This window comes from Astatotilapia calliptera, chromosome 3, assembly GCF_964374335.1.
Source record: "Astatotilapia calliptera chromosome 3, fAstCal68.1, whole genome shotgun sequence".
Classification (NCBI taxonomy): domain Eukaryota; kingdom Metazoa; phylum Chordata; class Actinopteri; order Cichliformes; family Cichlidae; genus Astatotilapia; species Astatotilapia calliptera.
In genome coordinates this window covers 51,545,884-51,617,972 of record NC_137424.1, presented here as the reverse complement: position 1 = coordinate 51,617,972, position 72,089 = coordinate 51,545,884, and the positions used below count along the sequence as shown (strand labels likewise).

General features: G+C 39.4%; 1 protein-coding gene and 3 pseudogenes across 3 annotated transcripts; all 4 read right to left on the bottom strand.

Moving 5' to 3' along the window:
• Positions 1-21,581: 21,581 nt before the first annotated feature.
• On the bottom strand, positions 21,582-58,546 carry LOC113019084 (uncharacterized). Its single transcript, XM_080295689.1, has 36 exons — positions 58,528-58,546; positions 55,200-55,511; positions 49,384-49,413; positions 48,492-48,647; positions 48,228-48,395; positions 47,413-47,442; positions 45,212-45,367; positions 44,945-45,112; positions 44,630-44,659; positions 42,661-42,699; positions 40,621-40,776; positions 40,357-40,524; positions 38,631-38,660; positions 38,147-38,185; positions 37,907-37,945; positions 35,667-35,822; positions 35,403-35,570; positions 34,414-34,443; positions 34,066-34,104; positions 33,826-33,864; positions 31,942-31,980; positions 31,489-31,638; positions 31,223-31,390; positions 30,821-31,086; positions 30,675-30,727; positions 28,957-29,078; positions 28,648-28,860; positions 27,247-27,450; positions 26,931-27,062; positions 26,634-26,812; positions 25,245-25,421; positions 23,787-25,160; positions 23,651-23,692; positions 23,052-23,102; positions 22,866-22,932; positions 21,582-22,548 (listed from the first exon to the last, which is right to left on the bottom strand). Exons 1-36 carry the CDS (start codon positions 58,544-58,546, stop codon positions 22,490-22,492), a joined length of 5,268 nt encoding a protein of 1,755 aa, XP_080151815.1. The 3' UTR covers positions 21,582-22,489.
• A 3,010-nt stretch (positions 58,547-61,556) lies between these two features.
• On the bottom strand, positions 61,557-64,128 carry LOC145423344 (scavenger receptor cysteine-rich domain-containing protein DMBT1-like; annotated as a pseudogene).
• A 1,662-nt stretch (positions 64,129-65,790) lies between these two features.
• Positions 65,791-67,397, bottom strand: LOC145423343 (scavenger receptor cysteine-rich domain-containing group B protein-like; annotated as a pseudogene). Its single transcript, XR_013904388.1, has 2 exons — positions 67,377-67,397; positions 65,791-66,901 (listed from the first exon to the last, which is right to left on the bottom strand). The product of XR_013904388.1 is annotated as a scavenger receptor cysteine-rich domain-containing group B protein-like (transcript).
• Positions 67,398-67,857: 460 nt separating this feature from the next.
• On the bottom strand, positions 67,858-70,181 carry LOC145423342 (scavenger receptor cysteine-rich domain-containing group B protein pseudogene; annotated as a pseudogene). Its single transcript, XR_013904387.1, has 3 exons — positions 70,142-70,181; positions 68,958-69,713; positions 67,858-67,868 (listed from the first exon to the last, which is right to left on the bottom strand). The product of XR_013904387.1 is annotated as a scavenger receptor cysteine-rich domain-containing group B protein pseudogene (transcript).
• Positions 70,182-72,089: the final 1,908 nt, after the last annotated feature.

The window sequence follows — 72,089 nt, the reverse complement described above, 5'->3', positions numbered from 1 at the left end:
ACAAACATTTCCGAGCTTGAGTCTCATCACACCTGCGACCTTTGGGAGAGATTGGACATTGTGTTTTTTAGTGACAGCAGATTACTGCTTTTTGCGAGTGATTGAAACTCTACGTGCCGCCATGACCACCCCGTTTCCCTGAACGGAAAAAGCTTCGCAATTTAACATCACAAAGGTCTTTAGATTCTACACACTGAAGAATGCTTCAATATGATGAAATCCCTTGGAGGAGTTCGTCAAAGTATGAGGCCTGAAAAGGGGGGAAAATGTCATCAAAATTACACATTAATTTTAAAATGGCTGACTTCCTGTTGGATTTGGGATATTGCTCCAAGAGACTTTTTTGTACATCTTGATATCTTACACAAGCTTACCAAGTGTCAGACTCATAGATGAAACACAGAGCAGGGGCTGATGTTTTGAAATATTGTAGGGGGCGCTGTGGAGCCATTTTGCGCTATTCAAGGAAAATGGTTACATAACAACAATGCCTTCATCCATTTGGAGGTGTGTGCCAAATTTCAAGCCTCTATAAACTTTCCAAGCCCCTCAAAAGCCACTTCATCTTTCATGATGAACCGCATTGCCACCAGGGTGCGCCATACAGTTTAAAGTCACAATTTTTGCACTGAAGCATCACGAGGGACTGATGGTGATATTCACCGCTTTTGAGGTGGCCACGATCAACCTGTGAAAATCAGTACAACAAAGTTAAAGCCATGACATTTCCTGTTGCCACTAGGTGGCGCTGTCCATATTTCCGACAATGGGCACGTCAATCTGTTCAGGGCGGGTCTGACATCATGCCTGTAAAGTCTGGTACTGATCAGACTGGATTTCATTGAGTTATACTAATTTGTTTCTTCATGGCGTGACATCAAAGTTCGCCATGCTGCTGGGGTCACACCCTTTCGCGAAAACTCACAGTTTTCACTGTAACCCAAGACCAACTCCTTAAGGCTTTCCTGGAGAAATTTGAGGCTGCAGATGTCACCCATCACTATACTGTACCCCAAAGTGTAAAACATGACATTTCCTGTTCCCACTAGGTGGCGCTGTCCTTGAGGTCAAATATGGCAGTTGAAATATGTTCAGGGGTGGAGCCTTATCATATGTGTTCACTTTGGTCAAGGTCAGAAGATGTATGACAAAATGAGAGGCAATAAGATTTTCATGGCGAGTCATCGAAATTCGCCATGGCGCCACGGCCTCATAGTATTGTGAAAACTCAAAAGCTCCGCAATTTAACATGGCACAAGGGTGTAGTTGACACTGTCCAAATTTGAAGCTTATACGCCCAAATCCCAAGGAGGAGTTCGTTAAAGTTCGAGGCATGGAAATGGCAAAATTAGAGCCAAAATGTCACATTCTCTTCCAAATGGCGGACTTCCTGTTGGGTTTGCGTCAATGGGCCCACAGACTTTTTTGTTCGTCTTGGCATGATACACATGTGTGCCAAATTTCATACATGTAGCTCAAACCATGTGGTCGTAGGGCTGCATTTAACAAGGCATAGGTGGCGCTGTAGAGCCATTTCCCAGTGCTCATATGTAAAACCATTAAAATACAAAATTTTTCACCAGACCTGGCATGTGTGCAAAATTTCATGAGTTTTTGAGCATGTTTAGGCCCTCAAAAAGGCCCTTGTTTCGCCTGAATAATAATAATAATAATAATTAAAGCTGCAAGCAGCGTTATGAGGGCCCTCGCACCCCCGGCGCGTCGAGCCACGCCCAACACCTACAACCAGCACCTCCGATCTGATGTCACATTGATGAAATTCATGCATTTAACCACCAGCTAACATTTCAACTCATTCATTCATGATTAGCTAGTCGTTCCACTAGGTGGCACTCTAACCATTATGTACAAATGGCATAACAAACATTTCCGAACTCGAGTCTCATTATGCCTGCGACCTTTGGGTGAGATTGGACATTGTGTTTTTGAGTAACAGCAGATTACTGCTTTTTGGCGAGTGACTCACACTCTAAGTGCCGCCATAACCACCCCGTTTCCCTGGACGTAAAAAGCTTCGCAATTTAACATCACAAAGGTCTTTAGATTCCACACACTGGAGATCGGTCCAATCTGATGAAATCCCTTGGAGGAGTTCGTCAAAGTACGGTGCCTGAAAAGAGGGGAAAATGTCGCCAAAATTACACATTAACTTTAAAATGGCTGACTTCCTGTTGGATTTGGGATATTGCTCCAAGAGACTTTTTTGTACATCTTGATATCTCCTATAAGCTTACCAAGTTTCAGACTCATAGATAAAACACAGAGCAGGGGCTGATATTTTGGAATTTTGTAGGGGGCGCTGTGGAGCCATTTTGCGCTATTCAAGGAAAATGGTTACATAACAACAAAGCCTTCATCACATTGGAGGCGTGGGCCAAGTTTAAAGCCTCTATAAACTTTCCAAGCCCCTCAAAAGTAACTTCATCTTTCATGTTGAACAGCATTGCCACCAGGGTGCGCCATTCAGTTTAAAGTCACATTTTTTGCACTGAAGCATCACGAGGGACTGATGGTGATATTCACCGCTTTTGAGGTGGCCACGATGAACCTGTGAAAATCAGTACAACAAAATTAAAGCCATGACATTTCCTGTTGCCACTAGGTGGCGCTGTCCGTATTTCCGACAATGGGCACATCAATCTGTTCAGGGCGGGTCTGACATCATGCCTGTAAAGTCTGGTACTGATCAGACTGGATTTCATTGAGTTATACTAATTTCTTTCTTCATGGCGTGACATCAAAGTTCGCCATGCTGCTGGGGTCACACCCTTTCACGAAAACTCACAGTTTTCACTGTAACCCAAGACAAACTCCTTAAGGCTTTCCTGGAGAAATTTGAGGCTGCAGATGTCACCCATCACTATACTGTACCCCAAAGTGTAAAACATAACATTTCCTGTTCCCACTAGGTGGCGCTGTCCCTGGTGTCAAATATGGCAGTTGAAATATGTTCAGGGCTGGAGCCTTATCATATGTCTTCACTTTGGTCAAGGTCAGAAAATGTATGACAGAATGAGAGGCAATAAGATTTTCATGGCGAGTCATCGAAATTCGCCGTGGCGCCACGGCCTCATAGTATTGTGAAAACTCAAAAGCTCCGCAATTTAACATGGCACAAGGGTGTAGTTGGCACTGACCAAATATGAAGGTTATGAAATCAAACCCCAAGGAGGAGTTCGTTAAAGTTCAAGGCATGGAAACGGTAAAATCAGAGCCAAAATGTCACCTTCAATCCAAAATGGCGGACTTCCTGTTGGGTTTAGGACATTGCCATAATAGACTTTTTTGTTCGACTCTGAACGTTATATAGGTGTACCGACTTTCAAACATGTAGGTCATACCCATATCGGGGGCTCGCGTTTTTCATTTTTCTAGGTGGCGCTACTGAGCTAATTTTCCCTGGCCATGTCTGAGAACATTAAAATACGTAAATTTTCACCAGACCTGACGCGTGTGCAAAATTTCATGAGTTTTCGAGCATGTTTAGGCCCTCAAACGGCCAATTCATTTGCCGAAATAATAATAATAATAATAATAATAATAATAAACAGAGCAATTACAATAGGGCCTTCGCACTGTCAGTGCTCGGGCCCTAATAATTAAAGCTGCAAGCAGCGTTATGAGGGCCCTCGCACCCCCGGCACGTCGAGCCACTGCCAACACCTCAAACCGGCACGTCCGATGTGATGTCACATTGATGGATTTCATGCTTTTAATCACCAGCTAACATTTCATCTTATTCAACCAGGATTATAGTCATGCCACTAGGTGGCGCTCTAACCATTATTGACAAATAGCATAACAAACATTTCCAAGCTCGAGTCTCATCACACCTGCGACCTTTGGGAGAGATTGGACATTGTGTTTTTTAGTGACAGCAGATTACTGCTTTTTGCGAGTGATTGAAACTCTACGTGCCGCCATGACCACCCCGTTTCCCTGAACGGAAAAAGCTTCGCAATTTAACATCACAAAGGTCTTTAGATTCTACACACTGAAGAATGCTTCAATATGATGAAATCCCTTGGAGGAGTTCGTCAAAGTATGAGGCCTGAAAAGGGGGGAAAATGTCATCAAAATTACACATTAATTTTAAAATGGCTGACTTCCTGTTGGATTTGGGATATTGCTCCAAGAGACTTTTTTGTACATCTTGATATCTTACACAAGCTTACTAAGTTTCAGACTCATAGATGAAACACAGAGCAGGGGCTGATGTTTTGAAATATTGTAGGGGGCGCTGTGGAGCCATTTTGCACTATTCAAGGAAAATGGTTACATAACAACAATGCCTTCATCCATTTGGAGGTGTGTGCCAAATTTCAAGCCTCTATAAACTTTCCAAGCCCCTCAAAAGCCACTTCATCTTTCATGATGAACCGCGTTGCCACCAGGGTGCGCCGTTCAGTTTAAAGTCACAATTTTTGCACTGAAGCATCACGAGGGACTGATGGTGATATTCACCGCTTTTGAGGTGGCCACGATCAACCTGTGAAAATCAGTACAACAAAGTTAAAGCCATGACATTTCCTGTTGCCACTAGGTGGCGCTGTACGTATTTCCGACAATGGGCACATCAATCTGTTCAGGGCGGGTCTGACATCATGCCTGTAAAGTCTGGTACTGATCAGACTGGATTTCATTGAGTTATACTAATTTGTTTCTTCATGGCGTGACATCAAAGTTCGCCATGCCGCTGAGGTCACACCCTTTGGTGAAAAGTCACAGTTTTCACTGTAACCCAAGACCAACTCCTTAAGGCTTTCCTGGAGAAATTTGAGGCTGCAGATGTCACCCATCACTATACTGTACCGCAAAGTGTAAAACATGACATTTCCTGTTCCCACTAGGTGGCGCTGTCCCTGGTGTCAAATATGGCAGTTGAAATATGTTCAGGGGTGGAGCCTTATCATATGTGTTCACTTTGGTCAAGGTCAGAAAATCTATGACAAAATGAGAGGCAATAAGATTTTCATGGCGAGTCATCGAAATTCGCCATGGCGCCACGGCCTCATAGTATTGTGAAAACTCAAAAGCTCCGCAATTTAACATGGCACAAGGGTGTAGTTGACACTGTCCAAATTTGAAGTTTATAGGACCAAATCCCAAGGAGGAGTTCGTTAAAGTACAAGGCATGGAAACGGTAAAATCAGAGCCAAAATGTCACCTTCAATCCAAAATGGCGGACTTCCTGTTGGGTTTAGGACATTGCCATAACAGACTTTTTTGTTCGACTCTGAACGTTATAACGGTGTACCGACTTTCAAACTTGTAGGCCATACCCATACCGGGGGCTCGCGTTTTTCAATTTTCTAGGTGGCGCTACTGAGCTAATTTTCCCTGGCCATGTCTGACAACATTAAAATACGTAAATTTTCACCAGACCTGACGCGTGTGCAAAATTTCATGAGTTTTCGAGCATGTTTAGGCCCTCAAACGGCCAATTCATTTGCCGAAATAATAATAATAATAATAATAATTAAAGCTGCAAGCAGCGTTACAAGGGCCCTCGCACCCCCGGCACGTCGAGCCACGCCCAACACCTAAAACCAGCACGTCCGATCGATGTCACATTGATGGAATTCATGCATTTAACCACCAGCTAACATTTCAACTCATTCATTCATGATTAGCTAGTCGTTCCACTAGGTGGCACTCTAACCATTATGTACAAATGGCATAACAAACATTTCCGAACTCGAGTCTCATTATGCCTGCGACCTTTGGGTGAGATTGGACATTGTGTTTTTGAGTGACAGCATATTACTGCGTTTTGGCGAGTGATTGAGAGTCTACGTGCCACCATAACCACCCCGTTTCCCTGAACGTAAAAAGCTTCGCAATTTAACAACACAAAGGTCTTTGGATTCCACACACTGAAGAATAGTGCAATATGATGAAATCCCTTGGAGGAGTTCGGCAAAGAACGATGCCTGGAAAGAGGGGAAAATGTTGCCAAAATTGCACATTAATTTTAAAATGGCTGACTTCCTGTTGGATTTGGGATATTGCTCCAAAAGACTTTTTTGTACATCTTGATATCTCCTATAAGCTTACCAGGTTTCAGACTCATACATAAAACACAGAGCAGGGGCTGTGATTTTGAAATTTTGTAGGGGGCGCTGTGGAGCCATTTTGGGATATTCAATGAAAATGATCACATAACAACAAAAGCCTTAACCACATTGGAGGTGTGCGCCAAATTTCAAGACTTTTTAAACTTTCCAAGCCCCTCAAAAGCCACTTCATCTTTCATGGTGAACCGCGTTGCCACCAGGGTGCGCCGTTCAGTTTAAAGTCACAATTTTTGCACTGAAGCATCACAAGGGACTGATGGTGATATTCACCGCTTTTGAGGTGGCCACGATGAACCTGTGAAAATCAGTACAACAAAATTAAAGCCATGACATTTCCTGTTCCCACTAGGTGGCGCTGTCCGTATTCCCGACAATGGGCACATCAATCTGTTCAGGGCGGGTCTGACATCATGCCTGTAAAGTCTGGTACTGATCAGACTGGATTTCATTGAGTTATACTAATTTGTTTCTTCATGGCGTGACATCAAAGTTCGCCATGCCACTGGGGTCACACCCTTTTGCGAAAAGTCACAGTTTTCACTGTAACCCAAGACCAACTCCTTAAGGCTTTCCTGGAGAAATTTGAGGCTGCAGATGTCACCCATCACAATACTGTACCCCAAAGTGTAAAACATGACATTTCCTGTTCCCACTAGGTGGCGCTGTCCCTGGTGTCAAATATGGCAGTTGAAATATGTTCAGGGGTGGAGCCTTATCATATGTGTTCACTTTGGTCAAGGTCAGAAAATGTATGACAGAATGAGAGCCAATAAGATTTTCATGGCGAGTCATCGAAATTCGCCATGGCGCCACGGCCTCATGGTATTGTGAAAACTCAAAAGCTCCGCAATTTAACATGGCCCAGGTGTGTAGTTGAAACTGACCAAAGATGAAGCTTATACGACCAAATCCCAAGGAGGAGTTCGCAAAAGTTCGAGGCATGGAAATGGCAAAATTTGAGCCAAAATGTCACCTTCTCTTCCAAATGGCGGACTTCCTGTTGGGTTTGCGTCAATGGGCCCACAGACTTTTTTGTTCGTCTTGGCATGATACACATGTGTGCCAAATTTCATACATGTAGCTCAAACCATGTGGTCGTAGGGCTGCATTTAACAAGGCATAGGTGGCGCTGTAGAGCCATTTCCCAGTGCTCATATGTAAAACCATTAAAATACAAAATTTTTCACCAGACCTGGCATGTGTGCAAAATTTCATGAGTTTTTGAGCATGTTTAGGCCCTCAAAAAGGCCCTTGTTTCGCCTGAATAATAATAATAATAATAATAAGAAACGGAGCAGATACAATAGGGCCTTCGCACTCTCGGTGCTCGGGCCCTAATTAAAGCTGCAAGCAGCGTTATGAGGGCCCTCGCACCCCCGGCGCGTCGAGCCACGCCCAACACCTAAAACCAGCACGTCCGATCTGATGTCACATTGATGGAATTCATGCATTTAACCACCAGCTAACATTTCAACTCATTCATTCATGATTAGTTAGTCGTTCCACTAGGTGGCGCTCTAACCATTATGTACAAATGGCATAACAAACACTTCCGAGCTCGAGTCTTATCACGCCTATGAGCTTTGGGAGAGATTGGACATTGTGTTTTTGAGTGACAGCAGATTACTGCTTTTTGGCGAGTGATTCAAACTCTAAGTGCCGCCATAACCACCCCGTTTCCCTGGACGTAAAAAGCTTCGCAATTTAACAACACAAAGGTCTTTGGATTCCACACACTGGAGAATGGTTCAATATGATGAAATCCCTTGGAGGAGTTCGTCAAAGTATGAAGCCTGAAAAGAGGGGAAAATGTCGCCAAAATTGCACATTAATTTTAAAATGGCTGACTTCCTGTTGGATTTGGGATATTGCTCCAAGAGACTTTTTTGTACATCTTGATATCTCCTATAAGCCTACCAGGTTTCAGATTCATAGATAAACCACAGAGCAGGGGCTGATATTTTGAAATATTGTAGGGGGCGCTGTGGAGCCATTTTGCGCTATTCAATGAAAATGATGACATGACAACAAAGTCTTCATCACATTGGAGGTGTGTGCCAAATTTCAAGCCTCTATAAACTTTCCAAGCCCCTCAAAAGCCACTTCATCTTTCATGGTGGACCGCGTTGCCACCAGGGTGCGCCGTTCAGTTTAAAGTCACAATTTTTGCACTGAAGCATCACGAGGGACTGATGGTGATATTCATCGCTTTTGACGTGGCCAAGATGAACCTGTGAAAATCAGTACAACAAAATTAAAGCCATGACATTTCCTGTTGCCACTAGGTGGCGCTGTCCGTATTTCCGACAATGGGCACATCAATCTGTTCAGGGCGGGTCTGACATCATGCCTGTAAAGTCTGGTACTGATCAGACTGGATTTCATTGAGTTATACTAATTTGTTTCTTCATGGCGTGACATCAAAGTTCGCCACGCCGCTGGGGTCACACCCTTTTGCGAAAAGTCACAGTTTTCACTGTAACCCAAGACCAACTCCTTAAGGCTTTCCTGGAGAAATTTGAGGCTGCAGATGTCACCCATCACTATACTGTACCCCAAAGTGTAAAACATGACATTTCCTGTTCCCACTAGGTGGCGCTGTCCTGGATGTCAAATATGGCAGTTGAAATATGTTCAGGGGTGGAGCCTTATCATATGTGTGCTCTTTGGTCCAGATCGAAACATGTATGACAGAATGAGAGGCAATAAGATTTTCATGGCGAGTCATCAAAATTCGCCATGGCGCCACGGCCTCATACTATTGTGAAAACTCAAAAGCTCCGCAATTTAACATGGCACAAGGGTGTAGTTGACACTGTCCAAATTTGAAGTTTATAGGACCAAATCCCAAGGAGGAGTTCGTTAAAGTACAAGGCATGGAAACGGTAAAATCAGACCCAAAATGTCACCTTCAATCCAAAATGGCGGACTTCCTGTTGGGTTTAGGACATTGCCATAATAGACTTTTTTGTTCGACTCTGAACGTTATATAGGTGTACCGACTTTCAAACTTGTAGGCCATACCCATACCGGGGGCTCGCGTTTTTCATTTTTCTAGGTGGCGCTACTGAGCTAATTTTCCCTGGCCATGTCTGAGAACATTAAAATACGTAAATTTTCACCAGACCTGACGCGTGTGCAAAATTTCATGAGTTTTCGAGCATGTTTAGGCCCTCAAACGGCCAATTCATTTGCCGAAATAATAATAATAATAATAATAATAATAATAATAATAATAATAATTAAAGCTGCAAGCAGCGTTATGAGGGCCCTCGCACCCCCGGCGCGTCGAGCCACGCCCAACACCTAAAACCAGCACGTCCGATCTGATGTCACATTGATGGAATTCATGCATTTAACCACCAGCTAACATTTCAACTCATTCATTCATGATTAGTTAGTCGTTCCACTAGGTGGCGCTCTAACCATTATGTACAAATGGCATAACAAACACTTCCAAGCTCGAGTCTCATCACACCTGAGACGTTTGGGAGAGATTGGACATTGTGTTTTTGAGTGACAGCAGATTACTGCTTTTTGGCGAGTGATTCAAACTCTAAGTGCCGCCATAACCACCCCGTTTCCCTGAACGTAAAAAGCTTCGCAATTTAACAACACAAAGGTCTTTGGATTCCACACACTGAAGAATAGTGCAATCTGATGAAATCCCTTGGAGGAGTTCGGCAAAGAACGATGCCTGAAAATAGGGGAAAATGTTGCCAAAATTGCACATTAATTTTAAAATGGCTGACTTCCTGTTGGATTTGGGATATTGCTCCAAGAGACTTTTTTGTACATCTTGATATCTCCTATAAGCTTACCAGGTTTCAGACTCATACATAAAACACAGAGCAGGGGCTGTGGTTTTGAAATTTTGTAGGGGGCGCTGTGGAGCCATTTTGGGATATTCAATGAAAATGATCACATGACAACAAAGCCTTCGTCACATTGGAGGTGTGTGCCAAATTTCAAGCCTCTATACACTTGCCAAGACCCTCAAAAGCCACTTCATCTTTCATGGTGAACAGCGTTGCCACCAGGGTGCGCCGTTCAGTTTAAAGTCACAATTTTTGCACTGAAGCATCACGAGGGACTGATGGTGATATTCACCGCTTTTCAGGTGGCCACGATGAACCTGTGAAAATCAGTACAACAAAATGAAAGCCATGACATTTCCTGTTCCCACTAGGTGGCGCTGTCCGTATTTCCGACAATGGGCACATCAATCTGTTCAGGGCGGGTCTGACATCATGCCTGTAAAGTCTGGTACTGATCAGACTGGATTTCATTGAGTTATACTAATTTGTTTCTTCATGGCGTGACATCAAAGTTCGCCATGCTGCTGGGGTCACACCCTTTTGCGAAAACTCACAGTTTTCACTGTAACCCAAGACCAACTCCTTAAGGCTTTCCTGGAGAAATTTGAGGCTGCAGATGTCACCCATCACTATACTGTACCCCAAAGTGTAAAACATGACATTTCCTGTTCCCACTAGGTGGCGCTGTCCTTCATGTCAAATATGGCAGTTGAAATATGTTCAGGGGTGGAGCCTTATCATATGTGTTCACTTTGGTCAAGGTCAGAAAATGTATGACAAAATGAGAGGCAATAAGATTTTCATGGCGAGTCATCGAAATTCGCCATGGCGCCACGGCCTCATAGTATTGTGAAAACTCAAAAGCTCCGCAATTTAACATGGCACAAGGGTGTAGTTGACACTGTCCAAATTTGAAGCTTATGAAATGAAACCCCAAGGAGGAGTTCGCAAAAGTTCGAGGCATGGAAATGGCAAAATTAGAGCCAAAATGTCACCTTCTCTTCCAAATGGCGGACTTCCTGTTGGGTTTGCGTCAATGGGCCCACTGACTTTTTTGTTCGTCTTGGCATGATACACATGTGTGCCAAATTTCATACATGTAGCTCAAACGATGTGGTCGTAGGGCTGCATTTAACAAGGCATAGGTGGCGCTGTAGAGCCATTTCCCAGTGCTCATATGTAAAACCATTAAAATACAAAATTTTTCACCAGACCTGGCATGTGTGCAAAATTTCATGAGTTTTTGAGCATGTTTAGGCCCTCAAAAAGGCCCTTCTTTGGGGTGAATAATAATAATAATAATAATAATAATAATAATAATAAGAAACGGAGCAGATACAATAGGGCCTTCGCACTCTCGGTGCTCGGGCCCTAATAATAAACAGAGCAATTACAATAGGGCCTTCGCACTGTCAGTGCTCGGGCCCTAATAATAATTAAAGCTGCAAGCAGCGTTATGAGGGCCCTCGCACCCCATCGCGTCGAGCCACGCCCAACACCTACAACCAGCACCTCCGATCTGATGTCACATTGATGGAATTCATGCATTTAACCACCAGCTAACATTTCATCTCATTCAATCATCATTATAGTCCTCCCACTAGGTGGCGCTCTAACCATTACTGACAAATGGCATAACAAACACTTCCAAGCTCGAGTCTCATCACACCTGAGACGTTTGGGAGAGATTGGACATTGTGTTTTTGAGTGACAGCAGATTACTGCTTTTTGGCGAGTGATTCAAACTCTAAGTGCCGCCATAACCACCCCGTTTCCCTGAACGTAAAAAGCTTCGCAATTTAACATCACAAAGGTCTTTAGATTCCACACACTGGAGAATGGTTCAATATGATGAAATCCCTTGGAGGAGTTCGTCAAAGTATGAAGCCTGAAAAGAGGAGAAAATGTCGCCAAAATTGCACATTAATTTTAAAATGGCTGACTTCCTGTTGGATTTGGGATATTGCTCCAAGAGACTTTTTTGTACATCTTGATATCTCCTATAAACCTACCAGGTTTCAGATTCATACATAAAACACAGAGCTGGGGCTGTGGTTTTGAAATTTTGTAGGGGGCGCTGTGGAGCCATTTTGGGATATTCAATGAAAATGATCACATAACAACAAAGCCTTCATCCATTTGGGGGTGTGTGCCAAATTTCAAGCCTCTATAAACTTGCCAAGACCCTCAAAAGCCACTTCATCTTTCATCGTGAACAGCGTTGCCACCAGGGTGCGCCGTTCAGTGTAAAGTCACAATTTTTGCACTGAAGCATCACGAGGGACTGATGGTGATATTCACCGCTTTTGAGGTGGCCACGATGAACCTGTGAAAATCAGTACAACAAAATTAAAGCCATGACATTTCCTGTGGCCACTAGGTGGCGCTGTCCGTATTTCCGACAATGGGCACGTCAATCTGTTCAGGGCGGGTCTGACATCATGCCTGTAAAGTCTGGTACTGATCAGACTGGATTTCATTGAGTTATACTAATTTGTTTCTTCATGGCGTGACATCAAAGTTCGCCATGCTGCTGGGGTCACACCCTTTTGCGAAAAGTCACAGTTTTCACTGTAACCCAAGACCAACTCCTTAAGGCTTTCCTGGAGAAATTTGAGGCTGCAGGTGTCACCCATCACTATACTGTACCCCAAAGTGTAAAACATGACATTTCCTGTTCCCACTAGGTGGCGCTGTCCCTGGTGTCAAATATGGCAGTTGAAATATGTTCAGGGGTGGAGCCTTATCATATGTGTTCACTTTGGTCAAGGTCAGAAAATGTATGACAAAATGAGAGGCAATAAGATTTTCATGGCGAGTCATCGAAATTCGCCATGGCGCCACGGCCTCATAGTATTGTGAAAACTCAAAAGCTCCGCAATTTAACATGGCATAAGGGTGTAGTTGGCACTGACCAAATATGAAGGTTATGAAATCAAACCCCAAGGAGGAGTTCGTTAAAGTTCGAGGCATGGAAACGGTAAAATCAGAGCCAAAATGTCACCTTCAATCCAAAATGGCGGACTTCCTGTTGGGTTTAGGACATTGCCATAATAGACTTTTTTGTTCGACTCTGAACGTTATATAGGTGTACCGACTTTCAAACATGTAGGTGATACCCATACCGGGGGCTCGCGTTTTTTATTTTTCTAGGTGGCGCTACTGAGCTAATTTTCCCTGGCCATGTCTGAGAACATTAAAATACGTAAATTTTCACCAGACCTGACGCGTGTGCAAAATTTCATGAGTTTTCGAGCATGTTTAGGTCCTCAAAAGGCCGATTCATTTGCCGAAATAATAATAATAATAATAATAATAATAATTAAAGCTGCAAGCAGCGTTATGAGGGCCCTCGCACCCCCGGCACGTCGAGCCACTGCCAACACCTCAAACCGGCACGTCCGATGTGATGTCACATTGATGGATTTCATGCTTTTAATCACCAGCTAACATTTCATCTTATTCAACCAGGATTATAGTCATGCCACTAGGTGGCGCTCTAACCATTATTGACAAATAGCATAACAAACATTTCCAAGCTCGAGTCTCATCACACCTGCGACCTTTGGGAGAGATTGGACATTGTGTTTTTTAGTGACAGCAGATTACTGCTTTTTGGGAGTGATTGAAACTCTACGTGCCGCCATGACCACCCCGTTTCCCTGAACGGAAAAAGCTTCGCAATTTAACATCACAAAGGTCTTTAGATTCTACACACTGAAGAATGCTTCAATATGATGAAATCCCTTGGAGGAGTTCGTCAAAGTATGAGGCCTGAAAAGGGGGGAAAATGTCATCAAAATTACACATTAATTTTAAAATGGCTGACTTCCTGTTGGATTTGGGATATTGCTCCAAGAGACTTTTTTGTACATCTTGATATCTTACACAAGCTTACCAAGTGTCAGACTCATAGATGAAACACAGAGCAGGGGCTGATGTTTTGAAATATTGTAGGGGGCGCTGTGGAGCCATTTCGCGCTATTCAAGGAAAATGATCACATGCCAACAAAGCGTTCATCCATTTGGAGGTGTGTGCCAAATTTCAAGCCTCTATAAACTTTCCAAGCCCCTCAAAAGCCACTTCATCTTTCATGGTGAACTGCGTTGCCACCAGGGTGCGGCGTTCAGTTTAAAGTCACAATTTTTGCACTGAAGCATCACGAGGGACTGATGTTGATATTCACCGCTTTTGAGGTGGCCACGATGAACCTGTGAAAATCAGTACAACAAAATTAAAGCCATGACATTTCCTGTTGCCACTAGGTGGCGCTGTCCGTATTTCCGACAATGGGCACATCAATCTGTTCAGGGCGGGTCTGACATCATGCCTGTAAAGTCTGGTACTGATCAGACTGGATTTCATTGAGTTATACTAATTTGTTTCTTCATGGCGTGACATCAAAGTTCGCCATGCTGCTGGGGTCACACCCTTTTGCGAAAAGTCACAGTTTTCACTGTAACCCAAGACCAACTCCTTAAGGCTTTCCTGGAGAAATTTGAGGCTGCAGATGTCACCCATCACTATACTGTACCCCAAAGTGTAAAACATGACATTTCCTGTTCCCACTAGGTGGCGCTGTACCTGGTGTCAAATATGGCAGTTGAAATATGTTCAGGGGTGGAGCCTTATCATATGTGTTCACTTTGGTCAAGGTCAGAAAATGTATGACAAAATGAGAGGCAATAAGATTTTCATGGCGAGTCATCGAAATTCGCCATGGCGCCACGGCCTCATAGTATTGTGAAAACTCAAAAGCTCCGCAATTTAACATGGCACAAGGGTGTAGTTGACACTGACCAAATATGAAGGTTATGAAACGAAACCCCAAGGAGGAGTTCGCAAAAGTTCGAGGCATGGAAATGGCAAAATTAGAGCCAAAATGTCACCTTCTCTTCCAAATGGCGGACTTCCTGTTGGGTTTGCGTCAATGGGCCCACAGACTTTTTTGTTCGTCTTGGCATGATACACATGTGTGCCAAATTTCATACATGTAGCTCAAACGATGTGGTCGTAGGGCTGCATTTAACAAGGCATAGGTGGCGCTCTAGAGCCATTTCCCAGTGCTCATATGTAAAACCATTAAAATACAAAATTTTTCACCAGACCTGGCATGTGTGCAAAATTTCATGAGTTTTTGAGCATGTTTAGGCCCTCAAAAAGGCCCTTGTTTCGCCTGAATAATAATAATAATAATAATAATAATAATAATAAGAAACGGAGCAGATACAATAGGGCCTTCGCACTCTCGGTGCTCGGGCCCTAATAAACAGAGCAATTACAATAGGGCCTTCGCACTGTCAGTGCTCGGGCCCTAATAATAATAATAATAAACAGAGCAATTACAATAGGGCCTTCGCACTGTCAGTGCTCGGGCCCTAATAATAATAATAATAATAATAATAATAATAATAATAATAAACAGAGCAATTACAATAGGGCCTTCGCACTGTCAGTGCTCGGGCCCTAATAATAATAATAATAAGAAACGGAGCAGATACAATAGGGCCTTCGCACTCTCGGTGCTCGGGCCCTAATAAGAAACGGAGCAGATACAATAGGGCCTTCGCACTCTCGGTGCTCGGGCCCTAATAAACAGAGCAATTACAATAGGGCCTTCGCACTGTCAGTGCTCGGGCCCTAATAATAAACAGAGCAATTACAATAGGGCCTTCGCACTGTCAGTGCTCGGGCCCTAATAATAATAATAATAACAAACAGAGCAATTACAATAGGGCCTTCGCACTGTCAGTGCTCGGGCCCTAATAAAGTCATTATGATTCATTTTGAAACTTTGAACATTTATAATATAAAAGCTTTCTGTTCAAATGGACATATTCTCTCAAAACCTTAAATGCCTACTTTATTAAAACAAGTAGAAAAATGTTTGAACTTGAAAGACTTTTGGGATAGTTGCCAAGGAGCTGTCAGCGAGAAAGGAGTCATGCAATCAAAAGTCGTTATTGATTAACCAGTCATCATTCAGAGGTTGACAGAACTTGACATTTGTTTTTCTGCCAGCTGAGTTGGCAGATCTGCCAATGACTAGTTTTTGTTTTACATCAGTGTTTTTGGAAACCTGCTGAACAACATAAGCTTAGACATAATCATTCTTAAAACATGACATTTCTTGCCTCCATTTCCTTGTTGGGAGCCATGGGGTTTTTTTCTTTCTGCCACCCTCTCTCTTTTTTCTTTTTTTCCCGCTTCAGTGTTGAGCTTTTGTTAGCTAGTGGCTACACAAGCCAGGAAGTACCAACGACCAGATTTGGTGTGTGGTAGTAAGAGGTAAATGAACATTTCTTTTTAATTACTTGAATATATATGAGTGCTTGTGTATAAATACACAAACAATACACATATGCTTTCAATTCTATATTTAAGTGATCTAGGTAGCTCTGTTTTGGAAGTTTAGTTAACGCTTATATATTTATATATAAACATATATAAATAAAACCACAGGGTTTTTTTACATTAGTAATTCCTTTTGTGCATAATTTTATATTGTTGTTGATAATAAATTAATTAAAGCAACAAAACAACCTGAAGAGCCAAAAGAGCTGGTTCTCTAAAAATAGCCGGAATTGCCATTGCTAACAAGCACTACCGTCATACAAAATAAATAGGCAGTTTACCCCTTCTGCCTCAGTGCTATTTACAAACGAACACTACAGAAGACACACAGATGCGTGCACACACACACACACACACACACACACACACACACACACACACACACACACACAGGGTTAAACACTAAAGGGTTTGCTGCCAGTTGCTGCAAGAGTAATGACTAGTGATGTGCGAATCAGGAACGAATCGTTCAATACTCGAGAATCACTTTACTGACTCATGAATCATTATTCACAAGCCCAACTGACTCATTCACTGACTCATCCCTGTTACTGTTAGCAAACTAATTTCATTAGTAGAAATATGTCTAGCTTAAAATTATGTTTATTAAATTTTTTGCACTCTCTGGGCAACTGACTCAGTGACTCAAATAACACGATTCATTTTGGTGAGTGACTCATTCAAGCTCGATTCAGAAAAGAATAGAATTTACCATCACTAGTAATGACTGATGCTGGAGGAAGTTTTTTCAATGGCCAATGAGCAGCGACCAGGAGACCAGGGACCAGCAGAGTCTTAAAAGAGAGAACACACGCAGAAATAATTTACAGACATAATGAGAAACTCATCTATGATTAAATATGGCTAGGGTCATATTTGGGATGAAACATTTTAGTCGACAAACTATCATTTTGTTTTCCAATATGTCTTTGGCCAATAATAGTATAACTATTACAAAATACTATATAACAATATTGATTAAACATTACCAATGCCAAAATGACTCCATGCAAGCCTCTAATTAACAGTGTAAAGGAGGAGTATTCTACAAAAATGTAAAGAGGTCCAGTTAGAGAAAATGTATCAAAGCAAAGGTTCTGATGATCATAATGTTGAATTATTTAGTGTGATATATGTGTAAACAAACATTTTGACAAGTAATTTGACAAATAATTTATAAACTATTTTTGGTCATGCAACTGACCTTATATGACACATGACCAATGCTCCCTCTAATTTTTCATGTGTCTGAGCAAACACACAAACTCCCTGAGCGGTCTCTTGGACTGCTGACTTGTATTATGAGTATAAGTCTGTGTTAAGTTCCTGCTGTGCACTGAGCTCCTGACTATGATCTGGAAGAGAGTCCTGTAACTCTTTGTCTGCAAAATATGGTATATATTGGTCAATGCCATACAAGTTATTTTGTAAAAGTAACCTATACTGTGAAAACTAACTTGAAGCTAGAAAGCCTGAGACATAGAGGGAATGACACACCGGAGAGACGCCAAAGTAATGCAGACGACCCGACAAGGAATAAAGGGAACCACAGACTATATATACCCACATGACGAAATGACAGACAGGCAGGGAACACAGCTGACGCTAATCAGACGAGACTGGGAGGAAGCAAAACAGAAAACATGAACATAGAACCAAAAACACTAGACACAACACAAGGAACACAAGGCAGGCACATAGTGTTAGGATGCCTGGGTCGTTGACCCAAGGTTTTTGAGTTTATTATTTATTATTTCCAGTCTTTGGTTTCTTTGAGTTCTGTCTTATGGTTTATGTCTCTGTCTTCTCTAGTTGCTCTGTCTCCCCTGTCAGCTGTATCCCCTTGTCTAGTTCGCGTCTCTGTGTATCCTTAGTTCCTATATCCCCGTATCCAGTCAGTGTCTGTGTCTGCCCTGGTCCCACGTCTCTGTTCCCTCTGTTGTAGTGCCTGCATGTGAGTCTGTGTCTTTGTTCAGTCTGTGTTATGTTTCCTGTTTTACTTTGAAAGTCCATGTCTGATGTTAATGTGTTTGGTTTTGCTTCCCCTTGTCTCGTTAGGCCTGATTTGCCCCAGCTGTGTTTTCCTCCTGTTACCCATTCCCTGATTGCTCCCTCTGTGTATTTAAGCCCTGTGTTTCTTTGTGTCTGGGTCGCGATCTACCGTTTACCTAGCTGTGTGTTCTGTCAGTCCTCCGGTTTAAGTTTATTTTGATTTTTTCCAGTTATGTTATGTTTTGAGTTTTACATTAAAGCTGTTTTGAGTTCACGACTGTCTCCGGAGTCTGCACCTTGGGTCCTATTCCTGTCTGCACACAGCCACTCATAACACATAGAGCACTAAAACACTGGAAATTAATAAACACAAAACATGGCCAGATACTCAAGATCGTGGCAAATAGAGGAAACGTAGAAAAGAGGTCCAGCATTTACGTTACTGACTGTTTTAAACTGACAGCACGAGGAGTTCTTCATTGAAGTGGACTACCAATTTAATGAAGAGCCAGACCAGAAGGACCCAAGGTCCTGCCGCAATTTTTGCTGTAAGTTAAATGTGCTTGTAAGCTAACCTGTAACTAACATCCTTAGCTAGCTATCTAAGATGAGGACTCAGCTGTGGGGAAACACGTTTTGTGAAGTTCGTTTAGCTAATCTGTGGAGGTGAATCAATTTATCCAGACTAAAGAAATCAGGAGAAATGCACCGGGCTGCTAAGTTACTAACTAACTACAGTTACCGTACTTTTATTACGAGTATTATGCTGTAAGAGCAACAGGCTAGACACCCCTTCAGCTCTTCCGCGTAAGTAATTATTAAATATGTGCAAACAGCAGCATTTTCTATATCTCTTGCCACATCTGTAACGACAGTAACACCAACTTAAATAAAAGTTTTCAATTTAGTAACCCCTTATTAATCAATATTAAAATAACACAGCCCAATATTTATTCACTGAAACCAACTACTGCCACTTGGCAGGTACGCAAAAATGTATGTTTAATTTTTAGCACTGACTCTGTACAATTGTCTTTTTTACTGAGTTTGTTTCATGTATTCAGATTTTTAAAAAAACTGTCAGAATGATTTTTAATGCGGTATTGTTCAAAAAGTTACATATGCAGTATTCTGTACAATCCTGTGAGAGTAATAATTTTAATAATATTTGTTGTCCAATACTTGGGCAGCAGCTCAAACAATGCTGATAATATCTCCATATGTTGTTGAATACCACCACGCAGGAGCAGACTGAACCAGGACTGAAACCCACTCCATCGTCTCAGCTTTGGAGATCTCCATTTAAAAAGCACCAACAACTCAAAGGTAAATATTATATTGGAAACTTGCTAGTATATTAGGCTTTTCTTTTTCTTAATAAATAGCTAATAAAATTTATATTTCACAGTTTGTGATTATTCTGTTCTCTTTGTGATTACAGGAGCTGTGTCACTATATAGCATTAACAGTAGTGGAACATTCAAGTGGAACAATAAGGCATTTGCATATTTTCTCCACTTGAAAAAATAAATCCGTTGAGCATCTTTACTGGCTTTCAGAAAACAATTTTGATTGCTAAAGTACCGAATGGAACAGGCAAAAAAAAAAATTACAACAAAAAGTGTGTCAAATATTCACCACAGCATCAGGATCTGCAGCTATTGGGAGCATTGTGTGAGCGCGTGGCTCTCTTTGTGTTTTACAGAATAACATGCAGGGGGTGTCCAAGTTCATGGGCTGCAGCCTCCTGAGGCTGCATTGGTAGGCCAATTACGTCACAGCGATGCAATGAAGGCTGTCCAAATTCGTAGCGTCCTCCGAATGCAGCCGACAAACGCGTCCTCCTTTTCCCCGAATTTGAAGGATGGGTCGGGTGTGTCCTTCGTGGCCTACCATATTCCAGAATTCATAGCACGGCCCAGCCAAACTCCAGTTTCCAACAATGGTGGCCGCTACTCAGTTTTAATATTACTCTTATTACTTTCTGGGTCACAAAATAAACTTTTAACATATTTCCAGGCGAGGTGTGGGTATGTAAACTTCAAATATCTGCTCAGTTTATCAAGACATCACATATTTGCAAAAGTGCTCCAACGTTTTCGGAGACATCAGTCACCCACCAGCTCGATAGCTAGCCAGGGGGTTCAATGGTGACTTGAGCCAGCGAGAATGGCAAACCTCCGGCACATCATTTTCAGGTCACTGCGGTCTTTCGCTACTCAGGTAGAACATGATATATATACTTAACTTACTTTATACTTTATTGATCCCCTTGGGGAAATTCCTCTCTGCATTTAACCCATTCACTCAGTGAAGCATTGGGCAGCCATTGGGCGCCCCTGGGAGCAGTGTGTAGGGGCGGTACCTTGCTAAGGGGTACCCTTAATTTAGATTAAAGGGTACCTTAATCTAAATCTGTGAGTGAATGTGAGTGTGAATGGTTGTCTGTGTCTCTATTTGTTAGCCCTGCGACAGACTGGCGACCTGTCCAGGGTGTACTGTACCTCTCGCCCTATGACAGCTGGGATAGGGTCCAGCGCGCCCTGCGACCCTGAAAAGGATAAGTAAAGTAAAGCTATTTTTCATCTACAAGCCGACAGGGACCCCGCCGTATTAGTCAGAGGTCCCTTTACTACAGTTCGGAGTCGCAGACCTTCAGTAATAGTAATAAATCACACAGCAATAGTACATTCACGTTGTTGTAAAAAGCATGATAATATATTAAGTAATCCAAAGTATTCAGAATACGTTACTGTCATTGAGTAACATAACGGAATACGTTACAGAATACATTTTGGGGCATGTATTCTGTATTCTGTAATGGAATACATTTTAAAAGTAACCTTCCCAACACTGGACATCTTCACAGGGACACCACCTGGCTTTGTTACCTACTCCTCCCCAGGAACTGATAGTGACTTCAACGTTGTGTTGCTCCATGTGTGTAGAAAACCCAAATATCACAAATGACATATAATTAAATGGAAACGACTGCTTTACTGTCAGTGTTGGGACTAACGCTTTATTAAGTAACACGTTACAGTAACTACGTTATTATTGTGGTAACGAGCACGGTAACTAGTTATTATGCCAAAATCAGGAACACATTAATCGTTACTGGGATTTAGAGAAGGTCGTTATTCGTTACTTCGTGTGGTGGCTATCGCGGAGCTTCCACAGATTCAGTAACATTAGCAAGTGTTGGAGGCCAGCAGGTGGATGAGGGAAAGGGGAGGCAGGAGAGACCCGAGGCGGCCGCCGGTCCGAGTGTCAGGTGTTAAAGCATGGCAAAATTATGCAAGAATATACAACAATAAGTGCGCAAAAAAAGATAAAAGCATATTTAGTTTATTTTGAGAAGCCAGAAGAGAGTGACTATAACATGAAAGTGCTAGTTAGTATAACAATTTTTTGGTCAGGAAAGAAAAAAGGATTGGGTAAAAGTAAGATGTAAAAGTAAGAAATTATTATTATACAGCATAAAATATACAGAATTTAAAAAAATACCAGTGACTGGTGAGAATTAATGATATTATTAAAGCTAAATTAATTATTTTCATGAGATTAATTTTGGGATCATGCACTATAATACATTCAGATGGAATTAATACCGCAAGATTTAGAGACAGATTTCCTTCTACAACTAAGTGGTAGCCAAGCTTATAAAGTGGTTAACACCAAAACTTTCTTTAACAAAGGCTGTTTGGTATTTAAAATTAGCTTATAATGACTACATGTAGAAAATGTTAAATATTTTTTTAGCGACCAAGATTCGCTGATGCACTGATGTTGCAAGTGCAATGTTTAACTCATGTTTACATCAGAAATCAAATCTGCTCACTCTTTAGAATAAGTAAACTTAACACTTTTCTTCTAAAACAGTTCAAACATACATTCATAATGTATTAGTAACTACAAATATGTACTATTTGACATGTGATAATCATACATTCAAATCAAAATCAAAGATGAATAAAAAATTTAAAACGTTATAATTATGATTCCAACATTTATCACGCCATTCAAAAACTAGTGTAGCAATCACATATTTATTTATTTATTTATTTATTTATTTTTTTAAATCAAGCCAGATTCTTCTAGGATTCAATATTATGTAAGATATAAATAAAACCCATCAAAGTTTAATTTATTGCAAATAGGGAAAAAGGTAAGAGTGGGGCTGACTTCTTGTTGGTTATCTGAATCACCACAGATTTCTGCATAGATTACGTGTTGCTAGCTGAATGCACATCACTGGATGCACTGGAGGTCATGTTGTAGCCATCTAAAAAAACCAAACATACAAAAAAAAGCAAAACAAGAATAGAACAGTTATTCTGTGTTGTGTGAATTTGAAAAAAAAATACAACAGTAGGAACAGTACTACACCAGGAAGCTGTAGTTTCGGTGGCAGTTAAAATAATTGTATGAATAAAAATGTTTAAAAAATGACATTTTGTATCTGTTGATGCGCCACCCATCTAATTATTATTTTCCCAGTTGGACTGCCTGATCAAAGTACAAGCACACCTAAAAACACACAGTTTTCACTTCATTTTTATATGGAACCTTAATTGATTAATTTCCTTGATGGTTCTTTACCTCTTCCACGTCTCCAGTTCCTTAAAAATCGAAGTCCACTTGATGTTGAGTTTCCAGCACTTGTGCTCTAAAAAAACAAAATAAAAATAAATCATACAATATTAACAAGAAGCAAATTATCGGTGATTCATAAGAAAGGAAAAAAACAAGGAACATGAAGCCCATGACTAGGAAACCTGTTCTTACCCCTGTCCTACTTCTGGAGGATTGTGACCATGATGCTATTGCTGACCGGACCTGATAAATGAAATGTCAAATGTTAGATTACTAAAATGGAAGTCACATAAATTTGTTCTTAAAATTTAATTTATTCATGTGGCCAAGCCAAACACTACAAGCAAACCATCTTGTATTTTTGCACTTCTGTGAAGATGTTCATTGTGCTGTTTTGTGTGCTTGTGTGGAATGCGACCACATACACGTAACTGTTAGTTATTGAAGTGTGGGCCTGTCTCCTACTTTCATCCTCAAGTCTGAGTAGTCATTTGAATGGACTTACAGAGAAACCAAGAAGTCTCAAGAAATGTAAAGGCGGAAGTTTGACTTGACAAAGGACGATTTTAGTGTAATATTATTACAATTTATAGTCTTTTGTCAGTAAAGATCAGGAGACAAATACTACATTTCTTTCCAGTACACACTTGGTTGTTAAACCAAATTGATATCATTTACCTTTAATTTTTAAGTAATTCAGGAATAATCATATATTCATTCGTAAACATCATTCATATATAAATTATTATTTTTCCTTGAAATAACCTGCACTAAAATTGAGCTGTACGTACCTTACCGTCCAGCAGTGTTCCAAACACCAAAATAAAGAAGCCCTTTTTAAAAACAGAGTAACATGAGTTATCAAGGATTTAGTGATTAAAGATGCTACTATCATGGTATACAGATAGGGGAAAAATGAATTTGTACCTGTAGCGAATTGAAGAATGCAAATGCAATATGGATTCCTTCATTTCTTGGATCAGCCATAATTCCAGCTCCCAAACCCCAAGTTATGCCAAAAAATGGTGTGAGCACAGCCAAGCTTTTGGCAATAACCACTAAGACGTGCTTTTCCTCTGCTTGTGCAGCAGTTGTTCCAACCCTTCTCCTTATGATTTTGTACAAAACCACAACCAGGATAATGAGGTTTATCACCACTATTAAAAGTGCAGGAATCACAAATGCCAGCAGAGCTTTGGACTTATCCCAGTTGAGCCAGCATATGGTATTTTCTCGAATGTATCCGTTGTCAGGTGCAGTTGCAGCTATAGTTACTGTTGCAATGATGAGAGGAGCTCCGTAGCCTAGAAAAAATCCAATGGCCAGCATAGATGCTTTAGACAAACCCCCACCAAAAACATTAGTTGTACGGTAGAGCAGCAGCATAGCTGAGGCCAGCATCCAGAAGAACAGGGCTAGGTAGAAAAAATGGATAAAAAAGGTAGCTGCAGTGCATGCTGGGGGGTTTTTAACTTCTGCATCTGAAATGGCCGCTCCAATTATAAACCAAATGTTTGCAATCAGGAGGGAAACGGCGATGTTAACAATGGCAACATGACGCAAGTAAGAGGTTTCATTCTTTCTTATTTTTCTCCAAATGAGGCCTTCAATGATGAGACATATGACCAAGGATCCCATTGAAATGCCAACTCCAATGTAGGTTATAATGTCCAAATAGAGTTTCTTCGGACTGTTCGGTGACATGAGGATGGAGAATGAGGTCAGGTGGTTGCAGTTGCAGGTGACAGTTTCTGTTTCATTTATGTTTAACACTAACTTGCAGCCCTTGCCGTCCCATCCTCCCAGACCATCAAAGAGGCTGAAGTTCCAGAAGACACATTCAGGGTTTTTCAGTGTACCATTTAAAATATCATATGTGAAAGAGATATTATTGATTTGGCCAGTGGACTGAACAAGTACAACCCTGCCGTTTATGGACTTAAACGAGGAATTGGCCTCATCTCTTGCAGGTAGTACGTTATCTAACGAGTTAAATACTATCATAGTGATTGTTTTGTTATCTCCATTAGACTCTGGTATTTGTATTGTCACTGAAGAATTAAATTCAGCATTGAAAGTGTCTGTGAATGTAGTTCTGTTTAACTGAATAAAGCCTGTCATAATCTCAAAAGTTGCATTGACAAGACGAGATGTTATTTTTTCAAGGGAGTCCAAAAATGATGAGCTAACACTTTTAACATCAGTGTTGTTTGAGATGCTTTTGGTGTCATTGTTATTCAGAAAGTTCCATGTTTGCTTTGTTCCATTGATGGTGAGAACCCCTGCTGTTATCAAGACATTCTATAGTAAAGAGAAAAGAATGATTTTAGATTAAAAACATTAACTGTTCAGAATGTGAAAACGTCTGCAATCTAATCAACATACCTCCATTGAAACTCTGCTAACTGAGATATCGAGGGATGAAGATTTGTTGGCGACATTGCTGAATATTCTCACAATAGCTTTAATGTTGGGAGGAGATGTAATCACTTCTTCAGTAAAATTGACAGTGACGTTCTTGAGCTCTTCCAAAAATACTGGCAATGTAGCGGCAGTCAAGAACTGTGAGATTTGAACAGAGGAAAGAACAATGTTACATGTTAACTCCACTTAATAATTTTATATATTCTACTTATTTTACTTTCTTCTAGTTTTCCTGCAGGTTTAAGCATAAGTGATGCACTTGCTTTAAAATCACATGTGAGGCTTCTGATGCATTTTTCTCATTCCCTTTTGAAGGAGAACACTGGACCACACACACAGGACCACTGTGCATCAACAGTACAGATATTCATTCATTACATACAGCCAATATACTGATATATAATTATTATTACACATAATTATTTGCTAGTCTTGGTACCCGGGAATCAGTCTGCCAGGGCCTCTGCTCCCATTTGACGTGCGACACCCATTGCAGCTGACCCCCAATGGCACCTCCTACAGGACTGCGGGCCTACAGGAGGATGGGCCCATGTCCCTTTTGCAGGCTGTGTCTGGCACACTATGTGCAGAGGTGTCCAGTGACCATATGATTTTTCTATTTCATGGCTGAGTTTCTACTGTAGCCAGTCTCTTCCACAAAGTGAGAAAGATCAAAGAATTGACTGTGGACTTTAGGAGGACCATGATATCACCACAACATAAATACCTCAGAGAGAACACTGACAATAAAGTGGAGTGGGTTAAAAACACAACTGCACTTTACAGGAAGGGCCAGAGTTTTCTCTATTTTCTTTTAACATCTGTTGGATAATACTCTATGAATCTGTTGTGGGCAGTGCTTTCCTCTGTGATGTTGCATGGTGTACCCATTTTAGGTGGTGTTGGGGAGTAGGATGTTATCTAAGATAAGTTCAATACAGGACAATACCTCCCACCAACTCCATTACAGTTGCCAAATTAGGGTTTGGCTCAGACCATTACTACATCTGACCTCTGTATATTTTATACATATGTACACACACACACACACACACACACACACACACACACACACACACACACACACACACGCACACACACACACACACACTTAATGATGTGCATACATTATTATAGTTCCTATTCTTGTAATTCTCTTGTTTCTTGCATTTTGCACAAGACTGTTGCTTGAAGCTTGCACACAAGAATTTCACTCGCATGTGCTGTACCAGTGTACCAGTATATTGTGATGTGACAATAAAAGTAATTTGATTTGACTTGCATTGTGTTGCCTTAATTGAATCAATGATTCATTATCTGTTGTTGGAAACAACCAGAGAGCTAGGTTACCTGGGACTGGTCAAGCAGCTCCTGAACTGGCAACAGGATGCAGTTCTCTTCAACATCGTCAAATTTCCTATTTTCCTTACACACTGCAGTTATTTCTCCCACCTTGTTTGGTTCACAGGGCACTGCAGCTTTGTAACCTATATCTCCTTGGCCAAATGTGTCATCTGTACAGTAAGCACCTATGCAGAAAGAGAACAAATACATCATCAGTTTTAATATGTATTTTTCATTTTGTATGTATGAATGCATGTTCATGATCATACTTGTGAATATCTGAATGTATTAAGTAATACTCACTCTGTGAGGATAACTGTAGTGTTATTCTATTTGCATATGAAGGTTGGTTTTTTAACTGACAGATGACTGTCTTTTCCCCTTCTTGACAACCTTGAGGTGTAGGATAATTATAGGTAATGGAAGTACCAGTGCCTAAACAACAACAATAAAGGTAAGTTAAAAATATCCTAGAGAGTAGAACAATAGCAAGACCGAAAAGTTACAAAATAATATTAATTGCATTAAATATGCTTTTGTGAAAAATGCTGTGATATAAAATGTTTCTCAGTAACAGATTTGCCTTTTGTTGATTTTTGTGTTTTTGTGTCAGGCTTACCTGCTGCAGAAATGTCCCGAAACTGAACCTCATACCCATCATTCACACTGCACTCCAGAGCCACACTTCCTCCAGAACATTGCACATACTGTCTGATTGGTGAGACTGTGATTGTGGGTTTTGTTTTCAGACTGAATGATGTTGCAGATTTCTGACGAAAAAATGCTTTGTCATTTGTGCGCATCAGCCGACATTCATAAACTCCTGTAATTAAAAGTGAAAATTTCAAATTAAACCAACAAAAGAGGTATAAAATATTTGTAATAACAACAACAATAACATTTTTGGAATACTCCTGGTTTTCCGCCCTCATACACTGAAACTTTACTTTTTAGCAATCCAACCCTAATTTTTCTGGGAATAACCAACTGCGATTGTGTAAAAATATAGCTTAAATGCTTAAAAGCAGAACATATTACATTCTGTATTAAAATGAAAGGACTCTTTACAATGTATTGTGAGGGAAAAAAAACTGGACTGCACAGAACTAAAAAGTAGAATATCAGCTCATTAATAATAAAATAGTACAGTAAAAAAACAACAACCTAATACTCTGTTTGGCCACAAATTGTCATAAACTGCACACCCGTTATAATGTGCTTGCAAACCCAAGAGGGGAAACTGTTTGTCTGCCCCCAACCAATGGCGGTACTCTTTTGCATCACTAAACTATTATTTGAGAAGTGAGCCATAGAAACTGGGAAAAACTGTATATCAGAATATTAGTGTACCTATAAATGTCACGTCCCTTTGTTTAGATGCTATTGTGGTCCTTAAATCACTGGTTAAAATGCATATACTGCTCACATGAAGTGTAACAGCTCAGCAAAGGAAAACATTTTTTTGGCTTTTGTACCATATTTCTTTTGTAAGATCTGTGTTGTGGATTTTTTGGATGACATGTATACCTATACACTATATATCTATCTGCACTGAACATATATACTGTATACAGAGTTTTCCGCACCAGACATTTTGCTCTCATCAGAGTTTATTGCGGTGGTTCAGTAACATGGCAGAATTCTTCTGCACTGTATTTAAATGGTATATATATATATTAGCTTTTCTGTGAGAGACTTAGGCACAACCATTGGATACCTCTTCAATACATAAAATAATTGTGGTGATATATTTACTACACTAAGACAGACTGCACTATAATTATTTTTGGGTGAAACTTTCTCTGCAATTTGTTCTTTTCAAAAGCGGGTCAGACTGATTGATGCACTGACAATGCTTGCGTTGCACTGTAAGATGAATTTTACCCAGCCAATCAGAATTTTGCTGTTGCTCTGGCCTGAGTACTAAGAGAAAACTGTGATGCAGAACTTTAATTTAAATTTTAATTAAACAAATTCTATTAAAATGTATTCCTATTGAATGCAGCAACCCATTTCTTACCATCGTCAGCGCTAATAAACCTGGACACAGTTAAGGTTGATTTTCCATCCTTAAATGAAATTCTGTGTCCTCCATCTTCAGATATGAGCACCGTATTACGTCTCCACTCTGCTGCTGAGACAGTGCCAAAATCCCCTGGTGGAGGGCCACATGTTACAGTCACTGTTTCCTCATAAAATCCATCATTTGGCGAAAATGTCAGGGGACCCGAGGCTTTAAGGACAAAAATGTCGCACAATTATTAAACAACTATCTGTACCAACAGATATTCACAACATTTGAAAGCATAAATGTAAAAAACTACCTTACCCTCAAATATTACAGGATATAATTTTGCCAGGTTGTTAGATATTTTTAAATTTAGTGCCTGAAAGTCTGGTGTAATAGAAGAGGGACCACTGACTTCATATTGGGCAATGGTACTTCCACTCCTGCAACAGAGAACAGAATTCCTTTAAAAGAATGTAACCACAAAAGAGTTGCCAACTCTTAAGTTCTCACATGCTATGTGTTCACTCACACAGGCCAAACAAGTTTCATCTCAAATAACAAAAACATCAAATGCCTTTAGTTATGGCAAAAAAAATAAAATAAATAAATTACAGTAAATTGCAAATAATTAACAATTAATTTTTTCTCTACTGGGTAAAGGCTAAATGTCAGACTATTTCCAGATTATATGTTTTTAGAATGAGCAGTAGAGACAGTTTTACTGCATGTTGAGTTTTCCCTCAGTCACATTAATTTACAACTTAACAGATGGAAATGTTTACAGTAATGTCTTAATTGTGATGAAAGTAATGAACAGAATCATTGACAAAGCGCAGCCTTTGCAAAGTCCAGAACCCGCCAGGAATGAATTTGACATCTTGCCGGCAATGCAAACCAACCATTTGTTTGTGAGGCCAGATATCTTGCAACAATGGGTCCATATTCATGAGCCACAATGGCCAACAATGGGCCACAGAACACCCTGAGGACTGCAGTTAAAGGCCTTCTCTAGGTCCTGAAATGTTGAACATATAAATTCCTCACTCGACCTGCGAGCAGTCTTTATCCTTCAAGCTCAGATCCTGGCAGCTTGAGGGCCATGCACAGGATCTTTGCTGTTGCTAGGACTGCGCACTTCTGGATATAGTTGTCAGATGTTTTTCCTGGGATCTGCTGGACCCTTTTCCCCATTTTAGGAATCACTGCCCCGGGTGCTGTGATTACCACTGGGACCCATGTTGCGTTTAGATTCCACAACATTCTTATTTAAAGTAAGGCTCCATTTTAAAACAAAAGAAAATAATAAAATTTGAAAATTTTGTCCTTCAAATTAAGTGGCTAACCTCAGAAAAATTAAATGAATTGGGAAAGAATTTAAATTTCCCCTTTTGTGTTTCACATCCTGACTAAACAGTCTCAACCAGTTTTGCAGATAATAAATCTCATCTTAAGTCTTAATAACTATAGAGTAGCAGGGGCTCACTTTCTCCCCCCTCTTTTAATCAACTTCCCTACTAACTAAGCTCTCGCTTTTGCTGCCAGGATTTTAAACCTGGGCACATTCTCATTTGCCTATTTCAAGCCTGGACCGATATTTAGTTTTGATTAAGTTCACTGTGCAGAAAACTCACATTTGTGTGTGGTGCCACACATGGTTAAGATGGATAGGGTGACTTTACTCATAATGGAGGAAGTTATCTCAGGGTGCATTTGGAATAAAAAATGGCAGTTTCTAAGGCCCCAGGTATGTAAAGGTTGTTCTACTTCTTTACTCTTTTGTGTACTTCTTTCTTCAATTCAATTCATTCAGTGCCTTCAACACATCAGTTGTTCTTGGAGGTTGGTAACTAATCTCATAGGGTGGGGATGATGATATTCCCCCCATAACACTTTTGCATAACGTTTTTGCAAAGTCCGTTTCTGTGAACGGACTTTGCAAAAACAAGTGGAATGTTTCAATAACCATACCATAAAAGGAGTGAAGAAAAAACCTTGTTAGGAATTGTGTAGTAATAAAAAAAGACACTGTGAGTTACCGGAATTTAATTAATTTTGCTTGTATTCCTTGATTCAGTCCTTCTTCTCTGATCTGTTTGAGACAGTGGCAAAAACAGGGAATAAATATTAGTAGAAGGAGAAAAAGAGAAAACTAAATAACAAAGAAAAAAAGGCAAAGACTTACAGTGTTGCTAACAGTTTTGTGAAAGTCATTGGTTTCTTGATTGTATTCTTCCTTGAATTCAACATCCATAGTTATTTCAAATGTCTGTGTCATTGGTGTAGTTGTTGTGGTTGTTGTGGTTGTTGTTGTTGTTGTTGTTGTTGTTGTGTTTGGCATTGTTGTTGTTGTTATGTTTGGCATTGTTGTTGTTGTTGTTGGTGTTGGCATTGTTGTAGTTGTCACTGATGGTAATGTAGTTGTATTTGGTGTTATACATGGATTGAAAGCTGTGGAGAAAAAATTAAGATCCAAGAAAAAAGAAGGAAATTAACACCAGAGAATTCCAACAGAAATAAATGTATTAAAGATATATTTGAATACATCATATTCAGGTCACATAAAAATTATTTACTGAATTCTTACTTGAGATTGGTTCACAAATTTCTCCACCAGGAGGAAGCTTGTTGATGCACCCACAGGTTTCTGAGGTGACATTACTGCATGCACCATATTCGTCACACTTGTCACATGACCAAGCAAACTGGTCCTCACACTGACACTGCTGCCCTCCCGTAGAGACTGGAGAGCACCCTTTTCAAGACAGTTAAAAGAATGACAAAACAAAGCTCATTCATATAGCACTATATAAAAATAGCGCAAAAATCACATAAATAAGATCAAGTCCTTACATGTGGTGAAGTTCAAGTCTTTTACTGTTAAAAACTCAATTTGAGGAGAGATGACATTTTTCATAACGTCTCTGAGTACAACAGTGATATTTGGGGGCACATTGGTTGCTGAGATGTGCAATTCAACTGCTATATAGAAGACCACTGGTGCTGTGAAGGAGAAAATGAGTGAATGCATCACATGAACCTGTCACAATGATGGGACACAATAAAATGTTGACAACAAGCTCCCATATCAAAAAAAAAAAAAGCAATTTCCACATGGTCAAAATCCTGTTGGCAGCAATCTACAATTAAATTTACCCCAGCTCTCAGTTACATGAGTCACTTGGCAAACAGATTCATTTTTAGATAATTTAAATAGCTGAATTGTTACAACAAAAGAGATTCGATTTATTTAGATTTTACAATGCAAGTGATAATCTGGAGCATTGTACATTTCAAATATCATACCATTTGTTGATGTAGGTGTTGTTGTTGATGGTGTTGTGACTGTAAAAAAAGAAGAAAAAAAAAGCAGCAGTTCAGGTTTCAGCATACTTTTAAATATGTATATTTTTTCTTTTCCCACGCAGCCAGAGAATCTAACGTACATGCTGCAACACTACATATTATATCTTAAACCCAAGTGTTTGCTTTATGGACATGAAACAGAACACTTAAAATCTTTTCAATCAACATATGAGCAGACATGTTGACACACATATTTATTGACAGTTGAAGTGATTTGGTCTGATATTAACACTGTGTGAGCTTTGACACAAAAGCATTTTAAATTTATACAGTCCTGATCAAAATTTTAAGACCACTTTAAAAATGGCAAAAAATCATATTTTGCATGGTTGGGTCTTAACAATGTTCTTCAACGTGCAACAAGAAGAAATGGAAATGAGACAATTCATTTTTTGAGCATGCAATTTATTGAAAACAATGCTTACACTGAAACAGGCTGTTTAACAGCTGATCAAAAGAACAAAAATCAGAGTTTCAAACATGATCTCAGTAATGAGTAGCTCCACTGTTATTGTCGATCACTTCAAAAATTTATTGCAGAATCCTTGATGCAAGCATTTCCAGGAGGTGAGTGGAAACATTTCTCCAAGTGGTGAAGACAGCCGCTCAATGGACATCTACTGTCTGGAATTGTTGTCCATCTTTTAAACTTCCCTTGCCATCCATGCCCAAAGGTTCTCAATTGGAGGATCTAGATCAGGGGATCACGTAGGATGGTCCAAAAAAGACTGATGTTATTCTCCGGAAAGAAGTCCCTTGCCCTTGTGTACTGTAGCGTTGTCCAGTCGTTACCACACAGACAAGGGCCTCAGTCATCAGGGATGCTCTCTGCAACATCTGGACATAGCCAGGGGCTATGTTTGACACCCCTGCACCTCCTGAGGCTCCATTGTTCCACTGAAGAAAAAGAGCACCCCAGACTATTATGGTGTCACCACCACTGTGGTGCATAGAAAACATCTGAAGTGGCATCTGCTTGGATTTTTTCTCATCAGAGAATAAAACTTTCTTCCACCTTTCAATGTCCAGTGTTTGGTGCTCTCTTGCAAAGTCCAAACAGTCAGTTCTGTGGCGTTCCAGGACAAAAGGCCTTTGAAGATGTTTTTTTATATTTGAAGACCTTCAGTCTCAGATGCCATCTGATGGTTATGGGTTTGCAGTTGGTACCAGTAACGGCCTTAATTTGAGTCGCGGATCGTCCAGTGTCTTGAGGGACAGCCAATTGGATCCTGTGGCTCACTGCAGGAGAAATTGTTTGTTTCTTCCACTCAACTTTTTTGTTCCATAACCCTCAGAATCATTTAAGAAATTCCAAATGACTGTCCCACCTCAGCAGTGATGGTGCACTGCCAGAGACCCTGCTTATAGTGTTTAGCAACCCGAGCATGTTGAAAAAGGGAAACATTTTTTGCCTTTCCCATCAGAACTTAATGACAGTGTGACTACCTGACAGAAAATGACAGTGAATCCACATTTTTGCAAAGATCTGGCATTTTAAAGGCAAGTGGTCCTAAACTTTTCTTAAGTTGTAAAACAGCCTGTTTCAGTTTAAGCGTTGTTTTCAATAAATTCACGTTCAAAAAATGTTTTGTGTCACTTCCGTTTCTTCTTGTTGCGTGTTGAAGCCCTACCTGAAATCTTGTTAAGATCCATCCATGCAAAATGTGATTTTTTGAGATTTTTCAAGTGGTCCTAAACTTTTGATTGGGACTGTACATGAATATATAAAAAATTTAAAAAAACAAAAAAACAAAATCAAATAAAATGCAAGTGATGATCAGGCGCTCACAAAAACATTTATGCTTTACATTTCATACTTCATACCATATGTTGTAGTAGGCATTGTTATTACTGGTGTTGTGACTGTGAAAACAGAAAAAAGCAGCAGTTCAGATTTCAGCACACTTTTCTTATATTTCAAATTTCTCTTTTCTAAATGCAGCCATATAAACAGCTGTGTTGGTACAACAAAAGTGATTCACGTTTTAGATTTTACAGTGCAAGTGATAATCTGGAGCTCACATACATACATTCATTCTTCACTTTACATTTCAAACACCATACCGTTTGTTGCTGTAGTTTCTGGTGTTGATGGTGTTATGGCTATAAAACAGGAAAAAAGCAGCAGTTTAGATTTCAGCATACTTTTTTGTGTTGTAGATTAATATTTTTAAATGCAGCCACAGAATCTAATTTAAATTACCCTTGCAATGTACATATTATGTCTTTAATATCAAGTGTTTGCTTTAAGGACAGGAGTGCTGTGCTTACATATCATCACCATATAAGCCTTGGTGAAATTGTTGAAAGACTTTAGGTTAGTAAATACAGTGACTACAAATTTTTTAGTGATATTTACTGCAAAACAATACTTTAAAGAAGGAACAAGGAAAGCAAGAATTGTTCCCATACCTGGAGTTGTTGTTGGACATGGAGAAATATCTGTGGAGGAAATTCAGGGTTGCAATGTTTATTTTTTAGTATATGACAAAAATTATTAACAGCAAAGAAGACAAAAAAAACCACAAATGACAAAGACAAAAAAAAAAACAAATACAAGAACACACCGTTATTTTTAACAACAGAAAGTTTACACTGAAGTTTAATAGATGATTCTAAGTAACCGTAGCTATATATTGATGAGCACATCCTGGCCTGATACATTTAATAAGGTCGTTGGTGACAGCACTTTTCTGTAGCAACCGCGAGAAGATTTCAGTGCTTACTTGTGATTGGTTTACGAAACTCTCCATTAGAAGGACGGAAATATCATCGAATTTTATGTGAAGAATAACATGAAGATGTAATGAAGGGATTTTAGAGTTTAGAGTGGGCGAGTAGGGATAGATATAGATAGAATAATGTGGTGTGGCTTGACATTGGGTGAGTCTATTTAAGAAATTGGATGCATTCCACTTTGCAATAAGTGAAATTCACCACGGACCATGATGGACCTTTTGTGCATTTCCACAAAAGGTATTTAAGGTATTTATTTAATCAGCAACACTGCTCTTATCATCTTAATTCCCATAGAAGCAGTAATATTTTATTAACAGCAGCTTACTTGCGAATTTTAAGTAAGCTCAACAAATATAAGCAAACACAAATTTTGTCTGTGCAGTTTGGATCATGGAGTATCTTGCTATTGCAAATGTACCGTTTCTCTATTTTCTATGGAGAGTAAACAGGAACCTTAATATGCAATAAACAATATAGAGAAAAACATAAGATAGAGAGGACTGCAGAGAAGAAGTTGAAGCTGAAGTTTTGTTTTTTTGCCATACTGTAAAAAGAGTTTAAAAAACAAAACAGGATAATAATTATTTTTGGTCGGTTTGCAATACTGGGGGTGTCTGTGCTGCAGAGCAAAGAGTTAGAAACTGGTTGTGACAGAGGCTTACTTGCGATTGGTTCACAGAACTCTCCACCAGGAGGAAGCCCTTTGATGCATTCACAGGTTTGGGAGGTGACATTACTGCATGCACCGTATCGGCCACACTTCTCACATGACCAGGCAAACTGGTCCTCACATTGACACTGCAGTCCTCCAGTGGAGTTTGGATAGCACCCTGATAAACACATTTAAGACAATCACCAAACACAGCTCATAAATCATGCACCAGAGTATGAACACATTTAAATGTGACTGAGCACAAAATTCTTACATGTGGTGAAGTTCAAGTCTTCTATTATTAAAGACCCAGTGATGTTTTGGGGAAAGGACACATTTCTCACATAGCCTCTGAATAGATCAATGAAATTTGGGGGCAGACTGGATATTGGGAAGAGCAAGTTCAAGTCTATATTAAACTCCACTGGCTCTGTAGAGGGGACAAGAAGAAAATCATCACAAAACTCTTTCACAAATATGAGAAACAACATTTACATAAATTGTTTATGAACAAACACCCCATCTAAGATGTTTCTACTTCTTTTGAGATGCACAGGATCAGAAGAAGTACAGAAGTGAAGGGCCACACCTCTTAATTTTTTAATTCAGATTTTTTTCAGCTCCATTTTCACAGGTGTAAAAAACAAAACAAAAGAGCATCTAGCCATGCAGTCCACCTTTTTCAAACATTTATGAAAGGATGGATCATTCTAAAGAGCTCACTAACTCAATAACTACTGAGGTCCAAACCTCCTCTGGCATCAGCTTAAAGACATGAGTGTCCTTGGCTGGGCAGCTGCAGCTGCTCCAATCGAACATAAATTAGTTAATTTTAAAAAACAACATTGATTTTGATGCAAATGTTTATTATAATGATGAATAATATTCTAAATGTTATTCAAGAAGAAATTTAATAGTATTTACATATTGCATTTAAATAGTAGAAGCATTCATATAAATCTTGTTGAAATTGGAAATTATTTAAAAACATTAACTCATCGGTTTCAATTGACCTAGTAAACCTAGTCAGATTACCAAAGAAAGTATAACCCTTATTAACAAAATGGTTTTTCCAAATGCTCATTTTTCAATAACAAGTGGATTAATTTTAAGTGATGGAAGTTATCATATTCCTGTTTTTTGGATTATACATGATTCAGATGTCAAGTGTTCATTTAATGTGAGTGAACCACCTTAAAAATGAGTCACAAGAAAGAATTATGGCATTGAAGACTGATCAAATAAATGAAATTTAGAATGATGTATCCATATTGATGACCCATGTCAAGCATATAATGTATAATTAGGAAATGCTGGTTGAAAGAAAAAAATTTTTTAAACTATTTTTTAAAATAGTGAGAATGTCAGAGTATTGAATATTAAAAAGTCTTGAAGATATCAACAAATCTTTTGTAAGAATAAGTACAAAGTGGACAGCTCAGATTTACTTGCTTAATACTACTACTACTACTACTACTAATAATAATAATAATAATAATAATAATATAGTCCTGCTGCAGTTGATTTAAGAACTTGGTCCAGCAGCTCTACACCAAGTAGAGCTTGGTGAGTAATTTCCAAAATGCTCACTATTTTGCTAAAAGAGAGACTCTACTGACACACTAAAATAATAAGCTTATTTCTGCTAATATCCACAATCTAATTTGTTCAGTCACTACACAGAGTTCATGACAACAACTCATGGTTAAAACCTGGATCGAATGCTTAAAGGAACAAATGCTTTGACCACATCAGGTAGCAATTCCTAAAAAAACGTCAACTCTACAAGAACATCAGAGTTGATCCAGATCCACTTAAAATGATGGGCACAGCTGAAAACAAAAGACAGAGAAGATATGAAGGGGACAGAACACAGAATAGTTTTAGTGTCCGGCCATAGATAGGTAGCAGAATGGTAAACAACCCGACTACGTTAAACAAAAGAAACCTTTTTTGTCTTTGGCCATCGGAATTACAGTGTGACTACCTGACAGAAAATGACAATGAATCCAGCAGTAAAACAGCCCGTTTCAGTTTTTTTCAATAAATTGCATGCTCAAAAAATGATTTATCTTATTCCTATAAAGGAGTTCGAGTCTCCAGAGGGAAAATCCTGGGGTTCGAGTCCCCAGGCCTGTGTTTTTGTTTCTGTCCAGCGACCGCTCACTGTTTGTGTCCAGGCTTTATTAAATGAAAACATCCATTACACTCCCATTCTGTCTTGTTGCATTTTGAAGCTCCACTTGGAACCTTGTTAATATCCATCCATGCAAAATATGATTTTTTGACTTTTTGCAGGTGGTCTTAACCTTTTGATTGGGACTGCATATGAATATATAAAGTATTAACAGAGATTAAAGTTATTAACAAAATCACATAAATAGGGTGTAGTTGCAGATCATTTAAATACGGATGTCGTTACAACAACAGTCATGCAGTTTTTCAGAATTTAAAGTGCAAGTGATGATCAGGCGCTCACAAAAACATTTATGCTTTACATTTCATACTTCATACCATATGTTGTAGTAGGCATTGTTATTACTGGTGTTGTGACTGTGAAAACAGAAAAAAGCAGCAGTTCAGATTTCAGCACACTTTTCTTATATTTCAACCTTCTCTTTTCTAAATGCAGCCATATAAACAGCTGTGTTGGTACAACAAAAGTGATTCGTGTTTTAGATTTTACAGTGCAAGTGATAATCTGGAGCTCACATACATACATTCATTCTTCACTTTACATTTCAAACACCATACCGTTTGTTGCTGTAGTTTCTGGTGTTGATGGTGTTATGGCTATAAAACAGGGAAAAAAGCAGCAGTTTAGATTTCAGCATACTTTTTTGTGTTGTAGATTAATATTTTTAAATGCAGCCACAGAATCTAATTTAAATTATCCTTGCAACGTACATATTATGTCTTTAATATCAAGTGTTTGCTTTAAGGACAGGAAGCAGAACACAACAAGTGCTGTGGTTATATATTATCACCACATAAGCTTTGGTGATATTTATATTTGACTATATAAATTATTAACAATTAGTGTTAATTAATTTATAATAATGTATAATTATAAGTAATTATTTATAATAAATAATTTGTGTTAATTAATTATTAACACAAATGACATTGTTGAAAGACTTTAGGTTAGTAAATACAGTGACTGCAAATTTTGTAAAGATATTTACTGCAAAACAATACTTTAAAGAAGGAACAAGGAAAGCAAGAATTGTTCACATACCTGGAGTTGTTGTTGGACATGGAGAAATATCTGTGGAGGAAATTCAGGGTTTGAAAATGTTTATTTTTTAGTATATGACAAAAATGATTAACAGCAAAGAAGACCACAAATCAAAAATGAAAAACGGAGAAAAAAGGAAAAAAGATCAAGAACGCGCCGTTATTTTTAACAACAGAAAGTTTACACTGAAGCCTATGTTTGATAGATGATCCTTTGTAACCATAGCTATATGTTGATGAACACCTGCTGGTCAGATACATTTATTAAGGTCTTTGGCGAAAGCACTTTTCTGTAGCAACAGCTAGATTTCAGTGCTTACTTGTGATTGGTTTACGAAACTCTCCATTAGAAGGACGGAAATATCATCGAATTTTATGTGAAGAATAGCATAAAAATGTAATGAAGGGATTTTAGAGTTTAGTCTGGGCGAGTAGGGATAGATATAGAAAGAATGATATGATGATGATTTTAAGTAAACAATGTGACTGGATGTGTACATCTGTATTGGTGTATTTGTAGGTGGTATTCCTTTGAGACCTACTTTTAGGCCACTAAAGCTGACCCAGTTAATTAAACTAATGCACCAATCTCAGGGGGAGTGTGGCTGACAGGACTCAACCTGCAAGGCTACTCAGTTTAAAATGTTTGAATGGGTCATTCTGAAAAGCTCATGAATTCTAGAAAGGGTGGTATTGTGATCGTAATAAACAAGTCTACTTAAGAAATTGTATCTCTTCTCTATGTTTCATGATATCTGGGAGTGGTAATATCACAAAGTGGATGCATTCAGCTACAAGTAGTTCATTTGTGATCAGGTCACAGAACTCTCCAGTGAGAGGAAGCCCTTTTATGTACCTGCAGGTTTGTGAGGAGACATTATTGCAGAGTGCAAGATTTTTAAAAGGAGAATGGGAGGCAGGATCTTCAGTTTTCAGACTCCTCCTCAGTGGAAGCATAAAACCAGCTCCAAGATTGGATTTGGGAGGCACTCTCTCTCTAACTTTAAAATATTCCTTTTTGACAGTTAGGAATAGTTGTTTTGAAATGGCCTTAGAATATTTTAAATTGGATGGGAATAATCAGGAACACTATTAATTACCTTTGGTTAAGAAGTTTATTAAATTAAATTTGTATGAGATAAATTCATTAAAGTGTTGGTTAATTCTTTCTTGTTGCCAGTCTGGAATTGTTTGTGGTGGAAGGTTTGGAGATACTCCTTAAAAACAAGAAAGTAAAGCCATCCCACAGGCCCGTGTACACCCTCAGAAACAACCCTTTTGTCCGTCCCATCATGGCTATGTGGCAATGGTGAGAATTAAGTCAACACAAGGCGTTTAGCAGTATTGCTGAAGAGAAATGGGAGTCAATGGAGTTATTTTGTTTAGGTGTCATGAAATTTTAAGTAAGCTCAACAAATATAAGCAAACACAAATTTTGTCTGTGCAGTTTGGATCATGGAGTATCTTGCTATTGCAAATGTACCGTTTCTCTATTTTCTATGGAGAGTAAACAGGAACCTTAATATGCAATAAACAATATAGAGAAAAACATAAGATAGAGAGGACTGGAGAGAAGAAGTTGAAGCTGAAGTTTTGTTTTTTTGCCATACTGTAAAAGGAGTTTAAAAAACAAAACAGGATAATAATTATTTTTGGTTGGTTTACATTATTGGGGGTGTCTGTGCTGCAGAGCAAGGAGTTAGAAACTGGCTGTGACAGAGGCTTACTTGCAACTGGTTCACAGAACTCTCCACCAGGAGGAAGCCCTTTGATGCATTCACAGGTTTGGGAGGTGACATTACTGCATGCACCGTATCGGCCACACTTCTCACATGACCAGGCAAACTGGTCCTCACATTGACACTGCAGTCCTCCAGTGGAGTTTGGATAGCACCCTGATAAACACATTTAAGACAATCACCAAACACAGCTCATAAATCATGCACCAGAGTATGAACACATTTAAATGTGACTGAGCACAAAATTCTTACATGTGGTGAAGTTCAAGTCTTCTATTATTAAAGACCCAGTGATGTTTTGGGGAAAGGACACATTTCTCACATAGCCTCTGAATAGATCAATGAAATTTGGGGGCAGACTGGATATTGGGAAGAGCAAGTTCAAGTCTATATTAAACTCCACTGGCTCTGTAGAGGGGACAAGGAGAAAATCATCACAAAACTTTCACAATTATGAGAAACAACATTTACATAAATTGTTTATGAACAAACACCCCATCTAAGATGTTTCTACTTCTTTTGAGACGTACAGGACTAGAAGAAGTACAGAAGTGAAGGGCCACACCTCTTAATTTTTTATTTTAGATTTTTTCAGCTCCATTGTGACAGGTGTATAAAAGAGCACCTAGCCATGCAGTCCACCTTTTTCCAAACATTTATGAAAGAATGGATCATTCTAAAGAGCTCACTAAGGGTACGTCCACACTAGCCCGGACAGGTTTGAAAACTGTTTTCATCTGAAAATGCTCTAATCTACGTGCTACAGCTTTAAGCAGCTGCGCGCGTTCCCGCGGACGGCAATCACTTTCTGGCAGACAATTGCTTTTTGGCACAACACCTGAAGCAAAGGGGGCAAAACAATTACATGAGTGCTGCTTTTTGACTGAGGAAGAATAAAGTAGTCGTGGTAAGCCAATCACATGACCACTTTAAGATGACAAAGCAAAATGGTCATATATACCAGTTTTTAAATTGTGTTGATAGGCCACGTAAAACCAGAGTCATGATAAACAATATATACGCAGAGTTTTTTCCTCAATAGTTTCATCATGTTTACTGTCCAAGGACAGCGCAGCAAGCACTCTCTGCTTATGAGCAAAAAATAAAAAAAAACTAAACAAAAAACAGACCTTTCATGTTGGTGAAAAAATGCGCCATGTCGACCAATCAAAAAATGATATGAAAACATGACATTTGGTTGTTTAGGAAGAGGGGGAGGTTTTAGGAGTGACAGCGAGAGAGAAAGAGAGAGAGTTTTGAGATGTGAGAGATTTGTGACGTTTAGCATGTTTGGGGTGTGTAGTTAATGTGTTGTCTTGTGTATTTAGTGTGTAGTGTTGTGGATAGGTTGGTGTTGTGTGTCAGAACAATGAGGCGACTGCTGTCTCCAGGTAGAAACAGGAGTGATACACCTGCTGCTGTCAGACCTGCAGGTATCAGGCTGTGATGTTCTCCTTTATAGTGGACAGAAATGATTTTTTGGGAGTCGCACAAATATTTTGTGTGGCATCTTATTGAATGCAGGACACCTGATTGTTATGGAAATAGCTTTAAATGTTTTTGTTTTTTTTAAGGGTGAAAGTTGAATGGCTGCAAATAATTTTGTTGTTTGCAAAACTTGTGCATATGATTTTAAAATTGACAATTTATATTTGCATTTAAAGTTATGAAATATGATTCATTAAAAATGTTTGTGGTTGTTACAGTAAAAAATATAACTTTTTCTACTCGGATGTTATGTTTTTTGTCTGATTTTGCATCAATTGTGTTAATACAGTATGTCAAAATGAAAACATAACTGTAAATTCAGACACGTGAGGTTGTGCTGAAAAGGATGATACCAAACAAGGCAAATAAACAGTTTTTAAAGGTGAAATGTGGGGAAAATCAAAAGTAGTTAAAAATGGCCAATTATACCCTGGACCCCAGAGGGTTAAACATTTTTTAGTAGTAAAACAATAGTTACTTTTCAAGTAATTAATTTCTTTGTAACTTGTAATCTTGTAACTCAGTTACTTTTTTAAATAAGTAACTAGTAACTATGATTAATTACTTTTTCAAAGTAACTTGCCCAACACTGGTTGGGACTGAAAAACTCAGAAAAACAAAGCAGTAGTTCAGATTTCAGCATACCTTTCTTATATTTCAAATTTCTCTTTTCTAATGCAGCCAAATAAATAGCTGTGTTGGTACAAAAAAAAGGGATTCATGTCTTAGATTTTACAGAGGAACTGATGATCTGGAGCTCACACACAGACATTCATTCTTTACTTTACATTTCAAACGCCATACCGGTTGTTGCTGTGGTTAATGTTGTTGATGGTGTTATGACTATAAAAACAGGAAAAAAGCAGCAGTTTAGATTTCAGCATACTGTTTTACATTTCAAACTAAGAACACTGAAAGTGTTGTTGTTATATATTATGGAAGTGTAGAGCTGCCACCCAGGCAAAAGAAAAATAGAGGTATATCACATTATAACTAGAGATGGCACGATACCACTTTTTTATGTCAGATACCGATACCGATATCATAAATTTGGATATCTGCCGATACCGATATGAATCCGATATAGTGTTTTTTAATCAACAAAACAGTTTTTTTTAAATATCTTGCTGCATTTTGTATAAGTTCATACTCAAGTTTAAAACAACAACTACACTAAAGCTATTCTGTTATACCTGTATGCAAAAAAAAATTTCATAGTTCAGCAATACTGATCAATCTAATAAACTTAAATCTACACCATCCTCCCTATTCTGGTATTTTAAAGAGTACTTAGCGTAAATATTAAGCAACCTAACTAATAGGGTTCCAACTCCCAGCAACAACAAAAATAAATAAATAAAAAATAATAAGGAACCACCCCTCACGCTCCACCTCATGATGCTTAATCGACGTAATCAACCTTAATTTGATGCAGTGTGAAAAAAAATGCACAGAAATCAATTATTTTTCAAGAAATATTAAATAGATTCAACATCTTTCTTCAACAAAATTGCAGTCTGCACAGATGGTACCTTCCCAAAGGAAAAAGTACTATAGCTTACATATTAGTACTATAGCTTATATATTAGTTAGGTATATATATATATTAGACTTAATAGTTACTATATACAGTAATGGACTTCTATTCATTTTACATCAAATTAAAACTTTGGGTGTCAGATAATTATTTATTAAAAGCTCGACATTTTAAATGAGAATAAGAAAGAAAAGTATTTCTTTGTGCTCCCTTTTCCCTGTTAATGCCCTATCGGCCCCCCTGGCTAAACTTTGCTAGATCCGCCCCTGCTCAGTTACCAGCGTCAGCTACGTAGAAAAAGATCCTGGTGTAGAAAGTAATATTAAATAAATTCTAACAACAGCTTATCAAGCTTAAATGTGCTGCTGTTGTTTATCCACTGGTTTCCTCTTTCTGGTGCAAAGTGGGCCAAAAACAAACAAGAGAGACGGACTTGCGACAGAAAAGCTGATCAGCTGATCATTAAGCAGTTTCATGATTGAAGTAGCAGCCAGAAGAGGCAGTCGCTCCATATATCGTTTGTTAAGCTTAACGCAGGAATGCTTTACAAACATTCAGAGATGGACTTACACACTTGCTTTACTTCTCTCGGGATAACTTTGTCGGAGATGAAATGCCGGGTTGCTAGCGAAGCTCCACATGCTATCCAGACCACCACAGGTCCCGCATGCCACAGCCGCTCTATCACGTGATGCATACTGCTCCGACGTGCTAACGTTCTGAGGTGAGTTACGGCGTGTTGCAAGTTTTGTGAGGTGCTTTCGTGATATTTAATGGATAGAATTACATTTTTTATTTTTCTCCGATATCCGATCCAGTAATTTAGGTCAGTATCGGACCGATACGTAATATCGGATCGGTCCATCTCTAATTATAACGTGAAAAGTTTATTGTTCTAACAATATACTTTTCATGGTTGTACAATATACTATCACTACTATCACGTTATAACAAAAAACTTTTATGTTCATACAATATAAATATTATATTTCACGAACATGATAATTATGTATATTGTATTTGCATGATAGTATATTGTTCAAACATGAAGAGTGTAATGTTACAACAGTAAACTTTTCACGTTATGACGTGATATAGGCTCGATTTTTCTTTTCCCTGGGTGGCAGCTCTACACTTCCGTAAAATACAGTGACTACACATTTTTTTTGTAATGATATTTACGGCAAAACAATACTTCAAAGAAGGAACAATGACGCAAGAAGAATGTTCACATACCAGGAGTTGTTGTTGGACATGAAGAAACATCTGTAGAGGGAAATAATACTTTTAAAATGTTCATTTTCTAGTGAATGACAAAAAATAATTAACAGCAAAGAAGAAAATCCAAAAACACATGAAAAAGAGACAAAGGAAACAAGAACACACCATTATTTCTAACTATAGAGAGTTTACAGTGAAGCATATGTTTAATAAGTGATTCTAAGTAACCATAACTATATGTTGATGAACACACGCTGGTCAGATACATTCATTAAGGTCTTTGGTGAAAGCACTTTTCTGTAGCAACAGCTAGAAGATTTCAGTGCTTACCTGTGATTGGCTCACAGAACTCTCCAGTAGAAGGAAGTCCTTTTATGCACCCACATATTGGGGAGATGACATCACTACAGGCACCGTATACTTCACACTTGTCACATGACCAAGCAAACTGGTCCTCACACTGACACTGCTGCCCTCCAGTGGAGTTTGGATAGCACCCTTTTTAAGACAACACACACAGTTCATAAGTCATGCAGGATCACATGAACACTATTACATATGACTGAGTACAAAAGTCAATTAAGATCAAGTCCTTACATGTGGTGAAGGTCAGGTTTTTCAGTGTTAAAGACTCAGTGATGGTTTGGGTTAGGGAGACATTTCTCACAATGTGTCTGAGTACATCACTGAAATTTGGGGCCACACTGGATGCTGGGATGTGTAATTCAAGGACTATATCAAAGTCTATTGGTGCTGTGAAGGAAAAAAGGGGAAAATTCATCACATAGACCTGTTACAATGATGGGAGATGTCATTTAATATAAGATATTGTGTTAAGCAGTGTATATGTCAAATTATCAAGGAGTTTAGCTTTGTTTTCCAATAATTTACTCCAGTCAGCTCTCCTCATTCGTTACATGAGACAACCTAATATATAAATAATTAGTGGTGCAACGGATCAAAAATCTCACGGTTCGGATCGGATGAAGGTTTTAAGTCACAGATCGGATTTTTGGATCAGCAAAAAAAGAAAAAACACAAAAGTTTAACATTTACGTATTGAAGTATTTTTTGCCTGTTAAAAACATTCAACTCAAGACTCATTCCACGCAATTATATAAAAAAATTAGGGCAGTACAGTCTTTGTATCACTCAATTCTATTCAATTCCATTTTATTTATAAAGCGCCAAATCACAACAACAGTCGCCTCAAGCCGCTTTATATTGTTAAGGTAGACCCTATGTGCACGTTAGCATATGCTACTTCCGGTGCGGAAACTCCTGTGGGGAGCTTTGTTTCCGGTGTCCTATTCACGCCTGGTTTATGTCTTGGGCATTTACCCAATATATCTGTAAATGATGTTCATCGACTTGTCGATATTTTCCCCCGCGCCTCAGAGCAAAAGAGAAAAGGGATTCAAATGTTATATTTCTCAGCTGTCCCTCGTTTATCGCGGGTGTTATGTTCTAAAAATAACCAGCGATAGGTGAAATCAAGTAGCCAATTTTATTTTTTGACGGTGCAAAACGTTTCGTGGACATCGTGGACATACAGTACTGCACTTCAGAGTCACACTGCTAGCAATCGATGCAGCGATTCTGTACTGTACAGGAGAGACGTCACGGAGGAGATCGTCTGCAGCGATCAGGACGCAGGACACGCAGCGAACCGTGTTATAGTGAGGGACCACTGTAATTTTGAAGGTAATTCACAACATACCCTTTGTAAATACTAATGTATAGAAACCGTTACCAGCAATCATTCATTTTTTGTGTGGCTTTTTTTCACGGCTTGTTGACATGCTGTGTAGGTGTGTACTTGACTAGCTGATCTCGACATAACGGGGAAACATCTGGTTTGACTATTCTTCAGCTGTAGTTTGAATGCTGAACATTTGCCTGTTTAAATCATAAGACCAGTCACTATACAGAGATGTGCTTCTGAATGTGGACGATGTGTCTTCTGCTGCAGTAATGCAGTTCTGCTTGTGTTGAGTGATGTAAACAACTGATCGATCTAAACTCTTTAAACGTCAAAATTGATCATTAGATTTTTTATGACACACAGTGGTGAGTGTTCCCACCTTCTGCTCTTTGTAACTTAACACGATCTTTCCGTTTTTGAGTTTTGGACATGATTTTGGAGTATATCTTAGTAGCGATTGACCGCAAAGTAAAGCTACCAGAAATGTACAACCCTACATCCGGTCTCAAACCAGGAACTTAGCATTTTCTCGTGCACAGGGTCTATAATACATACCGCTCATTATATCGCACTTCTGTTGCTCTGGGGGTCTGAACGATCTTGCCACTAAAGTGGACGCGAACGGGATATCATTGCGTGGCTCAAGCACGTGCATCATAGTTGAAACCCCTTGTTTTGCACAATGAAATACGGCCTCCCGTCTGCAGCTAAACACCCCAGTAGCTTTTGTAATAGCTTTAGCCCGGTCGGATTGGGCAGCAAAGCGCTGCTTAAATACCGCAAACTCTTCTGCTTCTCCACTTGGACCACTAGCGCTGACCATAACTATCACTTAACAGACCCACCACACCACCATACACATACTTTTTTTCTTCTTTTTCGAATCTTCGGATCACGTGCGTGCCAAACCGTGGAGTGGGATCGGTTCAGATTATGGATCAACCGTAATCGGTTGCACCACTACAAATAATTGATTCATGAACGAACTGTAATGCTTATCTTTCGTAAGTTTTATTACTACATAATTGGTCGAACTTTATCCCTGCAATAAATAAATGAATAAATGCATAAATAACCAAGATGTTTGTCATACCAGGAGTTGTTGTTGGACATGGAGAGATACCTGTGAATGAAGATAAAAATTTAAATATTTCATTTTCTTCTCCCTGTAAAACGGTAATTTCAGTCATAATCAGCACCAGATTTAAAACATATTAAATATGGACACAAGCATTTTGCCACACATTATACTCAGTACTGGTCAGAATGCAATCAGTTATGTAAAAAATAAGTTGGTTTAAGTTAAAAACATTATAAAGAATAACAAAAAATAAACCATGATGATGATTCTAATAACAACCCTTTCACTAAAAGTCTGGCTGGAAACATCCTTGAAAGATACCATTGTGGGAGAATGGGTGGCAGCTATACACAAGAGCCACTAAAGAATGCCTGGCTTATATAATATATACACAGTTATAAAGAGAAAAATTAAAAGAACGATTTCTGGATTAAAAAGAGATTACGTTAAAATGACTGTTCATGTGAGAATGTACTAAAGATAGAGTATAACCATATATGACTGAATGTTGAATTGGTGGAATTTCTATGTGAAGAATAACATAAAAAATGTAATGTAGTGATTTTAGAGTTTAGACTGGGAGGATGGAGATAGATATAGAGAGACGGATAGGGTGTGGCTGGACATTGGATGATTTTATGTAACCAACATGATTGGATGTCTAGATGGGGGGAGACAGAGGAGGAAGGTGAGTAGGCACTTGGCAGAGCATAAAAAACAGAGCACCCAGAGACACTCTTTTGTATTCCCTGCGTCTCCTCTAAGATGAGCAGTTCAGAGGATTGGATTTGAAAATTATTCTATTTCTTCAGCTACAAGCTGCTTACTTGTGATTGGTTCACAGAACTCTCCACCAGGAGGAAGCCCTTTGATGCATTCACAGGTTTGGGAGGTGACATTATTGCATGCACCGTATAGGCCACATTTGTCACATGACCAGGCAAACTGGTCCTCACATTGACACTGCAGTCCTCCAGTGGAGTTTGGATAGCACCCTGATTAAGACATTTAAGAGAATGACCAAACACAGCTCATAAATCATGCACCAGAGTATGAACACATTTAAATGTGACTGAGCACAAAATTCTTACATGTGGAGAAGTTCAAGTCTTCTAGTATTAAAGACTCAGTGATGGTTTGGGGGAAGGACACATTTCTCACATAGCCTCTGAATAGATCAATGAAATTTGGGGGCAGACTGGATATTGGGAAGAGCAAGTTCAAGTCTATAATAAACTTCACTGGCTCTGTAGAGGAGACAAGGAGAAAATCACAAAACTCTTTCACAATTACGAGAAACAATTTCACATATTTTTTTTATTTTTATATCACATTTATCTCTATGTCTCTACTTCTATTGAGACTTTACAAGTTAACGACTATTGAAAAAGCTGTCATGTTACAGTAATCTGTGGTAAATAGACATTCGTGCTTTAACCTCCCAAGACCCGAACTCTTTCGTGGCATGCATTTTTAATTTCTCTTTGCTATTTGGGCTGATTGGGACCTGATGAATTTAAAAACAAAGAACTATGTGATTTTTTTTAACCTGATTTTTGTTTCTTAGAAAAATGAGATCCACATATGAGGACATTCGGTTTAAATTTCGATAGAACAGTGGCAGTATAACGTCCTTGTAAGTGGATATCAGGCCCTTGTAGAGCAAAATTTAGTAATTTGGTCTAGACAACCCAAAATGTGATGTCCACATATCTGGACGCCAGGTCCTAGGAGGTTAAATTAAATGTGTTATAACATATGGTGATGTCTCTCATACACAACATATTTGTCACTACAGCTATAGAATTTTTGAAACATATTTCATAGCAAACTTCTGCATTAGGCAAATTAAAAAAAAAATCAAACATATGCACACACTTCTTGTTTTTTCTAAAGTGAATGAAGATTGGTGCCATACATTATCCCACCCTGTTAAATTTAAAGTAAAAGCAATAATTAGGAGAAAATGGATTTTTTTCATACCGGGAGGGTTTGTTGGACTTGGAGAAATACCTGTAAACCAAGATAAAACATTTAATTATTTATTTTTAATACCCAGGAAAACAACACAATAACGGTTTACATACATCATCTTAAGAATTTGCTATTTGAACAGAAGTACAGGCCCATATCTCTTGATTAAAAAAAAAAAAATAGCATATAGCATCTATTGTTAAAATTGTTAAAAAATAGCATCTATGAAAGAATGGATCTTTCTAAAGAGCTCACTAACTCACTAACTACAGAAGTCCAAGCCTTCTCTGGCATGAGCTCAAAGACATGAGTTTCCTTGGCTGGGCAGCTGCAGCTGATCCAATTGAACATAAATGATTTAATTTTGAAAACAACAGTGATTTTGATGCAAATTTTTATTATAATGATACAAACCATTCTGAACATTATTCCAACAATCAATTTAACAATATAAATTTGGAGGTTATTTATATCTTGCATTTAAATAGTAGAAGTATTATTATTATTGTTAAAACTGAAAATTATTTAAAAACATCAACTCATCAGTTTGAAGTGATAGCCATGAGTGAGCCTTTAGTAACAAATAGAAAATGCAGATTTTTTGTTAGGAATTATGACTCTTTTATTATGACAAAGAAATTGGTGTGATGTTTTATGGTGGTGGTGTACAGAAAGATTTTCAGTGTAAGGAAATGTAGGTCTATCAGTATTTTTGGGAAAATATACACCGTAATTGTCGGGCTATAAGCCACTACTTTTTGCACAAGCTTTGAACCCTGTGGCTTTTAGTCAGGTGCGGCTTTTCTATGGATTGTCCATGATTTTTGTGATATCGTAAGAGGATTTGTTTTGTTTTTTTCCGCTGTTGTACGGCACTACGTTGCCTGGCAGAAGGATCGGGATTCAAGAGTGGTATGTTGGTCACATGTCCGTCCACCAGGCAACGTAGTGCCGTACGAAGTAGCGCGAAAAACAAACTTCAAAGTAGCGCTACGCGTTCAGCGGGAGGCGTGGATGACGAGCGGCGATAAACTTGCGAAAACCAAGTTATGCTCAACTCCACCAGTGGAATCTGACAGCGTGGAAATGTGTGAAAACATCCATGATCACCAACAGATTTCTATGTATTCTGTATGACTTAAAGCAGTTATGACATGATATGATTTCTCACCCAATAAAGGAATATTTAATATATCAGTCTACTCTTCATTCTATCAGCAACAGTTATCACAGCTCGTACATTTGCTTTTTCCACATATACGTAAGCATTGGGCCAAATTTATTAATGCCAACATATTAAAAGAACAACATTTGTCTCTTATATATGATACATCTATAGATACACTGTCAAATAAACTTGTCTTTGAGTAAAGATTTAAGGTGATAGGACATATAAATAACTGCAACTTGAATCTTTACTAAGGCTCAGTATTTGACATGGAGTTCAAACTCACTGCTGTAATAGCTAATAATGATTAATATAATAACTATAATATTGGCCATATTATATTTACATTACCAAAGTGAGATGACTTTAGTCTCATGAACAACATTAGCTAATTGTTATTTACTAGCTAATCTTAAATGACTGTTCAGTACAGAAATTAAGCCCAAAAATCATGTTTTACAGTCCTGTGGTCTCAGCCTCAGATACTTATCAAATCACACAGAGCTCATGTAGAAACAAATGAACAAAATATGTTCTCCTTCATTTCTGTCAAACAAAGCTGTATGAAACGTTTCCAGCTGTTAGTATCATGGTTGCTAGGCAACCTGGGCAGCGCGACGGAGGCTAGACTGTCCCATTTCGCAAGCCTACAAGCCTCGCACTTTCAGCCTTAGCGGTCTTTGAGGACCATTAAGGCTGCGTACTTTAAGGCTGCAGACCCAGAATTGGGATACAGCCATGGGGAGACAACACAAATGAACCAGCAACAAGCAGAAGGAAACACTTATATACACACACAGAGGGAACACACAGGCAGGGTAGACTAGACACAGAACAGAGGGAGCACAGAGTAACATGAGGGGGCAAAGGGAACAAAACCTAGGACCTAGAAATACAAAACCAAAACACCGACAGTAATAATGTGGGAAACATGTAATAAACAATTCAATTCACTGGGTCACAGACCCAAGAACATGACAATATCATTGTTAGGTTTTTCTCTGTACAGTATGTATTATTGTAGGGTCTACCTTACAATATAAAGCGCCTTGAGGTGACTGTTGTTGTGATTTGGCGCTGTAGAAATAAAATAGAATTGAATTGAACTTGGGAGTCCCTCCCAGCTGACCAAAATCATTCCTATTTTGCTATTTTGGATGGGCCCGTGGCTGGATTGGTAAAGGGCAGAGAGCTCCAGTCCGACTCAGATGCCAGCAAGGTGGAGGTGGAGTACTGGTTTGGGCTGGTATCATCAAAGATGAGCTTGTGGGGCCTTTTCGGGTTGAGGATGGAGTGAAGCTCAACTCCCAGTCCTACTGCCAGTTTCTGGAAGACACCTTCTTCGAGCAGTGGTACAGGAAGAAGTCTGCATCCTTCAAGAAAAACATGATTTTCATGCAGGACAATGCTCCATCACACGCGTCTAAGTACTCCACAGCGTGGCTGGCAAGAAAGGGTATAAAAGAAGAAAAACTAATGACATGGCCACCTTGTTCACCTGATCTGAACCCCATTGAGAACCTGTGGTCCATCATCAAATGTGAGATTTACAAGGAGGGAAAACAGTACACCTCTCTGAACAGTGTCTGGGAGGCTGTGGTTGCTGCTGCACGCAATGTTGATGGTGAACAGATCAAAACACTGACAGAATCCATGGATGGCAGGCTTTTGAGTGTCCTTGCAAAGAAAGGTGGCTATATTGGTCGCTGATTTGTTTTTGTTTTGTTTTTGAATGTCAGAAATGTATATTTGTGAATGTGGAGATGTTATATTGGTTTCACTGGTAAAAATAAATAATTGAAATGGGTATTTATTTGTTTTTTGTTAAGTTGCCTAATAATTATGCACAGTAATAGTCACCTGCACACACAGATATCCCCCTAAAATAGCTAAAACTAAAAACAAACTAAAAACTACTTCCAAAAACATTCAGCTTTGATATTAATGAGTTTTTTGGGTTCATTGAGAACATGGTTGTTGTTCAATAATAAAATTATTCCTCAAAAATGCAACTTGCTTAATAATTCTGCACTCCCTGTATCTGTAATCTTGTAAGTTCTTTAACCCTTTAAGACCTACCATAGAACCAAGTCCCCCAGAGCTTATATTATATTTTTACATGCTGTAGTGCCATTTTTGGGAGCATTTCAAGTTGCTATACTTAAATACAACCACTATAACCCAAATTTTAATAATATGTATGCATTAAGTGCATAGTAACTACATAAATTGCAAAAAAGTGCAATAAACTACAAAAAATTGAAAATCGTTTTTGTTTTTTTAACATATATTTCTAGTTAGAGAAATTTAAGAGGCTTCATAGTTTTACTTTTGAAATACACCAATTTTTATATACTGCAGGAAAAAACGAAAATAAATATTATAATGCAAATTTGCAAAAAAAACCAGCATATGCATCAATTTAAACTATTTCCAGAAGTGTAATTTGAGTTGTAAGCATCCCAGAAATGATACAGAAGGGTCATAAAGTCAAACATAACTTTTAAAAACATCAGTATAGGCTCATAAGGCCCTGAAGGTAAAGAACTACATTTCTGCGAAAATGACGTCACTTCCGGTTTCATGCAGGTAATAGTGGACATGCAATAGTTCGCGCTGACGTCTATTCCAACGTAGGAAGTGTTATGAACAGCTGATCGGATCGGCAAAGCGTGTTTCTGGAATATTATTTTTTTGTTGCTGCAAGTGCTTTTTATGCAATTTTTGCAAAGCTACATGTGGAAGGAAACCGTGACCGAGGACAAGCTGATGGCATAAGATGCAAGTACAACTCCTCCGGTTTCATGTGCAAAAAAATTATTGCGCTAGCTTACATGGTTGCAGTGCTACAGTGATTTAAAAATAGTTACGCAAAACAGAGCGTGCCCACTCCGACCGGCTTTAAAGGGTTAAACTTTACTGTATTTCTCTTTAGATCAAAGCTGCATTTTTAGGGAAAGGTTCAACATTTCCCCAATCAAATATTCCTCAGTAGTGATGTGTCATTCACTTTGTAGTGAATCAGAAGAACCAACTCCCATCAAGTGAGAGTCACCTCACCACTTTTTGTTTTTAAAAAGGTTTCTTGTGTTGCCACAGTATTGATTGATTGATTGATTGACTGATCATACTTTATTCATCCCGAGGGAAATTGGGTTAAGGCTGCCAACCGTGCCAGCGCCGTGTTACCCTTCCGACCATTACATACATTACACAAACATCACATGGGGAAGACAGGTCAGAGGGGTATAACATGGAAAAAGCACAACATGAGGAAAGATAAGGAGAAAAAAAATAACTCCCCCCAGACTGAGCTGCAATAGGGAGATCAGTTTGAGAACAGAAAAAAACACCTCTGCACATAGCACATGAAAAAAAACTCTTAATACACCAAAGAAACACATGACAAGCAACAGGGATGGGTAAAGGGTGAGAGACAGCCGATTTAGTCAGTACATCCGGGCCTGCAGCCTATGCGCTGGTCTCCTTGATCCACCGTCAGCATCGGAGGGTAATAAGCGTCGAAGGCGTTTGGGGGGTAGGGGGGATGAGTGTACATCTGCATGTGTATATATGTCTGTGTGCATGTGTGTGTGTGTCCAGAGTTCAGCTGAGACAGTGTCCTTCGCCCTGCCAGGCTAAGTAAACAGTCTTCCAGCCAACCCAGGTGGCCTTGCATAGAATGGGAAGAACAGTCTAAACACAGTCGTGTTCTTGTTTGGCTCCAGCCTTGAGGCTGCAGCTGGCATGAAGTGATGGTGTTTTTTACTTTAGTGCGAACAACTCATATGAATTTCAAAGCTTTTCTAACAGTCCAACACTGGTCTCCCAATCTCCCGTTGGAGAGCCGTGAGATTCTCCATGATGTTATCAACCTTAAGCTCCGTGATGTTGTCATTCTTGTGCTCAAAGAGCCTATTCTGAGAACTTACGACCGCAGTGAGCTGCTCCAAGATTGAATCCAATGTACACTCAGAGGTCTTGTTCTGCGTATTCACAGCAGCCGTAAGCTTCTCCAAGATCTTGTAATTGCTGCACTCAATGAGCCCATTTTGAGAAACTCACGCCTCGTCCCATCGTTTCAATCCCAGTGGGCAGCCTTGTGGGGATTTGAACAGCCGGTTCCGCTTTCTTAATTCTTCGATAAGTCAGGGCCAAACCAGCTCCGATCAGCAAGAACCCTGTTATCATGGTTCCGAATAGGTAGATATCTTCAGCACTCAGGCTCACCCAAGCCCAAACTTCTCGTTGAGAAAAGGGTGTCAATTGCATTCAGGGACCAGATGATCAAATCCATAATTCCTCTTTTAGATTTTAGAGAACAGACTGTGAGAGAATGTTCCAGGGAAAAGTAATACAAAAAACACGAGACTAGACAAGGACATAAGAGGCTAAGCAGGGAGAGGAGGAAGAGGAGAAAAGTGCGACTGCCTTTGTCAAGAGCAAGAGTCTTCCCACACAAAATAATTTCTGCTAAACGTAAGCGCAGATATGATCTGTGAAAAAAAGTCAAGATTGTGTGTTTTGTGGTCTAAGGTTTTGTGCCCAGGGTTTCTCATTGTCTCACACATTTGCCGAGCCTTAGCAAGCACATGAATGAGAGGCGGAGGCGATTAAAGTTTATATTAACAGGTTATTAATCAAAAGAATATCTCACCTGAACAGATGATAGCAGCATCCTGACCATGTTCACATCTGTTTGATCCAAATCCACTGTGTTGACACTCAGTTAGAGAACTTTCATTTCCTGAACAGGTGACATTGTCAAGCCAGATCTGTCCAGTTCCTGCACCAAAGTGAGCTGATTGAGGAACTTCCAGTGCCGACCCACAGTTTAACTGTCTGCAAACCACCTCAGCATCATTTAAGTCCCAGCCATCATCACAGACTGTTCCCCAGCTGTTATTGTGATAAACTTCAACTCTGCCAGAGCATCGAGTCGATCCAGATCCAGTTAATCTGATTGGACCTTTTAATGAAAAACATGTGACACAAACGATGTTTTCATATATGTCTCTTAAAGAAAACAAAGATACATATCACACAAAAATACATTAACATGCAGTATGTTCCATGCCAAAAAGTGATGTCACCTGAACAGATGACACCAGCATCATAATAATGTATATTGTAGTAGTAGTAGTAGTAGTAGTAGTAGTAGGGATTTCCCCATCCAGGGTGTTGACATTCAGTTAGAGAACTTTCACTTCCTGAACAGCTCACACCACTGAGCCAGATCTGTCCAGTTCCTGCACCAAAGTAAGCTGATCGAGGAGCTTGTAGTGCAGTCCCACAGTTTAACTGTCTGCAAACCACCTCGGCATCATTTAAGTCCCAGTTATAATCAGAGACTGTTCCCCAGACATTATCATGATAAACTTCAACTCTGCCAGAACATCGGCTCGATCCAGAACCAGCCAACCTGATCACATCTAAAAGGCAAAGAACATGAAAAACAGTTAAATACAGCCTTACATCAAAAAAGACTATCTTGCAATATCATGTTGATCCAGCAGTTTTCACACCTGAACAGATGACAGCAGCATCCTGACCATGTTCACATCTGTTTGATCCAAATCCACTGTGCTGACACTCAGTCAAAGAACTTTCATTTCCTGAACAGGTCACATGATCAAGCCAGATCTGTCCAGTTCCTGCACCAAAGTGAGCTGAATGAGGAACTTCCAGTGCCGACCCACAGTTTAACTGTCTGCAAACCACCTCAGCATCATTTAAGTCCCAGCCATCATCACAGACTGTTCCCCAGCTGTTATTGTGATAAACTTCAACTCTTCCAGAACATCGAGTTGATCCAGATCCAGTTAAAATGATGGACACAGCTGAAAACAAAACACAGAGAAGATATGAAGGGGACCAAACAAACAATACTTTAAGTTTCCAGCCATAGATTCCAAGTTATAGCAGAACGGTAAACTGAAAGGTGTAATACTGTCAGTCCACACAGCTTTAACACTAATAAAACAGTCTATAAAAAGTCCAATGGATTCACTCCTGATCTACAAAGACATTCAGCTCCCAAATTTGTATTATGACAGAGTTTGTGAGGACTGCAGAACATCCACATTAAGAAAGTTGAAGCAGGAGACTTTGTTTGAATTGTTTCAATTACAAGACCTGAAAAGAACTATGAAAACTTCAAGTTGCAGACTTTATCAAATCTTTCAGGGGTATGGTCTCCCTTAATCATGCACACACACACTCACACACAGACACACACTCACGCACAGACACACACACACACACACACACAAGCCCGGTCAGCAATCTTAGTGAGAACCTTCATTGACATCATGCTTTCCCTTGCCCAGGGGTCAGCAACCTTTAACACCCAAAGAGCCACTTGGGCCCAGTTTTCACGCAAAAAAAACCACTGGGAGCCGCAAATACTTTTTGACATCTAAAATGAAGATAACACTGTATATATTGTTTTTTTTTTTACCTTTATGCTTTGTGTGAACAACTAAAGTAAGTAAGTAAAGTTTATTTATTAAGCACTTTTCACAGACTGGCAGTCACAAAGCGCTGTACACAAATATTAAAATAAACAATACAATCAATAGACATTATACACAATGTAAAAGATCAAATGTAAATAATGTAAAGAATATAAAATACGTAGATCAACAAAAGGCTTGTTTGAACAGAAAAGTTTAACTGCTTTTTAAAAGTATCCACAGAGCAACTAAGGTGTGTTGTGTGGAGCAGGGAAATTATTTTACTGCTATTGGTAAATAATCATCATTATTACTATTGCATTAATAATATAATCTGCAGCATTGATATTGCATTCAGTAGGGGTGCAACGATACACAAAATTCACGGTTCGGTTCGGTTCGATACTTTGGTGTCACGGTTCGATATTTTTTCGATACAAAAAAATGTTCATGCATTTTTAATTTGTCATTTATTAAAATTATAAATATATATTTTAACTCAAAAGTACAGTTTTTGAATTTAACCCTAACCCTTGTGCGTGTTTTTTATTTTGACAGCGAATGCGCACCTGCGGACCACTTATGTGCAGCCCTGGTTATTTAGCTCGTCATATTGCAGCCACAGAAATTCTTTTGTCCATGAAACCATAAAGCTGCACTTTCTTTTTGCCTTATAGTCTGATTTGTCATAACTTCTCCGTTTTGTGGTAAGCTTTTCTTTGGCTGTCACTTCTTCACCCTGACCTGTCTTATTTGGCTCAGCAGAACTGAAATGCTTTTACACACTCACTCACATAAGCTCAGCGATTCTCTGCACGATCAACCTCTCACATGTTTAAGCTTGCTGCGGGAGATTTCACTTGTCATGTTTGCATAGTAAGCTAACGATTAATAAGACGATGTCAGAGGAATTGGTGCACAAATTATCATCACTCACAGATCAGTGCTGTCGCTCTCTATACACAGTTCGCACGATTGCAAAGTGAAAGCAAAAAAACAAGCGCAAATTCAAACGCGACTTCAATATGTCACATATTGACAGTGGCTCACCGATGCCAATGACATAATTACCCAGCTACATTTCTGAAAGAATGCAAAAGCATTGAGATATATTTTTCCTACGATAGCCGGACGGGCAGGGAAGAGATAGATTTTGGTAGCCCGACTGAAAAAATCGCTAGCTCCGGGATGTCGGGCTAGCGATATTGCGAGCCCTGTATCTGATTGAGGAATCACTCATCTTTGGAAAAGAGAGTTTATTACAGAGAAATGTCTCTTTCCAAAATAAAAGCTATACTATCCGCTTCTTCTGGGCTATATTCTCAGCAGCATAAGGAGAATCATGTGCTAACAGCTGTCTAAATGACTCGGCTAAAGTTAGTAGCATGCTTGTTGTTTTTGTCTTTGCACTAGGATGATGTCGGTGTAAATGTGCAGTCATATTCGTTGTGTTCCCGCTAGTGCTTTCAGGTTAATCTCATTGAAATGACCTTAACGCCACAACACGGCAAATCTCCTATAACAAGCTACCGCCGATCACTCCGTGCATGGGGCTAGACGGCCAACACGTTAACGAGCTAACTGCGCTAACACACTAGTTCACACCAATGTAATTGAGCATTGCATGGCACATCCAACATACTGTTTTACTTTAGTCCATGACTCGCTTACCTTCAGGGTCATACGTCACATGAAAACCAAAATAATTCCAAACGCCAGATCTGAATGACGTTCAATTTGCCTGTTGCAAGGAGAGCTTAACTTCTGTCTCGCTAGCTTGCCCTGCGCTCTTCCCTCTGACTATGCTGTCTGTGTTGAGCGCTCAGTGGATCTGCGCTCGACAGTGCAGCCTAGGCGGAGTAGTCGAACACAGATTCACTGAGCGCTCAACACAGACAGCATCGTCAGAAGGAAAATTGATCAAATAAATTACAAATGTTGTATTGTTCGATACATATGCGTACCGAACCGAAAGCACTGTATCGAACGGTTCAATATCGATACGAATATCGTTGCACCCCTAGCATTCAGATGTTTAAACAGTGTGTGTGTCTTTCAGAAAGACTAAGTTGCAGGCAGGAGTTGACAGGAAGTTGCAGAGAGTTTGCAGAAGTGAAAGCAGAGTCTAAGTTATTCTGAGGAGCAGGTTAGACGAGGCTATTTGAATTACTAGGTTATTCAAATTGTCTGTTATACTTTTATATTCTTTTATTAAGCTTTTAGTAGAGGTTCTTGATTAAAACATTTATTCAACATAGTACATATAGTTTCAGTTAGGTTATTACACATAAGGATGAGACTCTGGTCTGGTAAAAGGTCAGAAGTGCAACGGGTGAATTGAGAGAGCATTTGAGGACGACATAGACACACACACACACTTAGTTAAAGAGAATCATTTATAGGTGGAAGTTTAATCATGTTTTGCTTGGGGTTGCAAAAAGAGCAGTTTGTCGCAGAACTGCTGCTGATGTGTCAAGATGATAAGCGAGCATCCGGCAGTGACAGGAAGTACCGGCCATGAAGATAGAAGACAACGTTCTTTTAAACCGTGTTAAAAGTCATTGTGGTTTTGATTTGACGTGTGTATATATTCTGTCTGTGACGTATGAGGGGTCTTCCCACGCGTGAATTCATTAAAATCAATTGTTTGACCAAGATCTTCTGGACCATGGTTGTTTGTACTCTCCTTCCTCAATTATGTGGACCTTAACAGTTGCTTATGAAATCCATGAAGTGCTACAGAGAAAATTACATTTTATTTATGTAATTAACACATTTTGAACTCTTAAAGAAATATAACAAAAGGAAAGACACCCGGCTGAACTAAAATGATCCATGTAGCAAACAAAAACTGTTGTGAGCCGCCACCCTTATATCGCCTTTGGGCTTTTGGAGCCTTGACATGACTTTTAAAAAATAATTGGAAAAAAAGAACTATGCTGCTAAAAGATGAAAAATAGATATTTGCAAAATTCTGCCTAAATATGTATTTTACCTGGTTAATGTGTGTGGCGGGGCGTGGTCTGCAGTGCCGCTGCATGGGAGTCGGACTCACCTGAGCGGCACCCGCAGTCACGCCTCGTCGCCTCAAAGTCTGTGCTCTCTCTGCTCTTGCTTTGGTGTGTGTCGGGCTGTGAGCTGAAAAGCTACAGCTGGCTGTATGCGTACAACAACCGTGTGTGAAAAGCGGTCGATAAAGAGATGCTGAAAAGCATGTTGATGGAAACATCGTCGGGTCTGCCGTGATATGTATACAATAAGACTTATGGTCCCGAACCTCTGCGCACAGCGCCTGCAAATCGGGGCTGCATGAAGTCACTTTCATCTTCACGCAGGACTGTAAGCTGTCATCTGTGAGGCATGAGCGGTGTTTGTTTTTAACATAGCTCACGGTGGAGAACAGCTAACGACATAATAAGGATCAGAAGATCCATAATTGGCCTACCTGGGGTCGAAAGTCTCGATAAATGCACAGCGTTTCGGCGGGTATACCGGCTTCCGCGAGTGTGACGCTTATTTTGAGCGATGAAAAAAATAATAAGATATAATTTTATTTTTATATTTCAAAATCACAATAATCTTCCAATTTAGAACTACAAGTTAAAAAAAGAACTAAACACAAATAAAATACACTTCAGCTAAATACTTCTAATTTATTCTCCCAAACCACCCGGAGCCGCAAAATCAAGACTAAAGAGCCGCATGAGGCTCCGGAGCCACGGGTTGCCGACCCCTGGCCTAACCGTAGCCCTTACCCTAAACCTAACCATAACCTAATTGTAACCCTGACACTAAAACCACATTTTGAGCATCAAGAACGCCTTTACAAGCCTTCAAACTTTTGAGGACCGGTTTGTGTGTCCTCACAAGTGACTGTTGGTTCTCACAAGTGTAGTAGAATGAAGATGTCGGTCCTCACAAAGAGAGATATACAGGAACACACACACACATATGTCAGGCTGACTTTCCCTCTCTGAAAATATCTTCCATGTCCCGCTCATAAATGTTCATTTGAAACTATTAAAATGTTCCTTTAAGGTATTTAAATGAAATCTCTAATCTTATAAGTTATTTAAAAAGTAATGTATAGCTCTCTGGATCTGAGCTGCGTTTAAAGAGAAAGATGCAAACATTTTACCACTCAAATATTCTACAGTGTGGTTCTTGCACAGGTGAGTTTGACTGTTCACACTGAATTTCATTATAAAACACACTAATAAGTGGAAGACGGAAGTCTAAAAAAAAAAGGTTGTTTTTACAGTGTTTAACATTCATCTGATGATCAAAAGAATATCTCACCTGAACAGATGACAGCAGCATCCTGACCATGTTCACATGTGTTTGAACCAAATCCACTGTGTTGACACTCAGTTAGAGAACTTTCATTTCCTGAACAGGTCACATGATCAAGCCAGATCTGTCCAGTTCCTGCACCAAAGTGAGCTGATTGAGGAACTTCCAGTGCCGACCCACAGTTTAACTGTCTGCAAACCACCCCAGCATCATTTAAGTCCCAGCCATCATCACAGACTGTTCCCCAGCTGTTATTGTGATAAACTTCAACTCTGCCAGAACACCGACTTGATCCAGATCCAGTTAATCTGATTGGACCTTTTAATGAAAAACACGTGACACAAACGATGTTTTAATATATGTCTCTTAAAGAAAGCAAAGATACATATCACACAAAAATACATTAACATGCAGTATGTTCCATGCCAAAAAGTGATGTCACCTGAACAGATGACACCAGCATCATAATAATGTATATTGTAGTAGTTGTAGTAGTAGTAGTAGTAGTAGTAGTAGTAGTTTCCCCATCCAGAGTGTTGACATTCAGTTAGAGAACTTTCACTTCCTGAACAGCTCACACCACTGAGCCAGATCTGTCCAGTTCCTGCACCAAAGTAAGCTGATCGAGGAGCTTGTAGTGCAGACCCACAGTTTAACTGTCTGCAAACCACCTCGGCATCATTTAAGTCCCAGTTATAATCAGAGACTGTTCCCCAGACATTATCATGATAAACTTCAACTCTGCCAGAACATCGGCTCGATCCAGAACCAGCCAACCTGATCACATCTAAAAGGCAAAGAACATGAAAAACAGTTAAATACAGCCTTACCTCAAAAAAGACTATCTTGCAATATCATGTTGATCCAGCAGTTGTCACACCTGAACAGATGACAGCAGCATCCTGACCATGTCCACAGCTGTTTGATCCAAATCCACTGTGCTGACACTCAGTCAAAGAACTTTCATTTCCTGAACAGGTCACATGATCAAGCCAGATCTGTCCAGTTCCTGCACCAAAGTGAGCTGAATGAGGAACTTCCAGTGCCGACCCACAGTTTAACTGTCTGCAAACCACCTCAGCATCATTTAAGTCCCAGCCATCATCACAGACTGTTCCCCAGCTGTTATTGTGATAAACCTCAACTCTTCCAGAACATCGAGTCGATCCAGATCCAGTTAAAATGATGGACACAGCTGAAAACAAAACACAGAGAAGATATAAAGGGAACCAAACATAGAATACTTTAAGATTCCAGCCATAGATTCCAAGTTATAGCAGAACGGTAAACTGAAAGGTGTAATACTGTCAGTCCACACAGCTTTAACACTAATAAAACAGTCTATAAAATGTACAATGGATTCACTCCTGACCTACAAAGACATTCAGCTCCCAAATTTGTATTATGACAGAGTTTGTGAGGACTGCAGAACATCCACATTAAGAAAGTTGAAGCAGGCGACTTTGTTTGAATTGTTTCAATTACAAGACCTGAAAAGAACTAAGAAAACTTCAAGTTGCAGACTTGATCAAATCTTTCAGGGGTATGGTCTCCCTTGAACACGCACACACACACTCACACACAGACACACACTCACGCACAGACACACACACACACTCACACACACACACACACACACACACACACACACACACACACACACACACACACACACAAGCCCGGTCAGCAATCTTAGTGAGGACCTTCATTGACATAATGCTTTCCCTTGCCCAGGGGTCAGCAACCTTTAACACCCAAAGAGCCACTTGGACCCAGTTTTCACGCAAAAGAAAACACTGGGAGCCGCAAATACTTTTTGACATCTAAAATGAAGATAACACTGTATATATTGGGGTTTTTTTACCTTTATGCTTTGTGTGAACAACTAAAGTAAGTAAGTAAAGTTTATTTATTAAGCGCTTTTCACAGACAGGCAGTCACAAAGCGCTGTACACAAATATTAAAATAAACAATACAATCAATAGACATTATACACAATGTAAAAGATCAAATGTAAATAATGTAAAGAATATAAAATACGTAGATCAACAAAAGGCTTGTTTGAACAGAAAAGTTAAACTGCTTTTTAAAAGAATCCACAGAGCAACTAAGGTGCGTTACTTATGAAATCCATGAAGTGCTAATGAAAAAATTACATTTTATTTATGTAATTAACACATTTTGAACTCTTAAAGAAATATAACAAAAGGAAAGACACCCGGCTGAACTAAAATGATCCATGTAGCAAACAAAAACTGTTGTGAGCCGCCACCCTTATATCGCCTTTGGGCTTTTGGAGCCTTGACATGACTTTTAAAAAATAATTGGAAAAAAAGAACTATGCTGCTAAAAGATGAAAAATAGATATTTGCAAAATTCTGCCTAAATATGTATTTTACCTGGTTAATGTGTGTGGCGGGGCGTGGTCTGCAGTGCCGCTGCATGGGAGTCGGACTCACCTGAGCGGCACCCGCAGTCACGCCTCGTCGCCTCAAAGTCTGTGCTCTCTCTGCTGTTGCTTTGGTGTGTGTCGGGCTGTGAGCTGAAAAGCTACAGCCGGCTGTATGCGTACAACAACCGTGTGTGAAAAGTGGTCGATAAAGAGATGCTGAAAAGCATGTTGATGGAAACATCGTCGGGTCTGCCGTGATATGTATACAATAAGACTTATGGTCCCGAACCTCTGCGCACAGCGCCTGCAAATCGGGGCTGCATGAAGTCACTTTCATCTTCACGCAGGACTGTAAGCTGTCATCTGTGAGGCATGAGCGGTGTTTGTTTTTAACATAGCTCACGGTGGAGAACAGCTAACGACATAATAAGGATCAGAAGATCCATAATTGGCCTACCTGGGGTTGAAAGTCTCGATAAATGCACAGCGTTTCGGCGGGTATACTGGCTTCCGCGAGTGTGACGCTTATTTTGAGCGATGAAAAAAATAATAAGATATAATTTTATTTTTATATTTCAAAATCACAATAATCTTCCAATTTAGAACTACAAGTTAAAAAAAGAACTAAACACAAATAAAATACACTTCAGCTAAATACTTCTAATTGTCACGGTTCTGGGTCCGTTGGACCCAGTATTTTGAGTTTATTGTGTTTTGATTTAAGTTTTCATCAGGGATTGTGTTCTTGTTCTCTTGTCGTGTTATGGTGATGATTATGATTTCTATTATTAGAGTTCCATGTTTCTGTTTATCTGGGTTTACGATGTGAGTTTAGTTTCATATGTCATTTCCTGTCTGTCTCTCAGTGTCAGGTCTGCGTCTTGGTGTGGTGTTCTCATTTCCTGTTTTATTGTGAAGGTCTGGGTCTCATGTGAGTGTGTTCAGTTTTACCTTTGTCTCGTCTTGTTGATTATTCCCAGCTGTGTCCACCACCTGTGTGTAATTCCCCTGTGGTTCTCTGTGTATTTAAGTCATGTCTTCCGTCATTGTTGTTGCTGGTCCGTCTGTGTATTCCACCCTGTGTCATCTGTGTATCTACCATGTCACATCCGTGTGCTCTCCCTGCTGTCCATCGTCATTCTCCTCTGCTCGTTCTCATTCAGGTTTGTGCTTTGTAGTTTAGTTGTTTCCCAGTATAGTTTAGTTCCAGCTCCATTTGAAGTTTTTTTTTACTTTCATGTTCAATAAACCACCTTTACACCTTCACGACTGCCTGCACTTGGATCCTCCTTCATTTCCTCCACACGGCTCACCTCACTCGCCGTGACACTAATTTAATTTCCCAAACCACCCGGAGCCGCAAAATCAAGACTAAAGAGCCGCATGAGGCTCCGGAGCCGCGGGTTGCCGACCCCTGGCCTAACCGTAGCCCTTACCCTAAACCTAACCATAACCTAATTGTAACCCTGACACTAAAACCACATTTTGAGCATCAAGAACGCCTTTACAAGCCTTCAAACTTTTGAGGACCGGTTTGTGTGTCCTCACAAGTGACTGTTGGTTCTCACAAGTGTAGTAGAATGAAGATGTCGGTCCTCACAAAGAGAGATATACAGGAACACACACACACATATGTCAGGCTGACTTTCCCTCTCTGAAAATATCTTCCATGTCCCGCTCATAAATGTTCATTTGAAACTATTAAAATGTTCCTTTAAGGTATTTAAATGAAATCTCTAATCTTATAAGTTATTTAAAAAGTAATGTATAGCTCTCTGGATCTGAGCTGCGTTTAAAGAGAAAGATGCAAACATTTTACCACTCAAATATTCTACAGTGTGGTTCTTGCACAGGTGAGTTTGACTGTTCACACTGAATTTCATTATGAAACACACTAATAAGTGGAAGACGGAAGTCTAAAAAAAAGGTTATTTTTACAGTGATTAACATTCATCTGATGATCAAAAGAATATCTCACCTGAACAGATGACAGCAGCATCCTGACCATGTTCACATGTGTTTGAACCAAATCCACTGTGCTGACACTCAGTTAGAGAACTTTCATTTCCTGAACAGGTCACATTGTCAAGCCAAATCTGTCCAGTTCCTGCACCAAAGTGAGCTGATTGAGGAACTTCCAGTGCCGACCCACAGTTTATCTGTCTGCAAACCACCCCAGCATCATTTAAGTCCCAGCCATCATCACAGACTGTTCCCCAGCTGTTATTGTGATAAACTTCAACTCTGCCAGAACATCGACTTGATCCAGATCCAGTTAATCTGATTGGACCTTTTAATGAAAAACATGTGACACAAACGATGTTTTAATATATGTCCCTTAAAGAAAACAAAGATACATATCACACAAAAATACATTAACATGCAGTATGTTCCATGCCAAAAAGTGATGTCACCTGAACAGATGACACCAGCATCAAAATAATGTCCATTGTAGTAGTAGTAGTAGTAGTAGTAGTTTCCCCATCCAGAGTGTTGACATTCAGTTAGAGAACTTTCATTTCCTGAACAGCTCACACCACTGAGCCAGATCTGTCCAGTTCCTGCACCAAAGTAAGCTGATCGAGGAGCTTGTAGTGCAGACCCACAGTTTAACTGTCTGCAAACCACCTCAGCATCATTTAGATCCCAGTTATGATCAGAGACTGTTCCCCAGACGTTATTGTGAAAGATTTCAACTCTGCCAGAACATCGGCTCGATCCAGAACCAGCTAATCTGATCAGATCTAAAAGGCAAAGAACATGAAAAGCAGTTAAATACAGCCTTACCTCAAAAATGACTATCTTGCAATATCATGTTGATCCAGTAGTTTTCACACCTGAACAGATGACAGCAGCATCCTGACCATGTTCACATCTGTTTGATCCAAATCCACTGTGCTGACACTCAGTTAGAGAACTTTCATTTCCTGAACAGGTCACATCATCAAGCCAAATCTGTCCAGTTCCTGCACCAAAGTGAGCTGATTGAGGAACTTCCAGTGCAGACCCACAGTTTATCTGTCTGCAAACCACCTCAGCATCATTTAAGTCCCAGCCATCATCACAGACCGTTCCCCAGCTGTTACTGTGATAAACTTCAACCCTGCCAGAACATCGAGTCGATCCAGATCCAGTTAATCTGATCACACCTTTTATGTAAAAGACATAACACAAACTATATTTCAATACATATCTTAAAGAAAATACAGATGCATAACACTCAAAAATACATTAACATGCAGTTTTTTTCATATCAGGAAGTCATGTCACCTGAACACATGACACCAACATCATATGAATGTAGACTGTAGTAGTAGGTGTAGTAGTTTCCCCATCCAGAGTGTTGACATTCAGTTACAGAACTTTCATTTCCTGAACAGCTCACACCACTGAGCCAGACCTGTCCAGTTCCTGCACCAAACTTATATGATGGGGTAGCTTGTAGTGCAGACCCACAGTTTATCTCTCTGCAAACCACCTCAGCATCGTTTAAGACCCAGTTATCATCAGAAACTGTTCCCCAGACATTATCATGATAAACTTCAACTCTGCCAGAGCATCGAGATGATCCAGAACCAGCTAATCTAATCAGATCTAAAAGGGAAAGAACATGAAAAACATTATAATAAATCCTTACATCAAAAAAGACTTAATGGAAGACACAAATGAACAGACTAACTGAATGTTTTCTCACCTGAACAGATGACAGCAGCATCCTGACCACGTACACAGCTGTTTGATCCAAATCCACTGTGCTGACACTCAGTTAGAGAACTTTCACTTCCTGAACAGGTCACATTGGCAAGCCAGATCTGTCCAGTTCCTGCACCAAAGTGAGCTGAATGAGGAACTTCCAGTGCCGACCCACAGTTTAACTGTCTGCAAACCACCTGAGCATCATTTAAGTCCCAGCCATCATCACAGACTGTTCCCCAGCTGTTATTGTGATAAACTTCAACTCTTCCAGAACATCGAGTCGATCCAGATCCAGTTAAAATGATGGACACAGCTGAAAACAAAACACAGAGATTATATAAAGGGAACCAAACAAAGAATACTTTAAGATTCCAGCCATAGATTCCAAGTTATAGCAGAACGGTAAACTGAAAGGTGTAATACTGTCAGTCCACACAGCTTTAACACTAATAAAACAGTCTATAAAAAGTCCAATGGATTCACTCCTGACCTACAAAGACATTCAGCTCCCAAATTTGAATTAAGACAGAGTTTGTGAGGACTGCAGAACATCCACATTAAGAAAGTTGAAGCAGGCGACTTTGTTTGAATTGTTTCAATTACAAGACCTGAAAAGGACTAAGAAAACTTCAAGTTGCAGACTTTATCAAATCTTTCAGGGGTATGGTCTCCCTTGAACACGCACACACACACTTACACACACATACAGATGTCAGGCTGACTTTCCCTCTCTGAAATTATCTTCCATGTCCCGCTCATAAATGTTAATTTTAAACTATTAAAATGTTCCTTTAAGGTATTTAAATGAAATCTCTAATCTTATAAGTTATTTAAAAAGTAATGTATAGCTCTCTGGATCTGAGCTGCGTTTAAAGAGAAAGATGCAAACATTTTACCACTCAAATATTCTACAGTGTGGTTCTTGCACAGATGACTTTTATTGTTATTGTTAAGCACTTTGTGCAGCATCGGCTGTTGGAAATGTGCTATATAAATAAATCTGACCTTGACCTTGACCTTGACTTTGACTGTTCACACTGAATTTCATTATAAAACACACTAACAAGTGGAAGATGGAAGTCTAAAAAAAAGGTTGTTTTTACAGTGTTTAACATTCATCTGATGATCAGAAAAATATCTCACCTGAACAGATGACAGCAGCATCCTGACCATGTTCACATCTGTTTGAACCAAATCCACTGTGTTGACACTCAGCTAGAGAACTTTCATTTCCTGAACAGGTCACATTGTCAAGCCAAATCTGTCCAGTTCCTGCACCAAAGTGAGCTGATTGAGGAACTTCCAGTGCAGACCCACAGTTTAACTGTCTGCAAACCACCTCAGCATCATTTAAGTCCCAGCCATCATCACAGACTGTTCCCCAGCTGTTATTGTGATAAACTTCAACTCTGCCAGAACACCGACTTGATCCAGATCCAGTTAATCTGATTGGACCTTTTAATGAAAAACATGTGACACAAACGATGTTTTAATATATGTCCCTTAAAGAAAACAAAGATACATATCACACAAAAATACATTAACATGCAGTGTGTTCCATGCCAAAAAGTGATGTCACCTGAACAGATGACACCAGCATCAGAATAATGTCCATTGTAGTAGTAGTAGTAGTAGTAGTAGTAGTAGTAGTAGTAGGGGTTTCCCCATCCAGGGTGTTGACATTCAGTTAGAGAACTTTCATTTCCTGAACAGCTCACACCACTGAGCCAGATCTGTCCAGTTCCTGCACCAAAGTAAGCTGATCGAGGAGCTTGTAGTGCAGACCCACAGTTTAACTGTCTGCAAACCACCTCGGCATCATTTAAGTCCCAGTTATAATCAGAGACTGTTCCCCAGACATTATCATGATAAACTTCAACTCTGCCAGAACATCGGCTCGATCCAGAACCAGCCAACCTGATCAGATCTAAAAGGCAAAGAACATGAAAAAAAGTTAAATACAGCCTTACCTCAAAAAAGATTATCTTGCAATATCATGTTGATCCAGCAGTTTTCACACCTGAACAGATGACAGCAGCATCCTGACCATGTTCACATCTGTTTGATCCAAATCCACTGTGCTGACACTCAGTTAGAGAACTTTCATTTCCTGAACAGGTCACATGATCAAGCCAGATCTGTCCAGTTCCTGCACCAAAGTGAGCTGAATGAGGAACTTCCAGTGCCGACCCACAGTTTAACTGTCTGCAAACCACCTCAGCATCATTTAAGTCCCAGCCATCATCACAGACTGTTCCCCAGCTGTTATTGTGATAAACTTCAACTCTTCCAGAACATCGAGTCGATCCAGATCCAGTTAAAATGATGGACACAGCTGAAAACAAAACACAGAGATTATATAAAGGGAACCAAACATAGAATACTTTAAGATTCCAGCCATAGATTCCAAGTTATAGCAGAACGGTAAACTGAAAGGTGTAATACTGTCAGTCCACACAGCTTTAACACTAATAAAACAGTCTATAAAAAGTCCAATGGATTCACTCCTGATCTACAAAGACATTCAGCTCCCAAATTTGTATTATGACAGAGTTTGTGAGGACTGCAGAACATCCACATTAAGAAAGTTGAAGCAGGAGACTTTGTTTGAATTGTTTCAATTACAAGACCTGAAAAGAACTAAGAAAACTTCAAGTTGCAGACTTTATCAAATCTTTCAGGGGTATGGTCTCCCTTAATCATGCACACACACACTCACACACAGACACACACTCACGCACAGACACACACACACACACACACAAGCCCGTTCAGCAATCTTAGTGAGGACCTTCATTGACATAATGCTTTCCCTTGCCCAGGGGTCAGCAACCTTTAACACCCAAAGAGCCACTTGGACCCAGTTTTCACGCAAAAGAAAACACTGGGAGCCGCAAATACTTTTTGACATCTAAAATGAAGATAACACTGTATATATTGGGGTTTTTTTACCTTTATGCTTTGTGTGAACAACTAAAGTAAGTAAGTAAAGTTTATTTATTAAGCGCTTTTCACAGACAGGCAGTCACAAAGCGCTGTACACAAATATTAAAATAAACAATACAATCAATAGACATTATACACAATGTAAAAGATCAAATGTAAATAATATAAAGAATATAAAATACGTAGATCAACAAAAGGCTTGTTTGAACAGATCAGTTAAACTGGTTTTTAAAAGAATCCACAGAGCAACTAAGGTGCGTTACTTATGAAATCCATGAAGTGCTAATGAGAAAATTACATTTTATTTATGTAATTAACACATTTTGAACTCTTAAAGAAATATAACAAAAGGAAAGACACCCAGCTGATCCATGTAGCAAACAAAAAAACTGTTGTGAGCCGCCACCCTTATATCGCCTTTGGGCTTTTGGAGCCTTGACCTGACTTTTAAAAAATAATTGGAAAAAAAGAACTATGCTGCTAAAAGATGAAAAATGGATATTTGCATAATTCTGCCTAAATATGTATTTTACCTGGTTAATGTGTGTGGCGGGGCGTGGTCTGCAGTGCCGCTGCATGGGAGTCGGACTCACCTGAGCGGCACCCGCAGTCACGCCTCGTCGCCTCAAAGTCTGTGCTCTCTCTGCTCTTGCTTTGGTGTGTGTCGGGCTGTGAGCTGAAAAGCTACAGCCGGCTGTATGCGTACAACAACCGTGTGTGAAAAGTGGTCGATAAAGAGATGCTGAAAAGCATGTTGATGGAAACATCGTCGGGTCTGCCGTGATATGTATACAATAAGACTTATGGTCCCGAACCTCTGCGCACAGCGCCTGCAAATCGGGGCTGCATGAAGTCACTTTCATCTTCACGCAGGACTGTAAGCTGTCATCTGTGAGGCATGAGCGGTGTTTGTTTTTAACATAGTTCACGGTGGAGAACAGCTAACGACATAATAAGGATCAGAAGATCCATAATTGGCCTACCTGGGGTCGAAAGCCTCGATAAATGCACAGCGTTTCGGCGGGTATACTGGCTTCCGCGAGTGTGACGCTTATTTTGAGCGATGAAAAAAATAATAAGATATAATTTTATTTTTATATTTCAAAATCACAATAATCTTCCAATTTAGAACTACAAGTTAAAAAAAGAACTAAACACAAATAAAATACACTTCAGCTAAATACTTCAAATTTAATTTCCCAAACCACCCAGAGCCGCAAAATAAAGACTAAAGAGCCGCATGAGGCTCCGGAGCCGCGGGTTGCCGACCCCTGGCCTAACCGTAGCCCTTACCCTAAACCTAACCATAACCTAATTGTAACCCTGACACTAAAACCACATTTTGAGCATCAAGAACGCCTTTACAAGCCTTCAAACTTTTGAGGACCGGTTTGTGTGTCCTCACAAGTGTAGTAGAATAAAGATGTCGGTCCTCACAAAGATAGATATACAGGAACACACACACACACACACATATGTCAGGCTGACTTTCCCTCTCTGAAAATATCTTCCATGTCCCGCTCATAAATGTTCATTTGAAACTATTAAAATGTTCCTTTAAGGTATTTAAATGAAATCTCTAATCTTATAAGTTATTAACAAGTAATGTATAGCTCTCTGGATCTGAGCTGCATTTAAAGAGAAAGATGCAAACATTTTACCACTCAAATATTCTACAGTGTGGTTCTTGCACAGGTGAGTTTGACTGTTCACACTGAATTTCATTATAAAACACACTAATAAGTGGAAGACGGAAGTCTAAAAA

Coding starts and splice junctions, on each gene's coding strand:
- LOC113019084 (XM_080295689.1), bottom strand. Junction 42,700..44,629: donor ATGTCCAACAACAACTCCTG/GTATGTGAACAT, acceptor CTGTTTTTATAG/TCATAACACCATCAACAACA. Junction 40,777..42,660: donor ATTAACCACAGCAACAACCG/GTATGGCGTTTG, acceptor TCCCCTCTACAG/AGCCAGTGGAGTTTAATATA.